Source organism: Dipteris shenzhenensis, chromosome 7 (genome assembly GCF_047967505.1).
Source record: "Dipteris shenzhenensis isolate YYH24624 ecotype China chromosome 7, Dip_SZ_1.0, whole genome shotgun sequence".
NCBI lineage: Eukaryota > Viridiplantae > Streptophyta > Polypodiopsida > Gleicheniales > Dipteridaceae > Dipteris > Dipteris shenzhenensis.
Window position 1 is genome coordinate 47197605 of NC_141602.1, and position 72089 is coordinate 47269693.

At 42.9% G+C, this 72089-nt stretch overlaps 1 protein-coding gene and 1 pseudogene across 1 annotated transcript; both read left to right on the forward strand.

Annotated features, from left to right (window-relative positions):
* Window positions 1-32055: 32055 nt before the first annotated feature.
* On the forward strand, window positions 32056-33318 carry LOC147900430 (pentatricopeptide repeat-containing protein At4g18520, chloroplastic-like). The gene has a single exon (XM_087376646.1). The coding sequence runs from the start codon at window positions 32056-32058 to the stop codon at window positions 33316-33318; it is 1263 nt and encodes a 420-aa protein (XP_087232772.1).
* A 28-nt stretch (window positions 33319-33346) lies between these two features.
* On the forward strand, window positions 33347-34291 carry LOC147900431 (pentatricopeptide repeat-containing protein At1g08070, chloroplastic pseudogene; annotated as a pseudogene).
* The last annotated feature ends 37798 nt before the right edge of the window (window positions 34292-72089 follow it).

The window sequence follows — 72089 nt, forward strand, 5'->3', positions numbered from 1 at the left end:
ACTCCACATGCCTCCTCTTCCGATTTGCAAATTTTTTCATCCTGTCTTGAGCTTTACCCAGCTGCTCCCAGGCAAATCTGAGCCTTGTTACCCACTCTTTGTGGAAGGCTCCTCCTATTGGACCTACTCCCCCTGCAATAGATAGTACAGATGCTTCCCCCGCTGGTTTCATTCCTTCAGCTTTATCTTGCCCACAACTGTGGCAGGTCCTCTCGTATGCATCCATATCTATATTCTCTTCTTGTGACAACCTGTCAGGTGCCTTGGCTGGAGGGTCATCCTGGATACACCTCTATCCTTTGGTCTATCTCCCGTTTAGGAGGAAGCTCCCTTGGGAGCTTCTAGGCTAGGATATCAGTGTACTCCATCAATAAACCTTGCACCTCATGTGGTACATGTCCCTTAGATGAAACTGAGTTCTCCTCATGTTCTTTGATGACCACAAGGTAGGCCTGACTACCTTTTCCTACTGCTTCTTGAAATGGCATGACTGAGAGGAGTTGGGGCAAAGGGCCTCCCTTTTGCCTTGATGCTTTTACCGCCTCCCAACCTCCTTGCAGAATACCAGCTGTTCATCATGGCTGTTGATCAGTACCCTGTTAGCTCTTAGCGATGTTTGCCCAAACACCATGTCGAAATCATCCATTTCCACCACACAGAATTCTGACATGTGAGAACAGCCTCCCACTTGGACACTTACTCATTTGGCCACCTTGGCAACTGTTTGTCCCAAGGTATTTACTATTTTCATGACCTTGCCTTCACAGATTTCAGCCTTCAGTCCGATCTCCTTGGCTTTCTTGGAGGTGATGAAGTTATGGCTAGCCCCGCTGTCCACCATAGCCCTCACTAGGCCTCCGTTTACTGTCGTAGTAATGAACAATAGATCAGAGGCTACCTTATCTTCACTCATGGCTCCTAGAAGCTGAAGGGGTGTCATGGTTTGAGTGGGTTGTCCATTTTCTGTTTCCTGGATAGTCTGTAATGACTGTGGCATAGGGTAGTCCCTAGCAAAATGAGCTCCTGTGCAGATGTAATAACCACTCCCTTTGGGGGCTGAAATACTCGACGAAGCCTTTGCTGAACCCACACTACTCTTGGGCTACTCAGTACCTTTTTGAGCAGCAGTAGCTTCAGGTTTGGCCTGCTCAGCTGGGACCTCTGCCATTGGATGGTACTTCTTCCTTTTGAAGCCAAACCGCTTGAACTTTTTCTTCTCGAATGGGGAAACCCCTTGTTCACTTGGCTTGGGCTTGGCTTGACCTTATTTCTCACCACCATGTTGTTTCTCTTGCCAATCGGTGAGGCAATCCGCTACCTCGTATGCTTCAGCCACCATCTTTACATGCTCCCTCATGAGCTCATCATGTGCCCAAGGCCTCAACCTTTTGATGAAATAGTAAAGTCGATCGGCCTCACTCATGTCCTTGATTTGTAGCATGAAGGAGGACTGAGCTTCGATGAAATCTCTCAGGGTTCCGGTGTGTTTGAGACTGTTCAAGGCATCCCGAGCCTTCCATTTGATGTCGGAGGGCAGACAATGCAACCTCAGCCTTTGTGAGAGCTCCTCCCATGTGGAAATTGTGTATGTGTTGCGGTGGATTCTCTCATCTTCCTTGTAATTTCTCCACCAAAGCTTGGCATCGTCCACCAAGTAGGTTGAGGCATGAAGCACTTGCTCTTCGAGCTCGATTATCTTGGCAAGGGCAAGGGATTGCTGCATGTCATAGATGAAGTTCTCCAATACCTTGACTTCTCACATGCCCATGTACGGTTTGGGCTCCTTGAGCTTGACCCGATGCCTTTCAGATGGTCCGACCCCATCATCCTTGATTAGCTTGCTCATCACATGAGCAAGCTCTATTTTAGCTTCTGAGAGTTGCTACTGTAGCAGCCCCTGGCTAGTCTGCAACTCATTTAGAGCAAGCTCTATGGCCTCAAGCCTTGCATCATGCTCACGGAATTTGATCTTGGTTCTGCTCCTGGTGTTGCTTGGCTCAGCACCGGCTACCTCATTTGAATCACCCATGAGAAATGGCCTTCGAATGGGCTGGACTGTCTATTCTGAGAAAATACAGAAGGTGGGAGAAAACTATCAATTCCACTTGACTTTCCAAATCTTATCAAGCTGATACCTTTGGGGAATTGACTCTGCTCACTTCCTTTAGCTTTGATACCACTGTCACGAGGGCAAAGTTTTCCCTAAATTTTTTTTCTCTTTTCTCTTTTCCTTTGCACCTCGGTTTGGTCCCCTACTGAGATCCCAAAGTACTTACTTGACCTTTGGATTTGCAACTGCCTTGCTAATGAGAACTTCAACCTGACTGACTGTCCTTCACCTTCACAAAGGTTCCCTGATCCTTCAGATGCTCAGAGAAATCAACTAGAACTCCTTCCGAGAGCTATGGCTTTGGAGAACTGCTCCTTCGCATAATGCTTGCCGAAGCATCATGTAGCAAAAGTAATGCCCCAGGTTTACTCCGGAAACTCAGGACGAGAGGGGGAACACGGCTGTGAAGTTTGTTTCCAAAAGCCCTTTGTCTGGTTGGTTGGGACTTACTAAATTTAGCTGGGGCTAAACTGTCCAAACCGCCAAAAATGAACTGGATGTACCTCCACCAGACTTAGCAGACTGTGCCAAAAGGATGGCCAATCGCCAGAACTCGAACTCAGGACCTTCAAGGAACTACGCGCAGAACCTCTCGTTCAACTAGCCAAGTGGGCTGATCTTAGTTAGTGTAACTAAGACCACCCACTTATATATATGGTATACTTTCTGCCACGCACGCGTCCCAAATCTCTACACAGCTGAATGGGGTATTCGAACCCTCAACCTCCTCTCCCAAACTCGAAGCGCCAACCATCGAGCCACCTGTCGATTGGTGTAACTAGGCGGGGCCACTTGCTTTTATTTTGTCCTCGCACGAACACGGGCATGCCCAAAATGTTAGCGCACCACCACGCTGGGGATCGAACTCAGAACCGTCGAGAAAGCAACCGCAGTGCCTATCGTCGACCTAACCATGGGGCCTTGTCTTGGTTGGTGTAACCAAGTGGGGTCCCTTGATTATATCGTGTACTATGGAGACTAGCAAAAGGGGGTCGGCCCCCTTCTCGACTCGTGCTCTACACCCCTCTGCCTGGACTCGAACCCATGACCTCTCCGAAGATGCTCAAAATACATCACGGCCCGGCTAACCACCGCGGCCGTGGCCTTACTTGTGACTCATTCCTATCCATATGGTTTTATAGTAGCCTTGGGTCGTCGGAGCTATGGCGACCTCCCCGTCACCATGCGCATGTCAAACGGCATATCTCCGGCGTCGCACGAGTACTAAGGATCACTGGGGATGCGTATGAACGAGCGTGCTGGCAATGGTGCACTAAAACGGTCGGGAGGAAGCTTCTCGTTAATCCCATTGTCTTCCATCCGGTTCCGTCAATGGGTTTCCATCGATAGACTAGAAGTCTGTCGGGTTCGTTTGTGCAATCCGATGCACTTCTATGATCATGGGCCCAGCCCTATGATCTCGTTGATGGGGCAAAGTGCTGTAAAGAAGGGCTCGGACAATGGAGCTGAGGCATGCCTGCGTGAAGCTTCCAAAGCTTCGGCGTGATGGAACTGCGTTTCGTCACCTTTCGTTCGTCGACGGCGGGATCTCAGTCAGTCCGTCCTCCATGGTCCGAGCTTCGTGGGCTCTACTACTTCGTAGAGGAGATATCTAGGAGGATCTCCTGGTCCTCACGAAGTCCTGGATCGAACGGATCACTACACAGGCCACACTGCTCTCTGCATCGGCCGAAATACCACCTAAGCGAACACCACGATGATCCCTGCATCTCCCACGAGCTAGCAAACGGTCTGCCCTTTGGTGAGCTTCTTACTTAGGCCAAGGGGAAGCCCTGGCTGGAAGGTAAGCTTCAAACACGCCCTGCACACTCAGAACTTAACGAAGGGGAGGGGGAACGATGCTGGCCATCTATCTACCTCAGCGTTTGGAACAAAACACTCAGAGCAAAGAGACACGAATGCTTTGTATTCCAAAAAGAAGAGGCCCTGTGATCAAAACGCCACAGGGTAAAGATTACATGGGAGCATCTCTCAGATGCAGAAGAAAAAATCCTCACAACACTCTCAGGATTACAAATGGAGCTCGCAGCTCACGTAGCCTTCCAGTTCCGGTCTCCTGGAATTTCAATCCCTGTGTGTGTAAGTTGTTTGATTTTTGGAGGAGGTATCACCCTTGGTTCCAACGTTCAGCCGCCTTCATTAAGGCTTCATTCCTCCTTTGGTACTTTTCTCCCAACAGATACTTTGAAGGGCCAATCAATTCAAATATTCCCGTTTGAATTGAGCCCTTTAGAGCCATGGTTGGGAGTCCAACCTTACCATGGGCTGCTCCCCTTGGTTAGGTCCTAGGGATGTCAAAGGGTTGCTCCCCCTTGACCCAAAAGAGGGCAAGGACTTCCTCCTTGCTGCCGATGTCAAATCTGAAGGTGATGAGGGGCGACCCGGGCAGATCTAAGCCTTGTTACCCACTCTTCGTGGAAGGCTCCTCCTGCTGGAGCTACTCCCCTTGCAGTAGATAGTACAGATGCTTCGCCCACTGGTTTCATTCCTTCAGCTTTATCTTGCCCACAACTGTGGCAAGTCCTCTCATATGCATCCGTATCTATATTCGCTTCTTGTGACAATTTGTAAGGTGCCTTGGCTGGAGGGTCTGATCCTGGACACACCTCTATCCTCTGGTCTATCTCCCGTTTACGAGGAAGCTCCCTTGGGAGCTTCTTGGGTAGGATATCATCGTACTCCATCAGTAAACCCTGTACCTCATGTGGTACCTGTCCCTTAGATGAAACTGAGTTCTCCTCATGTTCTTTGATGACCACAAGGTACGATTGACTACCTTTTCCTACTGCTTCTTGCAATGGCATGGCTGAGAGGAGTTGGGGCAAAGGGCCTCCCTTTTGCCATGATGCTTTTACCACCTCCCAACCTCCTTCCTTGCAGAATACCAGCTGTTCATCATGGCTGTTGATCAGTACCCTGTTAGCTCTTAGCCATGTTTGCCCAAACACCATGTCGAAATCATCCATTTCCACCACAGAGAATTGTGACCTATGAGAACAGCCTCCCACTTGGACACTTACTCCTTTGGCCACCTTGGCAACTGTTTGTCCCATGGTATTTACTGTTTTCATGACCTTACCTTCACAGATTTCAGCCTTTAGTCCGATCTCCTTGGCTTTCTGGGAGGTGATGAAGTTATGGCTAGCCCTGCTGTCCACCATAGCCCTCCCTAGGCATCCGTTTACTGTGGCAGTAATGAACAGTAGATCAGAGACTACTTATCTTCACTCATGGCTCCTAGAAGCTGAAGGGGTGTCATGGTTTGAGTGGGCTGTCCATTTTCTGTTTCCTGGATAGTCTGTAGTGACTGTCGCATAGGGCAAGTCCCTAGCAAAATGAGCTCCTGTGCAGATGTAACAACCAGTCCTTTTGGGGGCTGAAAAACTCGATGAAGCCTTTGTTGAACCCACACTACTCTTCGGCTGCACAGTACCTTTTTGAGCAGCAATAGCTTCAAGTTTGGCCTGCTCAGTTGGGACCTTTCTTCCATAGATTCTAGGTTCTGATCATCAAAGAGCTACTGCACCCACCTTGTTTGTGGATTTCGTTATCATGTGATTGGTGCAATCGGTTGGATTTCTTGGTCCTCACTATTAGAGAACACCTCCTCCTTAATAATTTCTTCATACTTCTAGGTCGGCAAATGGCGAGTTATTTCTTCAGTTGATGATGAAGTGGATGGAATTGTATCCACCACTGAGTATGATCGCTCAACAAACACCACATCTTGGCTTACAATGATCTTATTTGCCTCTACATCATAGAGTCGATAGCCCTTTAACTCCATGCTATGTCCCAAGAAGATACATTTCTTGCTCTTGGCATCTAGTTTGGTTCTTACTACATCTGGAATGTGTGCATAACAGTCACATCCAAATGTATGAAAATGAGAAATTGAAGGTTTCTTACCCGAGTATGCCTCTTGTGGAGTCACCCCTTTGAGAGCCTTTGTACAGCACCGATTGAGAATATAGACTATTGTATTTATTGCCTCAACCCCGAAACTGTTGGGAAGCCCTTTTGCCTTCAATAGGCAGTGTCCCACCTCAACAACTATTCGGTTCGGACATTCTACAACAGGATTTTATTGAGGTGTATGGGGAGCAGCAAGTTGCTGCTTAATGCCATGTTCATTGCAATAATTGTCTGATGTGAACTCTCTGTTAGCCCTCTCTACTCTGAAGACTAACTCGAAACGCACTACTGCGACAGATTTACATGCGTAATCGTACTTCAGAACTGCGTATGAAAATTCATAGAGTAGAACAGTGATCGACAGAATCATTCATGATAAAACAATAAGGCAGATGCAATAGAATCTCTGTATAACATTTCTCCGAGCAGTACAACACCGTACTCTCTGATACATAGCACTGATCCTTGCTCCGATCCTCATCAATGAGCCTCAATTGATCTCTCTGAATGATCGCTCTCTCCTCTCTTATCTAACCGGCACACATAACTCCTTCACGGTTGCCGTGCCTATTCAGTTCTCCGCCTGCCCCTAGAACTTCCGTCTTTTCATATCTCATTAATAAACTAGATACAACGTATTAATAATAATCTAAGGACTAATGATCTAAGGACTCCCCCCCTAGCTCCTCTTTACTGTGGCTGCTTTTGCCCCTAACACTTGGCACTCCCGGGGAATCGGATTCTGGATCCGCATCCGAACCCACCGGTTCTCCGCTACGGTTCATCCTCGACGTCGCCACCGTCATCGTCCGCCGCCGCCGCTGCTGCCGCTGCCACCGGAACTGCTGGAACTGCTGGAGCCGCCGGCGCCGGTACGAGTACTGCCGGAGCCGCTTGCGCCGGTCGAAGTAAAGGTAGCTGCTGCGGGTTGAGAGCATGGGCATCCACAAAAATTTGGAGCTGTCCATAGAAAGGTGGTGCCGCCGCCCCCGCCTGCTGAGCTACTGCCGCCATCCGATGAATATAGCGGCATGCCGTCCGCAGGTCAACCAACATAGCTGCTCTCTCAACATGACTCGTTCTCCGCAGCTGTTGTAGCTCCTCGGCATGCAGTCGGGTCTTTTCAGATAAAGCGAGTTCGAGATCGGTTACCCGCATAGTGCGATCTGCTTTCTTGGCCACACTATCCAGTCGTTTCATTACCCGCCCCAATTCCTTGGTTTGGGCACCTGTTGAGGGGTCTGGCGTAGTAGCTCGGAGCTGCAGCAAATCGGCCATGAGGCTCTTCACCTCAACTTCATGTTGCTGGTGCTCTTCTTTCCGGGCGAGCTTGAGTGCCAACAGCTGAGATCTTGCATCGTCACACTGCTGTTGTACCACCGCGACGTGTTCTTTCAGCTGCAAAAAGTGCCTTGCGTCCAAGGATTCCCCGTCCGCTGGCTCCGGAAAAGCTGCCACAAAAGCGGCTGCTGCGTCTGCTCGGGGTCGTGGCATCATCGCGGTCTCGGGTCTTTTTCCTCTGGCCTTCGCTCTTCGGAGGGCTTCTTCCAGCTCGGCGATCCGTTTGACATAGCCTTCGGCAGAATCCACCGGTCCCGCCGCTGTCTGCTTCCCGAGATTATTGGCCGATGTAGAACTTCCACCCTCCGGTTGTGCCGCAGTTGCCGTCACCGGTACTGGTGGTAAAGCGGCTGTTCCTGCGCCCCCTCCCGCCGGATCATCCTCATCCCTCCGGGCCAACCGTCGGTCGAGAGGCCTGCAAGCCCGCTCCAGCTCTACTCGCAATTGATGTTGATGATCAAGAAAAATACCCTGCATCTCTGCGACGAAGGCTTCCGATAAATCCAACAAAAGGGCCTCGTCCAGCATGCGTGTAGAGCTAGAGGGTTGCCGGTACGCCATCACTTCCGCTTCCAACAACTGCACCCTGGCGGTCGCAGCTGTAGCCTTCTCCGTCAATTGTTCCGTCAGCCGCAGGTGTTCTTGAGTTTGGGCGACAATCGCCGTCCTTGCTTCCTCCATATCCTGCTGTCGCCGTGCATCCACCTGTTGGAGTCGTACCAACTGCTCCTGCAGCTGTTGATTGCGTTCGAGCAGCCTGGCATTTTCCTGGCGCAACCTCGCCTCATTCTCCTCTAGCTGCCCCTTCTGAAAACATTGGAGCAAGCGCTCCGCCAACCGGCGTGCCGTGACCAGATCATAGGTCTCCACCGGCGGAGATAGCTGCAGCTCACCACTCCCCCTTGGGACTACACGGGCTTCCTCCTGACCTGCCTGTCTCCCCGAACTGTCCTCCCGAGTGTGGACTGAGCTTTCCCCTTGCAAGGCCTCCGCTTCCGGGCGGGTTTTCTTCAACATGCCTCCTTCCGGCGCGAGAGCCAACTTTCGTTTCAATAAACTGGCCATGCGGCTCGATGTTGCTGAGACCGCTGGCCTACTCCTCGGGCTACCCTGTGGAACTTCTACCGGAACCGCTGGCCTACTCCGCTGGCTGCCCTGTGGAACTTCGGCCGGAACCACCACCGCAGGTACGACCGCCGGAACCTCCACCGCAGGTACTACCGGAGTCACCTGGTTCCTTGGCATCAGCGTCAGAACTCCCTCCGTTGTTGATCTCGCTGGTTCCACCTCCTTGGACTCCTTGTCCGAACCCTCGTCTGTGGACTCCTCCACCTCCACATACGATCCTGGGATGACCGGTTCCGCATCTGGTCCGAACAAAAAGAATAAGACCTGCCCCATCCGGGATGTTGCCGTGGGCTTCAAGAGCTTCTTGGCCACCTCCAGAATTCGGTCCGCCAGCAGCTTCGCCCAGGGAACCGGTTTCCCTTGCTCCGCCCTCTGGAAATAGGTAAACTGGGTCTGTCCCAGTAACTCTGCTTTCACCTTCTGCCAGAGTGCCTCTGCAATAAACTTGTAGCATATCTTCGTCGAAGCATCCAGCTTCTTCATATTATACTCCCCCTTGCAACCTGCGCCGAGAGCTGCCTCCATGGCACTGCTGGTAAGCTTCGTGACTTTGCAGGGGCCATCCACCGGCAAGTGCAAACGGGCCGCTACCAGCTCCTTGCATAAGGTGAAAGTTTTGCCATACACCACGACCTTGCGCCCGCGTGCAAGCTGCGCCAAGATATCCTGCGCCAATGGATGAACTGGTGTCGTAGCCCATGGCAAACCTGCGAACTCCACCAGACGAGCTCGTGTCAGCCAAGACTGCACAGCCTCATCCCCAACAGGTAATGGATTGATCAGATGGAAGACCACCATAGCGGCGAAAAGCTGGGATGCGAGGGAGAAGAGTTCTGGAAAACAAAGAGTTGGAAATAAGCCCCCTTTTGCTTCCAAAGTGCCTTTTGGATGCCCTGGTGAACTCCTTGTTTGCATGCAACGATCAAGTGTCCCATCATTCTGATAAAAGCCCCACTTCGAAGATTCAGTAGATTGCATGGCGGCGTCCGCGCCCCGCAACACGAAGCTTTGCTCCCACCGTTTCTCGGAATAAAGTGAGTGAGACCACACGTGCGTATTAATAGCCCCCATCATCGGTTTCTCCACCGAAATGGCTACAAATGCATTTGAAATGATCTTCACAGGTGGTTTCTCCGGAAATGGGTAAGGTGGCATGGGCCCTGTATATGGTCGGAGACGAAATCCATTTACCGGCTTCTGCAACAGCTCCCCCTGTAGTGTTCCTAATCGGAACGTGCCGTCACCATAACGCTCCACCACCCAATACGGACCTCCCCACCGTAATTTCAGCTTACCCGGATGCGGACCCATCCGAGTATTAAACAATATCACGGCATCTCTCCGTTTGAAGGTCTTCTTCTTTGAATGACGGTCCACCCAGACCTTCCGTCTGTCCTGGACTACCTGTGCAAGATACGCACTGTAGAACCGCTCCTCACCCAACCGATCCAGCTGTTCAATCCTCCGGTCTACGGACTCGTCCCAGCCCAATTTCTCTGCCGCTGCAATCCGCAGACTCGGTACTAGGAATTCCATGGGGACCACTGCTTCAACTCCGTAAACCAACTTGAATGGCGTGAACCCCGTCGCAACCTTATAGGAAGTCCGGAACGCCCATAATGCGGAGTAAAGTTTTTCATCCCAATCTGTCCGATTTTCATTGACCAGCTTTTTCAGAATGACTAGCAACACCTTATTCGAGGACTCCGCCTGTCCGTTTGCCTGAGGGTAATACACTGTGGACTTCTTATGAATGATTAGGTGCCGGGTAACCAGTTCCCGTAACACCGCATTAAGAAAATGCCCACCTTGATCCGTGATGAGCTCAACCGGACATCCGTACCGTGTCATAATGGCTTCATAAAGGAATCTGGCCACAGCCTTTGCCGAATTATCCTTCAGTGCTCTGGCCTCCACCCATTTGGTACAGTAATCCGTCGCCACCAGGATATACCGGTTACCTGTCCTCCGCGCCGGCGGCGAAAACAGACCTACAAAGTCCAGCCCCCACTTCATGAACGGTTCGAGGGCCAGTATGGGATTGTGCGGCATCCGGTCCCGACCTGGCCCAACCTCTGGCACACATCGCATCTTTTGACGAACCTATGCGCATCCCCCATTAATGTTGGCCACCACAGACCTCCTTGGAGTACCTTTCGTCCGGTGACTTCTCCTGCAAAGTGTCCACCGCTGATTCCTTGGTGAGCCTCTTCCAGGATGACCTCCTGTTCATGTGGGTACACACACCGTCGCAACACACCATCCAGCCCCTTTTTATACAATTGGTCAGCAATGATCCGGAAGTCTCTGCTCTTGAGCGCGAGCCGTTTCCGCTGGTCTCGTGACATTCCGTCGCGCATCTGGCCCGTGTCGACAAAGTGAAACATGTCGTCGTACCACGTCTTTGGAGCTACCGGTACCACCGCCTCCAGTTCGAACAGCTGGGCATCCGGAAAATCGTCTTCCACACCCATCGGGTCTTCACCAGATTCCAACCGCGAAAGGTAATCCGCTACGGCATGTGTACTGCCTGGTCGATGGACCACCGTGAAGTCGAACTCCTGTAAAAGCAGCATCCACCGGGCCAACTTTCCAGTGAGCTCGGGCTTGTGTACCAAATACAACAAGGCGGAATGATCCACATGAAACGTGAACCGATTCCCCAACAGGTAGTGACGAAACTTGGTTACGGAATAAATCATCCCCAATGCTTCCCGCTCCGTAGTAGAGTAATTCCGTTCGGCTTTTGACAACCTTCGACTTGCATAATACACCGGTCGGAACCACTTAGTTGTCGCTTCCTGCATGAGGACACTACCAATAGCCACGTCCGAGGCATCCACGAAGACATGAAACATCTTCGCCCAATCTGGCGGCTGAACCACCGGTGCTGTCGCCAACATCAGTTTGAGCCGTCGAAAGGCTAAGTCACAAGCAGAAGACCAGACTAACGGTACTTTGTTGAGTTGGTCATACAGTGGTGTCGCCACATCCGCCAGATACCGCAGCATTCGGCTGTGCCATTTAACCTGCCCTAGGAATCTCCCGAGCTGCTTACCGTTGCCAGGAACCTTTGCCTGCCGAATCGCTTCGACCTTCGCCGGATCCACCGCAATGCCTTCCGCCGAGACAATGCAACCTAGCAGCATACCGCTGCCCACGGCGAATGCACATTTCATAGGGTTCAGACACAACCGTGCCTCCCTACACCGGGTTAAGCATTTCTTCAGATGCTCAAGGTGCTGCTCGCGACTCCCAAAAACACTGAAATCGTCCAGAAATACCTGCATAAAGATTAGTAAATAATCATGAAATATCTCTTGGACCATGCGTTGAAATGTTGCCGGAGCATTCTTTAGCCCAAATGCCATCACCAGGAAAACAAATGCTCCCCACTCCGTGATGAAGGCTGTTTTCTCTCGATCTTCTGGTGCCATCTGCACCTGGTTATACCCACTGAAGCCATCCAGAAAAGAATACATCTCGTGACCTGCCACTGTATCCAGCATAGTATCATTAAACGGCAATGGAAACGGATCCGTGATTGTCGCCGCGTTAAGCTTTCTGTAGTCAACACAGACCCGCAACTTCAAATTCTTTTTCGGAACAATGACGATTGGCGAAAGCCACGTTGCACGGTCAACCGGACAGATAAACCCGACCTTTAGCAACCTGTCCAGCTCCTCCTTCACCCTCTGGGCATAGTGCGGATTCATTCTATACCGTTGTTGCCGAACCGGTATCGCATCCTTCTGCAGATTGATCCTGTGCTGATAGAATTTGGGATCGATGCCGAGCAAATCTGTGTAGTCCCAGGCGAACACGTCTTTGAAGGATTTCAGCAATGTCTCCAATTTTCCCCGAAATCCTTTGTCGAGCTTTGCACTGACACGAACGTTCTTTGGCTCCCCCTCCGTTCCGAGGTTAAGATCCAGCAGCTCGTCTTCTTTGACCCTCCGCGAGCGACGGAGTTCCTGCTCGAAAACTCTTTCCGCCTCCGCCACTCCCGCTTCGTCCGGCATGTCTCCTGTGCCTTCCGGTAGACTCCCTTCGACTGGTTCGTCCGTGAAACTGGATGACTGCTGCGTAGCCGAGGGAAGCTGATGCTGATATTGCTTTAACACGGCAACCACATCTACCTCGAACAAGCTTACCAGCTCCGTATTCCTACTGAAGTAGTCATCCTCCTCTTCGACCCCCATTCCGTCCATCATATGGATACCTTCCGCCATCGTCGGTCGGAATGGCGTCCTCAGCCCTTGTTTGGTATGTACCGAGAGCTTCAGCTTCTTTTTTCCTTTCCGAATGGTGATGCGGTCGGATTGCCAGTCTTGTTTCACACGGGCCTGCCGCAACCACGGTCTTCCGAGCAATAACGGGTATGACCCGCTAATATCCTCCATCCGGAGAATCACCGCAGCGATTTCGAACTTTACGCCGCAAACCTCCATTTTCAATCCACGGAGCAATCCTAACGGCTGCACTCTCCGTTGGTCCGCCATCCGAACGGCGAAGGGTGCGGATTCCCATTTTGTGATACCCAACGGCACCAGCATTTGTTCGGACAGGATGTTGACCCCAGACCTTCCGTCCAGCAACACCCCTCCCACACGGCTGTTCTCCAGCGTTACGGAAATTACCGGGACCGCTTCATCAAAAACAGGAGGCTGTTCTTCCACTTCAGGCTTTGCAGATTCGTCAGGCGACACTTCCATTGTTACCGCTTCCATCTCTGACTCCATCGCCCTGACTGGTTCCGTCAATTGTTTGATGAGAGAATTCCGGAAGTTGGGTACCAATGCTAACAATTGCTCCATTGTCATGTGTATTTGCTGTTTCCGCAAATCTTGCCATAAATCATAGGGTTCAACACCCTCCGTGCCGGTCATCAGGCTGTCCTTCTGACTGGTAGGTAGACAAGTCGCTTCTGGCTGGTCTCCTTGCAGGCGCCTTGCCACCGTCGCACCATTCTTCGTCACCGAGACTGCCTTTTCCGCGCTAGGCCTAGGTAACACCGTTGGGGTTTTCTGGACCCATTCACCGACCGTCGACCGCACCTGTTGTTGTGCCTGCCAATCCAACGCCGGGGGTCGCCCCTTCTCTTGCGGGGCCTTGTAGTCCCGCACCTTTTCCTGGGATCGTGTGACCACGAGCACATCTCCGCTCGCCCTTCCTCCCACGTTGTCTTCAACAGGGACACCCGTCGGTACTTCCGGTACTTCTTCGGACTGCGGACTAGGCTCCTTGCTATCCTGTTGCGGACTGTCATCATCACATTCGATAATCAGAACCGCGTTCACTGCTGGTGCGGACTTGCCTTCTCCGGATCCCCGGGTTGCTTCCCTTTCCGCCTTGTGGCGCTTGAATAATTCGCAATCTACCTTTCGATGTCCGGGTTGATTGCAATAAAAACATAGGAACGTCCGTTCCCCTGCTGGTTCATCTGCACCTGTTCCAGCCGTTCTCGGCCGCCAAGGTCTTTTCGCCGGTGCGGCTGGTACCGCGGCTGGTGCTGCGGCTGGTGCCGCAACTACCGCCGCCACCGCTGGTGTCGGGGCTATTCGTGCGTTATAGCGGCAGATCTCCGTGGTATGCGTCGCTGTTTGGCAAATCGCACACCACCGCTCATTCAAACCGCATTCCTCTGCTAAGTGTCCTGCATTCCGGCACCGATTACACCAAGTATCCTTGCGAACTTTTGAAGAGGACCCTATTCCACTATCCCGGCTTTTGGCTCCGGCAGCGGATCCTTCCGGAAATGACTTCCCTGCCGCTTTTCCAGCCTTCCGCCTCATGGAACGTTTGTCCTCCTCCTCATCCGACTGATCCGACTCCTCCTCAGTATCAGTATCGGAGTCTCCCTCAGCCTCCTCATACTTCACTTTTCCTTTCCTTCCCTTGGAAGTAAACAGGACTTGTTCCGCCCTCACCGCTGCTTGGACGACTTCTTCCAATGAAAGAGCTTCCAGATCCAACGATGCCAGGGACCTTTTCAATCCTTTATTCAGCCCCTCCATAAAGTAAGCATTTTGGATGGGGACTGCTGGAGTAGTTGCTGCATCGAGGCGGCGGATCAACGACCGAAACCTGGCCGCATACGCCTCCACTTCTTGGTTCTTCTGTTCCAGTTTCCCCAGTTTGGCCAGGACATGAACACGGGTCTTGTCCTCCCGAAACCGGAGCAAAAAGGCATCCCGCAGTAGATCAAACGTGGCAAAATGGGTAGCTCCATATTGCGCGATCCATACTGCCGCCTGCTTCTGCAGTGTCGGGATGAAAGTCGCCATCTTCATAAGATCTGTCGCCTGCACTGGTGGAGCCGTATTCACCATCCATGCCATCTCAAATGACAGTATATGTGCATCCGCATCCTCCTTATCCCGTCCCGAAAACTTGGGGTACTTCACCGTCATCCTGGATACCAGTGGTGGAATAGCCGCGCTGCTTACCGCCGGAACTCCACCCCCGCCTCCGCCGCCACCGCCTCCACCTCCCCTACCGGGATCTGGTGACGGACCTGGGGCTCCGCTTCCTGCAGGCACACCACCCTCCCGTCTCCTGGGACTCGGTGGTGGGGAATTCCGCAACGGTGACGCTTCGTCTTCCGGAGGAGTACCTGTTAAATCGAACGGGCTACTGCGTCCGGAGGATTCGCCTTCCTCCTGAACACCGGAAACGACTGGACCTTCCTCGCCTGGGATCAGCGGAGGTGTGTCAGAGCGGCTACTACTCTCACTATCCGTGAAGAAGCCGAAGAGAAGATCACGTTGAGCCACATATCTGTCATGCCGTTCCTCGCGGGTTGTACGTGCCGATACTGGAGTTGCAGGCTCCCGAGGCCGTTCCGGAGAGCGCGATGTTCCCCCTGGCTCACTCCCAGCGTCATTCATGCGCTAGGCCTCGCACCGAGGAATCAGAGTGTTACAGATGGGGAGCATCCAACCTCTCCGGGGGAATCCACCGCGACGAACATGGAAATCTTCCGTGGTCGCCAAAGTGTTAGCCCTCTCTACTCTGAAGACTAACTCGAAACGCACTACTGCGACAGATTTACATGCGTAATCGTACTTCAGAACTGCGTATGAAAATTCATAGAGTAGAACAGTGATCGACAGAATCATTCATGATAAAACAATAAGGCAGATGCAATAGAATCTCTGTATAACATTTCTCCGAGCAGTACAACACCGTACTCTCTGATACATAGCACTGATCCTTGCTCCGATCCTCATCAATGAGCCTCAATTGATCTCTCTGAATGATCGCTCTCTCCTCTCTTATCTAACCGGCACACATAACTCCTTCACGGTTGCCGTGCCTATTCAGTTCTCCGCCTGCCCCTAGAACTTCCGTCTTTTCATATCTCATTAATAAACTAGATACAACGTATTAATAATAATCTAAGGACTCCCCCCCTAGCTCCTCTTTACTGTGGCTGCTTTTGCCCCTAACACTCTCCTCGATTCGGTGCGAAACTTTGTGACCTTCTTTCTTGTTTCATTTTCTACAAGCTTGTGCCACAATTTAAACTTTTCAAGAGCTTGAGCCTTATCCCAAAGGAAATACACCCACATCTTTCTACTATGATCATCGACTTTTAGCACAAAGTAGATAGATCCACCCAAAGCAATAGTAGGCATCTTACCCTAGAGATCAGCATGCACTAGCTCTAGAGGTGCCTTTGCTTGATTTCTGGTCTCTTGTGGAAATGGCTTCCTGGCTTGCTTGCCCATCAAACAAGCTTCACATGGCTCCCACTTATTAGTCAATGCAAGAAAATGTGCAACCATCCCTTTTTTTTGCATTTCCTTCAGCACAGCATAGCCTATGTGGCCAAACCACTCGTGCCAAAGCCTTCTTGTCTCCAAATATGAAGTGCAATGAACTCATACAAATTGTTTCTCCTAGATCCTGTGCCCACAACATTGCCCTTTGCAGCTAATATTTGGGCTTCAAATTTTCTAAATTGAACTTCAAGATCTTGATCAGTTACTGCAGCAACAGAAAGTAGATTTCTTTTGATTTGTGGAACAAAAAGTTACATAAGATAGCTTCTTAGACTCACCATTGGTTGCCACAAGTGAGATGGTACTGGTCCCTTAAACTACACATGTTGCATCATTCCCAATTAGGGCATTTGTGGGTTCTTGTAGAGGCTAAAGAGAACTATACCATTCTTTCATAGCTGTCATGTGTCGGGTTGTGCCGTTATCCAATACCCATGAACTGTTGCTTGGTGAAGATTGAGCCATGGAGCACATCTCCTCTATAGCCACAAATAGCTCAAGCTCAACTTCAGCATTGTTGACAGTGTCCTTGCCCTTCCATGAAGCTTTCAAGGTCCTGTTCTTCTCATCATATTGCTTCTTTCTGCAATCTCTGGCAACATGACCTTTCTTGCTGCAATAGTAGCACGACCCTTGAAACCTCTTCTTCTTTGACTTCTTCTTTTTTGAATAATTGGCACTTCTCCCTTTGGTAATAGTGGTGAAAGTAGCATCCCTCCCACCATCACGACTTTTCAGCCGCATCTCCTCATCAAGTAGTAATGCACATTCTTCAAAATTAAGTGCAAGAGTTTGAACTTGAGTGTTAAGTGCAGCTACCAAACAATTGAATCTCTGAGGAAGAATTCGAATGCACCTTCGAGCTAGCTCTTCGCTAGTTTTTGCAATGCCCACAGTAGCCATTCGATCATGTGGATCCTTAATCCTCGTTGAATGTCTCAGCAGTCTTCCCTTCTACAAGCTTTTTGACAGCAAGTTGATTTCTTGGATTTTGAATCCGAGTCTAATTACGGGTCTCGTACTGATTCTTCAAGATGTTTCACCCTGGATGCGTTGGACATGTGTTGAATCAATGTGAGAACCGAATCAGATACACTTGTGACGATGGCGCAAAGTGCATTAGCATTGTGTCACTTCCATGCTTGAAGAAGAATAGCATCAAGAGGAATTATGTTGCTGGGATTTGCAGGATCGATAGCGCCAACTGGTTCTAGATCACTCCCGAGAATGGTTTCCAACAGCTCATATGAGTCTAGAATTGCACTTATTTTGAACTTCCAAAGAGTGTAGTTTGTACCATCAAGTTTTCCTTTCGTGAAGGCAGGTGGTCGAATGCAAATCGTTGGAGTAGGAGCAGCAACAACAACAACAGATACTCCAAAAGTCCCACCAACAGCAGTAGCCATCACACTAAGTGCTAAAGCTTTACTGCAATGGAGTTTCTTGCACTATCGCTAGTCAAAGTCCTAGTGCTCTGATACCATGTAGAAATACGATGCAGCGAAGAGATCGTTTGACAACAACAATAGTACAATAACCAAAGAATAGATCCAATAGAGAAAAATACAAATTTTTTATCAGATACAATTGATGGTGCTGTCCACCTGTGTGCTCTCTAGTAGAGCTTTGATGGTGATCTAGACAGACTCTAGATGGAGAAGGACTTGAGGTAGGGGTATTTGCATTCAGGTTGAGGCTTGAGAAGTGGCCTCCTTATATAGCCCTTCGTAGTAAACCAATTCCACCACATTGGTGGGCTAGTGGTGGCACATGCATATTGACTTAGCACAATGTGTGACTAAGTAAGAGGATGCTGGCACATGTTTGCTTGAATTTTGCCACCAACCAAAGACCATTGACCACCAACCATCTATCATGCGTGCGAGGTCAAATTCACACGCGAATGATCGGGTGCATGCAAAGAAGGGCATACCACTGTTGGGGGTGTTTCCCCCACAACCCCATCTAGGGCGCTGCCCCCAGACTCCCAAGATCGAGGGAGCTACCCCCAAACTCTCGAGGAGTGCATTTTTCCTTCTACCATCTCCTAACCATCAAACGATCACCATGAGACCTCATCTAGTGTCAAAACTAGGATCCTACCAATGTCCTAGTGCTCACACCATGGCTTCTCCTCATAATGGGAGGCTTACAAAAGGGCCCTATGGAACATTGGTGGTTACATATGAAAGGTGGGCATTGTACATATACAACGAAAAATTCATCATGTTGAGTTAGCTTCTTAGGGAATTGAGATAGATTTTGTCCCAAGGTTCTTCCAAATAAACTAGGACTCATTCTAATTATTGAGATATGGATCAAAGCTTGAAGAACTTGCTTGTGGCATCAACTCATTGAGATACTTTCGAGGAACTGAGATAGCATCTCCACCTTGACTGCCCCGAGAGAGAGAGAGAGAGAGAGAGAGAGAGAGAGAGAGAGAGAGTGGTAGGAAGGGAGTGCCACAAAAGTGGACTGTATAGTAGGTATGTGTACAAAAGTGGGTCTTAATGTACAAAATTCTTTTTAATTTGGACTCTTTAATTTTGTCCCCATGCTGCAAGCTCTCCTTTATGGACACAATTTTTGGGGTGGTGTCCCCCCAAGTATATTGAGCCTTTCTAGAAAATGCTGATCTGCTAGTTGAGTGGAGCGATTTATATAACCATACTTTAAGGTTGATGATCAAGAATGTGTGAAGGTGTTCAACTATGTGATCTTTAAATTTAGGCACAACTGAATATGTGCCCTGCTTGATCATCTGCCATTTGTGCAAGCTGTCATCGATTAATAATGTGTTTGATTTGTTAAAGAGCAGATCTAGAATGTTTGTAGGTTATAAAAGTAGACATGCTTTCCATTGTTGAGCTTGAAATCAACTTCATAACAGAGGTCCTAGCACAACTAGCCTGCTAGCTTGCTCTTTACCTCACTAAAACATAGATCTTTTCTTGTGGATACATTATCTCCCACTGCACAAATCCATATCCAGACATCACAGATTTCATGAGCCAATACTATGAATTGTTGTGCATCCTTCTGTACAAAAATTATATACTTTCCATATTCAGTGACACTTTTGAATCAACATGCATAACTTGGCTCTGGCTCATGACTCCTTGAATTCAAGGTCAGCATTATGACCCCAAGTGCATGGCACTATTGATCTCGTGGAGTCTTATCTATTATAATTTCTTTAATAAACTCCTCAACAAAATTAGAGCTAGGCACTTGCTGTTCATCTATCTTTACCTCTTCTCTTTTCTTTTTTACGTTTTCCTTTTCACCCTCAGCCTTTTCCATTTTTGTCTTTTCTATTTCTGCCTTAATTTCTTTCAGAACCTCTCTAATCAAATCATACCAAACAAGCACTTGTTGTGGATCTACCTTTCCCTCTTCCCTTTCCTTACCTTGTTTCCCCCTTAGATCCCTTTCCTTCTCTCCCTTTCTCCACTTTACATTTTCAAATTAGTCGTTCTCCCATTCTGCAATCCTCTTTTCTGCTTTTTCTTGTCATGTTTTTCCCTCTCTGACTTTTTCAGCTCTTCCCTTCTCCTTGTGTACTTTTCCCTTTTTTCCTTTTTTTTGTAATCCTTTTCTTATTGTGCCTTTTCCATTTTTTCCCTTTTCTTTCCCTTATAGCCACTTACTTCTTCCTTGTCTGGCTTTTTCATATGTGCCCTTTTCTTCTCTAGCTTGTCCCTCTCTCCCTTTCTCCTCTTTGCATTTTTGCTTTACTTCATGAGTTTAGGAATGATGCCAAAGTACCTAACAAGGGATCAATGTAAGAGGTTGTTCATGGGTCAAATAAGTAACGCGACTTTAGTATTAGAATAGTTAAGCCTCGTTACTACTAGAGGTTGTAATTGAAATGACAATTACCAAATCAGATTTAGCAAGAACATGAAGGATAGACTAAGAAAGACAATATAGTTCTAACTACTATCTATTCTGCATATTATGGTATCTCTATTAATATTTTAGAGATGCAATACCTCATGTCTTTCTCCCCTTTCCTTAAAGCAATGAGAGAGAGAGAGAGAGAGAGAGAGAGAGAGAGAGAAGTGTATTCTATCCCATAGTAGGAATATCTCAAACGTTCTGTAAACATCAGCTCTTCCTTATGACAAAGCATTACTAGTTTAGTCCTCTCTTTTCCCCCTGAATAATGAAGTCTTGTATTCCGTTAGCATTGGTGTGTTGAGATATCATGCTCAACATCATGTGCTTATATGTGCATAGCACTAACACTTATAAGTCACTCTATATCTTGGAGCACTTTTGGGTCCACCTTAATGTGCTTGTTTCTAGTTTGTGTAGGAGGAATAGATTTGATGGGCCACAAACTCGGGATAGAGAGATGTACACAACGCCATGCGATTTAATATTTTATGGGTCAAATGTTTTTGAATTGTTGAGTCTCCTCAAACCTCGAGGGCTTGTGCTCATAATCTTCCACCCGCCGACCACGGATTCCTTTCTCTTGGAGCCCCCTCAACCTTCTTTAATTTTTTGGCTCCCTCTAGAATCCCCCCTCCTAGCCTAGCACTTTCCACTTGGCCTCCAACTTTGGTGCCACATGTCCCACAAGGGACTCCTCTCTTTATAGCCCTCTCTAGGACTCCTTATGCACCACCTCATAAATGCTTAGACCTAAGCGTGACCCTAGATCTAAGCTCTTTAGGCCCTATTAATGCAAGTGCTGTCAAGCCCTCTGGCTTCCCGCCTTATACCATGGTCACACGGTATTATTTACGTCCTCAAAAACAAAATTGTTTACGTCCTCAAAAACAAAATTGGGAAACCTCCTCTAGAGACTGCTTACCTTTTCCCATGTTGAACTCTCTTCAGATCTATCTTTCCATTTAACTAGACATTCTTTCCATATAGTATGTCGCGTTCTTTTTTCTTGTGTATCTAAAATTTTTTTTGGTTCATGTGGTAAAGATGCGGGTTCAATAAGTTCAACTAGGACTTCATTTCCAATGAGATTATCATCATCTCCTTATTTTCCTTTTAGCCTACCAACATGAAAAACTGGATGTACTCTACATCCCTCAGGTAAGCCTAATTTGTAAGCAAGTTCTCCAATCCTCTTAAGTATTGTCAATGGTCTACAATACCTAGGAGACAACTTCAGACATTTGCCTGTTTTTAGAGATTCTGAAGATTCAGGTACCTTAAGGTAGACTTTCTCATTTACTTCAAACTCCAACTTTCTACGGTGGGGGTTTGCATAACTTCGTGCTCTATCTTGAGCTCTTCTTATGCTATCTTTAGCTAATTTAATCATTTGATTCATATCCTCAAGAAAGTCTTTGGCCGCTTGAACCTTCTCTTTTTCAAGTCCCACTGTCATTAGGGTTCTAGGTTGAAATCCATACATCATCATGAATGGACTGAAACCTGTAGCTGAATGTTTGGTACTCTTATATGCAAATTCTAATATGGGCAAATACTGTTCCCAATTAGTTTGCCGTTTACTTACATGTGCTCAAAGCATATCCTCAATGATTTGATTGACCCTTTCAGTTTGACCATCACTTTGTGGATGATCCACGGTGCTCATATTCAATGAAGTTTCCAACCTCTTAAACACAACCCTCCAAAAATGGCTATTAAATTTGCTATCCCGGTCACTAACAATACCGACAGGTAGCCCATACAGTCTGTAGATATGCTCCACAAATAGCCTAGCTAATTCTAGAGTTTTAACATCTTCACTGATAGGAACAAAATGCACCATCTTGGTCAACCGATACACAATTACCCACACAGATTGTGCCCCCTCTGTGTCCTAGGTAGTCCCACAATGAAATCCATGGAGATGCTTTCCCATTTGCCAGATGGAATCTCCAATGGGTGTAGGAGACCTCCTACCTTAAGGTATTCAGCCTTATTGACCTGGCATTTTTGGCACTTCAATACATAATCTTGGACGTCCTTTCCTATTCCAAGCCAAAAGAATTGTCTTTTCAGAAGTACATATGTCTTCTGAATTCCCAGGTGTCTAGCACTCGGACTATCATGACATTCAAAAAGGATTTGGTGCCTAATGTCATTATCATCTGGGACACATACTCTGCCCTTGTAGAGTAGGTAGCCATTTTCAATAGTATATTTTCTCCACTTGAGTCCTTTATCACCAACCTGTGGTGTGTCGCCATTTCCATGCGACTCCTCAGTGAAAGCCTTTGGATTAGTTGGATCCCTATTATCAATTGCTTTCCATATTTCAGAGAAGTGAGGATCAAATTCACATTTCCCTTTTAAGGACTCTAGGAAATCATTCTAAAATTGAGTAAAACTCAATTCATTAACAATCGGCATTCGGCTAAGAGAGTCTACTACCACATTAAACTTCCCTTTCCTATATGTCAATTGTATATCAAACTCTTGCATTAACTCAGCCCATCTAGCTTTTCCACCTTTAAGCTCTGGCTGATTACAAATCCATTTAATGCTTTCTTGATTAAAGATGATCTCAAATTTTGCACTATATAAATAGTGCCTCCACTTCTTTAAAGCATAGACTATAGCATATAGTTCTTTTTCATATGCTGAGTAATTCCATTGGGCACGATCTAGATTTTTGCTTTCAAAAGCTACTGGTCAACCTTTTTGTATAAGTACTGCCCCAACAGCAAAATGACTGGCATGTGTCTCAACCACGAATGGTTCATTGGGATCCACTACTTTTAAGACAGGAGCTGTCACTATAGCTACCTTTAATTTTTCAAGACTTCTCTTTTGAGGTTCATCCCATATGAAGATGTTTCCCTTCCCCTTAAGCTGGTTCGTCATCAGAACAAAATCTTAGCATAATCTTGGATGAATCTAAGATTAAATCTTGACAAACCTAAGAATATCTGTAATTCTTCCAGATTTGTAGGATGTGGCCATTCCAATATGACCCTTACTTTATCACGGTCCATACTAACGCCTTCTTGGGATATTATATGTCCCAATTATTTCACTTCTTTTGCAACGAATTCACATTTGGATTCTCTCTAAGCAGTTGGAATACTTTTTGCAAATGTTCCAAATGTTTTTTTTCTGGTTTTACTATAAATAAGGATATCGTCTAGAAATACTACAACAAATTTCCCTAGATATGGCCTTAAGACACTATTCATAAGTGTCATGAAAGTTGTCGGAGCATTTGTTAATCCAAATGGCATTACTTTAAATTGATAATGCCCATACCTAGTACGAAATGATGTCTTAGGGACATCTTCTTCCCTAATTTGTACTTGATGATATCCTGATCTTAAATCAATTTTAGTAAAGTATTTTGCCCCTTGAAATTGATCAAAGAGCTCATCAATGAGAGGCATATGATACTTATTTTTTATGATGATTTTATTTAGTGCTCAGTAATCTATGCATAAACGCATAGTAGGTACCATCCTTTTTCTTTACCAGTAAAATTGGTGCAAACCAAGGTAAACTACTTGTTTGAATTTGGCCCTTCCTAAGATATTCTATTAATTGTCTTTCGACCTCACGTTCCTCTGTTTGACTAAGCCTATATGGGGGTTTACAAATAGGGGTAGATCCAGGAATTAAATCTATTTTATGATCTACTCTCTCAGGAGGTAAACCATCAGGTAAGTCAAGTGGAAAAACATGTTTAAATTCAAACATTAAATCATTGAAAGAAGATTTATACTTTTTAACATTACAAAAAACAACATTACTTCTTTCCGATGTAGAAGACATAAAATCACCAATAAAAGTAAGTTCACAAAGATATACCTCGCATTGTTCTTGGTGTAATAGTCATTCCAATTCCATCGAACAAATAAGAGGAGAGTTAGGCACATCATGTTCTCCTTGAATCTGAAAGACTCTACCCTCTTTTTCAAACATAATGGAGTTATTAAGATAACTCCTCTGTAAGCTATGCCCAAGACTATACAGCCATTCTCGACAAAGCAATACATCTGTTCGGTCGAGATGCATGATTTGGAAATCCAAGGCATCCTGATAGCCTTGAATATCCATCTCTACACCATATATCATGGTGTCCCAAACTTTTTTATCACTGCCCTTCGCCAAAGAGACCACATATTTATGGGCACTGGGACTCTCAGGCAATTTTAATTTCTTAACTAACGAGTAGTTTAAGAAATTATGTGTTGTAGTATCATCGACCATCACTCTTACTCTTTGCCCCTTAATTTTTCCATGCATCCTCATTAAATCATGAGGACCAAAGGTGGGCTGCCACATTGCTGATGATAGACAGCACATGTGGGTGCTATCCTCATGATAGACCTCTACCTCAGTGTACTTTTCAGTAGCATTAAGCGGTAACACTTGCACCGCATGCACTTGTTTTGATGGAGGTTTATTTGGGGCTTTAGCTCCCGCTAGTTTATTTTTAGGACAGTTCCAAGCAGCATGGTCTTTTCTCAGACATTTGAAGCAAAGATTTTCTTGCCTGGCCCTTTCATAATCCTCTTTTTTCAAGAGAGGATAATTTTGTGTTTGAGGTTTCTTAGGTGGTGCCTGAGGAACCTTCTTCTTAAAGTTCCCCTTCCTTTTCAAATTGGAAAATTTATTGAACTTTGGAACAAAACCTGTTTGCTCCAAAGTTCTAATTCTGAATTTCCTTGCCGTATCATCATATATTTGGGCATACTTAATGGCTTCCTCAAAGGTTTTTGGAGAATTTCTTTTCACCTCAACCTTATGTCTTTGAGACCTCTCATGAAACCCCTTATCTTTTGGAATTCATCAATTCCCTTCAGCTTAAGGACTGCCTCCCTATAATTCGCTATGTACTGGACTAGAGTGTTTTTACCCATAGTGTAATTATCCCAAGCCTCCCATGCTCTTTCTAATTCATTTTCCTGTAAAAACTCTTTTAGGAAGGCTTGTTCAAACTCAGTCCAATATCTAGGAATTTTATCACTCTCCTTGAGGCTCATCCACCATTTATAGGCTTTATTTCCAAGGGAAAGACTTGCTTCCATGACTTGATTTTCAGGAGGTGTACTCCTGAGTCGATGAAAGTCTTGCCATTTTTGCAAGAACGTATTAATCACATCTTTATTACGCTCCTTTTCTTCCCCATTGAAAATTGGCGGTTTTAAGTCCTTAAGGATGTTCGAGGGTTCTCTAAGTCGAGAGGTAGACCTCTCAACTTGATTAGGAGGAATCGGTGATTTTTCAGTAATAGATACCGATTGAGAATCGGCTATCTTTGTTATAGCTTTAGCTAGGGATTTTAATGTTTCACTAATAACCCCTAACTGTGTTTCTATATTTTGTGTTTGAGTTTCAAGTTTAGTGAATTCCGCATACGGAATTCCATAATCACCATAATCAATATCCTCCATTTCTACATTATCCTCTTGAGTTTCAATTTGTACCTCCTCATGTATTTCCTCTCTAACTATTGCTTTTCCCTTTCTAGTCCTTTCCTCGGCCTCCCTAATCATACCATCCCTTTCTGGAGTTATCATTTTAAAAATGTATATTTTTTAGAAAATGTAAAGTAAAGTGCTTTATATCAGATAGAAAAATATGATGCCCACTTCCCTGGTATTTGTTCGATGGTCTTGAATTTGTCTTTGAAGCTGACGCGTCCTCTCACGCTTTAAATTCTTGATCTCTCTCCCCGATCCCGCTCTTCTTGCTTCCCTCGATCTTGAATGTCTCGATTTTGATTGTAAATCCTTTACTTGAAATCGGCGAGGCTAATGAATCTTGGAAAGAAGGATAAGGTGAAAAGACTTTGAAAAGACAGGGGGGCTTTAAACTTTAGAGAGGGCTATAAATACTCTGGTGAGGTGGCTTTTTCCAAAGATTTTTTAAACCTTTGGATGATGTGGCTTTCACAAAGATTAAAGCTCTGCGTGTTTATGCAGTGTGCAGGTCGATGATTGCGCAACGATTTGCTGCACAATGATTTGCGCCATCCTTTGCAGGCTCGTTCAAGTAATTGCAACTTTCTTTGCTTTAATTTCCTACCAATCCTGCAGCTCCTGCTCTCATGATGATGGCCACACATTAGCCATGGCTCCTTCATGACGGTAGTGATCACGCAATGCCTGGGTACTCCAATTGTTTCAAAGGGAAGAGCATTGCATAGGAAGGCAGCTGCTAGTGATTACAATAGTACCCACAAAAATTACCGCGCAACTTTCTTCTTGTCTGCACACTGCTGCTACGCATAGCCGAGAGCAAATCAAAGGGCTTGCCTTATCACGTCAATTCGTGGGCTGCTATAGTAGATAGCCTTAATGAAGCGGCTGCATAGCATAGGTATGATTCATAGCTTTGAAGCTCTCGACTCCCAAGTTCCAAAGATACGTAAATTGTGACCTTGACTCAGTCCAGACGGCGACGAATCACGATCTTCGTGAAATTTGAAGGTTTTAAATCTCCTCAATCCATCAATCACGATCGGCTCTGATACCAATGTTGAATCTCCTCAAACCTCAAGGGCTTTTGCTCATAATCTTCCACCCGACCACGGATTCCTTTCTCTTGGAGCCCCCTCAACCTTCTTTCTTTTTTTGGCTCCCTCTAGAATCCCCCCTCCAAGCCCAACACTTGCCACTTGGCCTCCAACTTTGGTGCCACATGTCCCACAAGGGACTCCTCTCTTTATAGCCCTCTCTAGGACTCCTTATGCACCACCTCATAAACGCCTAGACCTAGGCGTGACCCTAGATCTAAGCTCTTTAGGCCCTATTAATGCAAGTGTTGTCAAGCCCTCTGGCTTCCCGCCTTATACCGTGGTCACACGGTATTATAGTTGACGTAACATGAATCCATTGAAAGGACTAGCACACAGTCAATGGTCTTAGCTATAGCTGGTTGGATGGGTAATTGAGTGTGGCATATAGTATTAAGCTGGTTTTTTCCAATTTGGAACTCATGATTTATCTATCAAAGTGGAGTACATGTGGTGGGAGTGTTTCTTGTGTCCAAGAACTTGTTGTTGTAACATTCTTTTTTCCCATATCGTGCATCATGGAATTCAATCCAAACAATGGGTGGATGTGTGCTGGTTTGCGAGTGCCTAAAAATATCTCTTGCCATTGACAATGTCATCGCTAATGTCAAGATTTCCTAAGCAAATTTCCAAATGCCAGGTTCAAGTCTGATTTGTAGATGGAGGCCACCAATGGCTTTTGGATCCTCAGTGGTTTTGGTTGTTTTTCTACAAGTTCTATGACTTGTGTCAGTTGCTTGAAGGATGTGGGCAAGAGTGTCAAGAATGTTGAAAACGTCGTTGTTATGGTTGTCCTTTGCTGTGTTTGTGTAGTAAAGGTGTGCCACATTTTGCTTTTGTGAGGGCACACAAACATGTAGCTCATTCAAGTAAGTAAGGTTAATGCGTATGTGCTCACCAATATCTACCCTATTCAAGACATACAAGAAGAACATATTTTCTTGATGCATTGGTTGTTCCAGTGCATAGTAGCATGTGTGGTTTCTCCATAAAGAAGGTGGCATGGCTAATGACTTTGGTTTGTCCAAGAAGATCCAAGAGCCTTGGTAGGGTTTGATTGACATAAGTCACCACAAAAAAGATGTCCACACCTCTAAATGGTTGTTGGTTTTTGTATTTGATCTCACGCAATCACATGTTTGCAGTGAATGTGTTTTGATCTACTAATGAGACTTCATTGAAGACAGCTAGCTCTAAGTTCTTTTACATGTGGATAATGTTTCTAGTTTTTTGGCTAAAAGGCTTGTGGAGTTAGATGTCATGAGGGGAAAATACAGGGTTGAATGTATGGGTGTGCCACCTATGTTGTAGGCTTCTTTTCCTATATATGCTAGGGGAAGAGCCTTGGGCAAGTTTGTATCTAACATTTGATAGTGCATGTATTGTCGAAGCAGCAAAGTGAAGGTCTTACCTGTGCCAACTTTCCCAAGAGGAATAAATATAGTGGGGATGCAGGATACATGCCCTTTTTCAACAATAGATCTTCAAGTAGTAGCGGTTGTTCAGACTCGATTTCCTTAGTGGTGAGAAGTATTGGTTATTTAGCATTATTGTGTATGTCTTCCATGGAGGGTGATGAAGATGGTTTGAGTTGTTGCACAAGTCAATCTCCTTGCTAAGGTCGAAGACTTCTGCTCTTTTGCTCAGTCGTGAATGTTGCGATGATGATGAGTTCAAGTTGCTTGCGCTATTTGAAGAACTTGTGGAACGTTTTTTGATTTTGCAATATTGTCTGTTCATGGTGGTTGTAGATGTCATGCCATGTAACGGTTTTCAAGGTCTTTAGATATGTTGTAGTGAATAAGGTTGATTCCTTTTTTTATATTGTGTCGCTTTTGTTATGTCTTCATTGGCAAATCTTGCAAAGCATATATTAGCATGACTTTGCTTGAGTTGTATGTATTTGCCAATAACATCAGGGAAGAAGATGTCATCACATGTAGGGTCCATTTTTTCAAGCTACAATTAGTGCTTCAATAACAAAGTCTACTCATTTGGTGGGTATGTGTTTATGTATGTGGATCCACACATGCTATTTGTAAGAGGAAACAATGAGAAGCATAAGTAAAGAGCTTCTTGTGCACTTATGTGTTAAGTGTTTACGATGGCATTGCCAACCCTACGCAATCGCTCATTAGCTGGTGCATTCATTTGCAAGCTTTTAGAGAGAGCAGATCATACTGCTTTAGTTGTATCTTTGTTGATTTTCATGATGTATGATGTGCAATAAGTAGCAACTCCATGCGCGTTCATGATGAACTGGACATTAGTGTTGGCACCCCATCCGTCCTGACCTATTCATAGTGGGAATTGCTGACATCCACACACACATCGTCTTTGAAAACCTGTCCACACATAGTCTGCCTCCCCACGATAGCTGTTGGATCGACTTACCATCCTATGGCCACGATTTAGTGGATTAGGCCCATTCAAGCATGGCCCTTGGATTTTGAACCACATCCAACAGTCTCAAAGAGGTGCCAATCACGCACCCTTGGATCGAAATTGAGATCAATTGGCACTGTTGGATCTCACTATAGTCCACAATTAGTCTCCCTATGTGGGGGAATAAGTGAGAGATTCCGACCTAGAAAGCAACTGGAAGTCAGCTCATGACCATTGTTTCAACGTGCGCACAATGTATTTTGGCAACTTTCCAAGCCGGAATGCCCTCCCGAGCCCATTCCCTATTACAACCTAGACTGGAGGAAACTTTTGGGGTGAACGTGATACGTTGAAACAGTTCTGCAAATTCATAGACATGCATGCCCTCACCTTTAATGAGAAGGCCAAATTTTACTATGCCTTCTTCTAATATAACCAAAATACATATATTTATACGTAAATTTTGAAGCCCAAATTTTTTTAAGGCCTTATTTTGAAGCCCAAACATTTTTTAGGCTTAAAGGCTTCAAAATACAACACTAGGCTCTAAGAGTTTATTATTGTTTTGGCATCCCTCTCCTATGGTCGAGCAAACTTTTGGGTTGAACGTGATACGTTGAAACAGTTCTACAAATTCATAGACATACATGCCCTCACCTTCAATGAGAAGGCCAAATTTTACTATGGCCTTCTATTAGCTTCTAATAGAGACAAAATACATATTTTTATACGTAAATTTTGAAGCTTAGATTTTTTAAAGGCCTTATTTTGGGAAAGATTCCACAGCTTGACCAAAATGCTTCTTACAAACGCTTGGGCAAGTATATCATTGAATGGTTATCATTACCAGAAATTTGAGCTCCAGAGGCCAGATTATTGTTTGCTTCAACCACAGAACCACTCTTATGCCAGCTAGACTACCAAATGATCAGAGGACTGATCGAGATTATGTACACAATTCTTTGCATACAGAATTCTGTACGCAATTCTATGTGGATGATAACACAAGTTTTTGGAAGCTTCCGACTCAAACGTAAGCAGGTTCTTGGAGACTTTGAATGAGTTTGTAGTCCTCTCAGACTCCAAAATTAATAGTAGCAAAACTGAAACTTTATGGCTAGCTTTGGACCCAAAGCTGGATTGGGCAAACACTTTGTAGGTGAATTGGATTCCGGTTGGCCAGATCATTAGATATTTTGGATGCCCTTTAGGTGTAGATGTGACACTGAGGAGCAAGTTTGATTGGGCTTTTCAAAAAATTAGCGCCAATTTGATAATTGGCAAGGGAAGCCGTTGTCTTTCATAGGTAAAATAACAGTTGCAAAACATGTTCTCAAGTCATTATTGGTTTATATTCTCTCCATTCTTCCGTTCTCAAATGCTTGCCTCAAGGAAGTGGATAGACACATTTTAAAGATCGTCTGGGAAGGGAGGTGGCATGCTTTTGGGGTAGATATGCTTTTCTCCACCAAAGAGGATGGTGGCATTGGTCTTGTGAACATGAAGGTGAAAAATGACATGATGTGTGCGAAAATTCTACTTCAATTAGGGAGTGATCGACCTTGGGCGAAGATTGCACACACCTTAATAAGCCTGAATGTGCCTAGGGGAATGAGAGCACTGTGGCAAGACATAGTACTGGCAGATCTAAAGGTTAAGATTACGCATTTTGAAGTATTATCCAAACTATTACAGGTTTGGAAAGTCAAAACCCTCCCCCTTTGGGATGTTCTTTCCTCTTTAATCCCCCCCTTTTATCTAATTCTCACATGTCCCTCCCCCTTTGAAATGTTCTTTCCTTTCTTTGGGATGTTCTTTGATGCCCCTCCCCCTCCCCTTCCCCCTCCCCCCCTTTTTTTGGCCTGCCATTAGTTAAGGTTGTGGTTTTGAGATGGGAAAAATGAAGTCATTGTTATTATTTATGCTCTCTTATGTGTTAATTTCTGGTTGGTACTCTTGTAGAGCATTGATGATTTGGGGTCCTCTTGTATGACTTTTGGGCCATTTGCATTTACTCCTCGTCTTTGCACACTCTTAATCTCCTTCTTCCTTTTCCTCCAATTTTATGCTCTGTGTGGGCAGTTCACTCACACAGAGGCAAGCCTAATGAATGATAGATATATCATTCACCTTGTTAAGTCAAGCTTTCCCCCTCCCCTGCCCCTTGGATGAGATTAATTGGCCGCAAATTCAAGGGTAACTATTTGGGCCTGCCCCTCCCCCTTCAAATAATTCAAGCCCTCCCACCTTTATTCCTAAATATTTGCCAGTGTGTATGTCCCTCCCCCTTCAAATAATTCAAGCCCTCCCACCTTTATTCCTAAATATTTGCCAGTGTGTATCCTCATTCCAGAGTGCATTACAAGAGCTGAAGAACTCCTGCCTCGAATGCCTTGAAAGTGGGAGTCGTGCAACCAGAATCATTACAAGGGCTGAACTGCAGCCTAGAATGCCTTGAAAGCGGGAGTAGAGGAAGGGAAGAAAGGGTGTTCCTCTGCGAGACCACCATCAATAGCATGCCTTGAAAGTGGGAGTAGAGGATGTGGAGAATATGGCGGACAACTTGGAAATCCGCTGTCCCTGCATTTATGGCTTGTAGAAGTGTTTCTCGGAGAGACGATCGATATCTTTGCTAAACCTCATGTTCGAATGTACATGGCGGAAACCTTTGAACTGTGCTGTTGCTGCAGATATTGCCTGTGAGCCGTGTTTAAACCCTCTTACCGCGAGATGATCCTACAATTTGAGTGTCCCTCCAGTGCCCAGGAATGTTCTCAATATCATCGTGGCCGTGGGTCGTTCTTGTCGCCAAGGGGAGTTTTGGGAGAATCAATGGCGATATGCGCACACGCAACCGATTGGGCCCTTGTCCCCACCTTTGGACGATGTGGGCGGGAATGACGAATCAGGCGAATGATCAGCTTGTTAACTGCAAGGACGTATCAGCGCAGCTGCAGGAACAGAGATTTCAATCTCGAAGAGCTCCACGAAGTGACAATCCGTCTGTCATTGGGAATGGCTTTTCTCACAATTTTCACTCGATATTTGAGCGATTGGACCGACCCGGCACTCGATTGGACCTTCCAACGTGTGCTTCTGTGTTGCGAGATTGCGGGTACGCGAAGGATCTGTCCGTTGGCAAACTTATTCATGATCACATGATGAAAACTGGACAGGAGCAAAAACTTCTTTTGAGCAACCTGCTTCTACAGATGTATGTGGATTGCGGGTCTTTGATGGATGCACGTCTACATTTTTCAAAAATGCATAAACGGGACGTCTTTTCCTGGAACTTTATGATCAAGGCATGTACACGGAACTTTATGATCAAGGCATGTACACGGCTTGGGTCAGGAAAGGAGGCCCTTCTACTTTTTGCTCAAATGCAACGGGAGGCAGTGATGCCAGATCAGTTCATCTTGGCCAGCGTTCTTTCTGTGTGTGGAAGCCAGCTAGCTAGGAATGAAGGGAGACGGCTGCATGCTCGTGTTGCCGGGAGTGGTATTGAATCCGATACTGCCCTGGGAACTGCGCTTATCAATATGTACGGCAAGTGTGGATGGTTGATTGATGCCAGAAAAACATTCGACAAAATGTTGAAACGGGATGTGGTCTCTTGGACTGCCATGAGTGAAGCTTATTCCCAGGATGGGCTAGGGAAGGAGGCTGTAAAGCTGTATGAGCAAATGGAGCAGGATGGAATAATTCCTGACAGGTTTATCTTGATCAGCATTTTTTCTGCATTTGGCAACCAAGCTGCCCTAGATGAAGGCAAGGAAATGCATGCTCGCATTAGGGGTAGTAGGTTTGAAGCGGATATAACGATTGGAAACGCCTTAGTGAATATGTATGGCAAGTGTAATAGCCCAGAGGATGCACATAGGGTCTTTGAAAGAATGCCTCAGAAGGATGTTGTCTCCTGGAATGCTATGCTTGCAGCGTATACCCAAAATGGACGAAACACGTGTGCGCTAGAACTCTATCAACAAATGAAACAGGAAGGAGTGAAGCCAGACAAAGTCACCTTTGCGAGCATTCTAGATTCATGTGTGAGCCTAGGAGCAGTTGCCGCAGGCAAGGATATACACATTGGCATTATGGGTAGTGATTTTGAGTTGGATGTTCTTGTTGGGGACTGCCATTATGAATATGTATGTTAAGTGTGGTAGCTTAGAGGATGCACGGAGCATGTTCAACAAAATGCCCAAGCAATATGTGAATGTGTGGAATGTTCTGATCGCAGCCTATGGCGAGAATGGCCATGGCAAGGATGCAATTCAAATTTTTCATCAGATGCTGCATGACGGAATAGTACCAAATAAAGTTACCTACACCAATCTCCTTTGTGCATGTAGTCGTACTGGTCTACTAGATGAAACTTGTAGCTACTTTGAGTCAATGACTCAAGAACATGGCATCATGCTGACTGTAGAACATTACAACTGCATGCTTGACATACTTGGAAGGGCAGGACGTTTCAATGAGGCAGAGGACCTGATCAGAAAAATGTTTGTTCAACCTACTGCTGCGTCATGGCTTATCTTGCTTGGTGCCTGCAAAAACCATGTTGATGTGGAACGAGGTGAACGTTTGGCAGCACTTTTGTTTGAACTGGAGCCAGAGAACCCTGAACCATATATCTTGCTATCGACCATCTATGCTGCAGCAAACAGGGGGCATGATGCGATTAAGGTCATAAACTTGATGAAAGGTAAGGGTTTGAAGAAGCCGCTAGGACACAGCTCAATTGAGGTCAAGGGACTCGTTCATGAATTTTCCACAGACGATCAATCGCATCCACGAGCAGAGGAGATGTATGCTAAGCTGGGGAATCTAAGTAGGCTAATGGAGGAGGCAGGGCATAACATTGAAGTGAACAGGGTAATAAACACTTTGGAGGGGGAAGATGACAAGCTATGTGTTCACAGTGAGAAGATTGCCATTTCTTTTGGGCTAATTAGTACAGCGCCTAAGACACGCATTTTTGTCTCCAAGAATATTAGGATGTGCTCAGACTGTCATTCTGCTTCCAAGCTCATTTCCAAGTTTACTCATCGAGAGATTGTTGTCAGGGATGCTAATTGTTTTCATCACATAAATGATGGCATTTGCTCATGTGCAGATTATTGGTGAGGGTTGCCATGTCCAATACATGAACAATGCAGCAACTATTTTGATATGTTAATGTTTTCACACATGAATTCACTTTCCTGGGAAGAGCAATTGAACCTACTCCTAGCCTTAAGAGTTTGGTAACCTCTTGTTTCTTTAGGTGTTGATGTTGGAAGCTTACTTGACACGATAAAAGCCTGTTCACGGGCTGAAGACCTCTTGCTCATAGAACTCTAGTGATTATTATATATGGCTTAAATTAAAAGAGGGTTGAAGAAACAATAAACGTGCCCCTATCTACCATCAATTTACTCTCATCATTCTATCCACTCTTTGACAGGTTGACTTCAATTCTTGTTTTAGTTTAAAAAGAGATTTCTCTAGGGCCTTGTGCAATCATTTTGTGGTTGAGAGTGTTGAGTCTACCCAAAATGGTCCTTCTTCCCGTCTTGACATAGGCCAAGTCTGTACAAGAGATGAACTTGGGGAGTAATGAGAAACCCTACGCTGTCAAAGTCAGTTTGAGCCTGTTAACGGAGTTTCTTGATCCAGTGAGAGTTTTACATTTGGAGTGCAAAGATGTCTTTGCTTGGAACGTGGAGTTGTTGCTTATATTTGCCAAACAGCATTATTTGATTCTAGATGATGAGCCAATCAAGCAAAAGTGCTACCGAATGAGTTTGAAATTGTAGGTAGGTGTCATCCACAGTGTGGACCACATTAATCGCTTATTCCCTGTTGTTGCAGTACCTAAAAATGATGGCAACTCAAAATTCTGCATGGATGACATGAAATTCAATGCTCACACGGTTCCCTATGCATTTGATACCTTTCACAAACAGTATGCTAGACCAAGCGGCTGGCTACTGATTGGGCCCTTTTCATGGATGGTGACATCAGTGATTATAAAATATCTGTAGCACAAGAAAATAAGCGAACAGCAGCCTTAGTTATTGGTTGTGGATCATAGTCTTGCAGTGGAATGCTGGCTGAAGTTGCAAGAAGGATTGAGCAAGTGAAGCAAAAGAGAGTGTTTATTCAAGAGAAACAAGCCCAATATATAGGCATAGGTTACATCCAATAGTGACATCATATGTGAGCTCAGTAGAGCATCTAGATCCACAAATCTCTCAATCAGTTCCATGATTCTCTCAATCACACACCACACCCCTAGATTCACTCAATCACACCTACTGACACCTATCTAGGCACACTATGTGTTCACACACTCACAACCTTAGACCTTAGGAATCTAGATCCCATTACATCAATTTGTCCTTCATTCCCCCTCCCAAATTGATGACCTTAACCCTAGCAGTAGTCCATGGGAAACTTCATGGCTTGCCCACCTCTAGTGGCAACACACATGATCCACAACCTGGTACTCACTCTAGTTGCATCAGCAGTAGACTCATTTGGGCATCCTCATCCCAACTGATCTCACTTTGAATTTGGTTTGTTGGTTTACAATTGGGAGATAGACAATGACTATGCATGGGAATACTCTTAGATCCAACAAGGTAACACATAAGACTAATAATCATTTGAGGGGGACATCCCAAGGCAGAGAACCCTTAATGACCACACACACACACACATTCTAAGTGGAAGATGTGGGGAAATACCTCCTTTTGATGGCATATCTTGTCCTTTTCCTTCTTCTCTTCCAAGCTACCATAGTGTGAGGTTCATTGTCATTGGAGAGGTTCTTGGTGTAGCCAATCTTGTAACTCCTTTGCTCTTTGTCCTTCTCTACACTCTTTAATGTATCTTGTCCATATTCTGCAATACAAGATCCTTGTAGTCCTTCACCTTCTTTGAGTGTCCAAGTCTTAAAAACATTTTGTGAATCATATGGACTGAAGAGGGTCTTACCACTTGTCATGCAAGGGCAATGTCTACTCTTGTACAAGAGGTGGTCATGATTGTATGGCAAGGTATAGTCAACCAAATGCAAGTACATTTCATGAAAGATACTGAAACCATAACTAAGGCATCTTCAAAATAATAATCATAATGGTTGTAGTTGAAACCTTTATTTCAATCATATCCATTGGAAATCATCGTGCAAGCCATGATATATTCTTCCTTTATGAAAGCTCTTGTCATAGTCAACCCACACTAGTCAACTAGTCAACAAGATAGTATGGCTTGAAATCCACTTCAAAGTATCATAACCTCAATCCTCAACATAAAAGGTGAAAAATGCATTCAACTGAACCTCAAAAGTAATCTTTGATCTATACTTTAATCCTCAAGCATCAACTTAGCATTTGATGTAGCATCTATTTTCAACAAATAGTCAAGAAATGCTTGCAGAAACAGAGTAACCTTGGAGGATTGCTACCTCACTCCACAAAGCATCAAGCATAGGGCATTTTCTGCGCAATTAAAGGTATTTGGAAGTAGAAGACCTAGTACAAGTCTCAGGCCAAATGAAGCTTCACACCTCCAGGGGCAATAGCATCTTCTCCACCTCCAAAAACATGCCTTCTTCAAAACCCGACTGGTTTTTCTTTAGTTTCTGCTCATTCCCTCAACCAAGGAGAAAATGGAGAAGAAGAGAGTGTGATGGAGAAGATGATGATATGGCACTCAAGGAGGTCTCAAGGAGAGTGAACCAAGGCTCTGATACCACATGTTGAAGTTGCAAGAAGGATTGAGCCAGTGAAGCAAAAGAGAGTGTTTAATCAAGAGAAACAGGCCCAATATATAGGCATAGGTTACATCCAGTAGTGACATCATATGTGATCTCAGTAGAGCATCTAGATCCACAAATCTCTCAATGAGTTCCATGCTTCTCTCAATCACACACCACACACCTAGATTCACTCAATCACACCTACTGACACCTATCTAGGCACACCATGTGTTCACACACTCATAACCTTAGACCTTAGGACTCTAGATCCCATTACATCAATTTGTCCTTCAATGCCATTTGGATTGAGGAATACTCAACTTTTCAATGGTTCATCATGCAACCATAAAGGTGATGCAACTCTGCATCAAGAATTCAGGCTAAATAGGTTTGACCTACATTTTATCAGAAACAGACTGTGTATGGGACAGAGACTCCCTCGCATGGTTAGGAGGCAGACAAACAGACTGGTTACATGAATTTCACTGGTTAGGTACAAAGAGACTCCTTCCTATTCTAGTCTTCTTTCAACCTGTCAACTTGGCAAGATCTTTAAATAGAAAGTGGTTCAGACATGATGGCCTGTCCATGTGGAGAAAAAGGTTCAGCAAAATCTGCAATCTCAACATCCCAGAAAAACAATCTTGCCTACTAGACAAAGCAATATGGATAGTCTAGGATCCCGACATCCTAGAAAAACAATCATGCTTGCTATGGCCTGTCCTACATAGTAGTATGGATAGGATCTAGATCAGAAGCCATAGGGAAAGGGTTGCTTTATGCCAACATTGCCATAGAGGCTTTGAGGATATCTCCCATCTTTCTTGAAACTCTCCTCCTGGATTTGAGGGAAAGTGGAGTGGCAAGTTCTTAGAGTGTTATGGTTCATATGGATGCAGAGAACTTCATTGTTTTTTGAAGGTAGTTCATTGATGCTATTGAACCCACTGTTCGCTAATTGATATATACAAGACCAAAAATACTACATTGATGAAGCAATGCACCCTCTGATCATCTTCAAAAGGATGTTGCTCTTTGTTAAGCCTATGCCAGCACAGACTTAGTAAACTTTGTCAATTGTGTATGTAAAGTGGCGGCAAAACTTCGCTTGTACTTGCATGTGTCTAGGAATAATCTCTCAAGAATCTATCTTACGAATCCTATACGTGAGTCCTTCATGCGATCCTATATGTGATTCCTGTATGCGCATCCCACATGCAATTCCTATATGTGCATCTAGAAGTGATTCCTATATGCGCATTCTATATGCGATTCTTATATGTAGAGTGAGAAAGTACTACAATTTCTACATGCAAAGAGAGAAGATCTCAAAACTTATATAAATATTTCATAATTGAATGAAACCCATACTCTTTGGGGCATTATGTTAAGTTCAACTTTAGTGTCCTTGTGCAATCATCTCCAAGTATCCATGCTTCCTTGCACTATCAATGTCCAATAGCATGTCCTACCCTTATCTCCCACTCTCCCCTTTTGCAACCTTGTAACTCCTCTACCCCTCTCTTCTTCTTCTCTCTCTCCCCCAACCCCCTTTTTTCTTACCATTCCTTCTCTCTCACTCCTGCGCTTCCACTAAACCCTTACGCTTCTAGATGGTTTCTCAATCCTTATCCTCCGATATGTGAGGGGATAAGCTCTCCACCATGTACCTTATTCCAAACCTTGGAACCTCCTCTTAGACATTGGTACCTCATTCTAAACCTTAAATTCACAGTAGAGGTGAAAGCCTTCTACTTTTCACACTTCAATCCATGCCTCTTACCGGAACATGACTGAAGGTCCTAAGCTACAAGTATACTATAATGATGACACCTATTATATTTGTAGGTGACAAAAAGCATCAGAACCTTTCAAATGACATAGAGAAGTAGCATCATTGTCGAGGAGACTAGTGTCTTAAGAAGATGTAAATATACGCAAGCATATGTGGAGAATAAACCTCAAATAAACTATTACTGTCCTATCTCCCAAGGGCTAGGAGAGCTAAAATATTTTCAACTACAATAAAAAACAATAATCCATAGTTGAAACCTTTAGTTATCATCAACTTAATATTTTATGTTTTTTGACCGAAAAACCATAGAGAGAGATTCCGTCCTCCTCAACTGAGTCGATTTGTGGCATTTTCATCTTAAGGGAACTCCTCACATGGGGATAATTCACGTCCTTTTTAATCATCTATTGGTCTATCTATTGCAAGAGATAATCACACCAACAACTCAACCACATCTAGCATTGCCATTAGATCCCACTATAAGAGCAATAGCTCAAACAAACTACAAGAGAAAAAAGACCATCATCCAAGTTGACATATGCACAAAAAGACAAAACTACCCAAGCTAAAAGCACCATATATGCCCTCAAGACTACCAATGTGTCTACAAAAGAGCACGTGTACTTTGAGGATGCAATTGATAAGTCAAAATGGTAAACTATCATTATGCATTGTACAAGAAAAATACTTCGAATTTATGTGACTACCACCAAGAAAGAAGACAATTGCAAACAAGCATGCTACAAAGTAAGCTACAATCCAAATGGAAGCATTGAGAGGTACAAAGCCAAACTTGTTGCTAGAGCCAAGATGGACTTCATCAGGTATCTCTAGCCACACTTAGTAAAATGGAGGGTCTACTATTTAGATGTCAAAATTATACATACAAAAAACACCAATGTATGTTGAACATGGCAAAGAGAAATCATACTTTCTACTATGAATCTCACGGGGGTTTCCATTTTTCGAGCAAAAAACCCCGAGCGATGAGCGGCATGCTAGAGAATATGGCTAAAAACATTGTTCTTGGACCTAAATGTAGTACATCACATCACCAGTATTATTCCAAGGAATATGTATATTTACTATTTAATTATTCAATGTGAGGGAATCTTTCTTCGCAATACATTGTTTAAAAGACATGTACCAAACCCATCAATATTGCAAGATAACCAAAATATCAAAGAACCAACACTTAAAAATATCAGGGAATCTTTCATTGTTATATGTTTAAAACACATTCAGCAAAGTGAGCTATATTTTAAAATGACGAAATTGTCAAAAATTACATTATGTAGACAATAATTCACTTGCACCATTTATGTAGTGGCAATTTGAGGTGCACCCAATAGTAACAAAATGGTAGTGCAAAACTGCTGCGAAAGACCCACGTAAACATGTCATGACCACAAACAGTACACAAAAACACAATGTAGTGAGTAGTGCCTCGGCACAAAATTGTTTTTATCTATAGAATACTACAAAATTTAGGTCTCACTTGAGTCTCCAAACATTTTTAATGACCCTCCCCAGATCTCCTTGACGCTTTTGGAAGTGGTTCTTCCAAGACAGATCCTCCTCCTATAAGAGTCTGCAACTCTTCCAAACTGATATTAGTTCCTTTTGCAACCTTCCACTTTGTTGTGGCGCTGGTTCTTGCAATGATTCAATTGTTGTTGCTGGATTCCACGCTATCCCAATAGAACCAGATCATTTGTGACTTTACAACTGTCAGTGTTCCAATCCTCCCAAAAAATGAAAGTGCAGGGACTCCCAAAGCTCCTCTTCTGCCCTTTGAGTTAATTAACTTGTTACACTTCCCCCCCCTTCCAGGTAAATACCCTTGGTAGTGGACTTGACTCCCTGCTTGCGTACGTCAAATCGCCCACTTTGTTTGATGTATTTTCACCTCTGCCACACCCTATTCACAACCATCAAGATTGTTATTGTCAAGTACAACTAAACCTGAATGTCTTGTTCTTGGTACTGGTGTGCTAACTGTTTGATACTCAGGTTTGTGGGAGTCATCTTTATGGATTGCAGAGGTCATGGACTTTGTTCTTTTTTTTCGCACTGTTCTAATATCTCCAAGGTCAATCCCACCTTCCTGTGCCACTCCAAGTTCTGTAGCTACATCATTTGTAAGGTCAATGAAATTTCTTTTCGAAAAGAACTGTTTACTGCATACATACTCTCTTCTTCTTAGTGTTTGCACTGTTGGACCTTCACCAATATGTTTGCCTCTCATGTAGGATACTTGTTTACTACTTTGCAAGATTGCTATAGTCATGTCGGTGATGCATGCATCATACAATGACACATACTTCATGCCATTGTTTGTGCTCAACCAAATGTCTTTGTTCTATTAAATTTTAAGGGGGTTATTAAGAAACATTTTAAAGGGGGGTTTGAAAAAAAATATTATAATATTTTTGACTTGCAAAATATATATTACAATGTGAAAGATTGATCACATACAACTGCAAAACTATCAAAGAGTTAGGACACTTAGCATCCATCATATGATCTCATACAAATGGATAACTATTTAATACTTAGGACCTTGAGCATCCATCAGTAAATTGTGAACAATCAAGTATTTGTAATATATTTGTTCCTAAGGGGCTTGCCCTTAGGAAATTATTAAAATTTTAATTTATGTGCTTCCTTACAAAAATACAAATATACTTATTCACTAAAGAATGTTTATCTAATGGTGTAGAAAATGTTTTTTTAAATCTATTAACATTGCATTTAAATAAAATTGTCTCAAAACTTAGTGTTTCCTTACATCGTTTTTGTTTAAATATAATATTTTGATATCATAAATATTTATTCTCTTTCAAAAACAATGGGTTGAAATACATGGATACAAGTGAATATGTGATTTCCTAACATGTTTGAGTAGTGGATTTGATTGGGCACATGGTCTAGAGTTCTTGGGAAAACTGTAATCCCATTAAACATGCTTTATTGTACACATGATGGAATGGACTAGTGGTCTTGAATATCGACCTCGCTAAACATCCCTTTTTGTACACATGATGGAAGGGACTAGTGGTCTTGAAGGAAAGTAATTGATGTCCTTTCCTCCCACCTCATGTCCTACATGAATTCACCTTTTCTCCCTCTCTCTTGAGCACCCAATCTCTCATTCTCCCTGTATCACTAGACATAACCTTCAACATTCATCCCTATCGTGCTCCCTTCCTCTTCAATCTCCCTTGCCTCTTCGCCATGCCTTCTTGTTTCGAACTACTACAACAGCTCCACCAGGCTTGTGCTACATATGAATCGTGGGCTTATGACACCTTCGAATCACTAGGCTTGTGCTACATCAGACAAACCTTGAATACGACCAGGTAAGATTCATTTTTTGTGTGTTCCCTTTCCCCTATTCTGTTGGCGGAATAGGGGATGGAGCATGTACCAACAACTATGGGCGGGATTCATAGAAGCCTCTTCCCCCCTATTCTGTCGATAGAATAGGGGATGGAGCATGTCCATCCTTAGAAGGTCCTGAGGTATGGAGCATGTCCATCCTTAGAATAGGGGATGGAGCATGTCCATCCTTAGAAGATTCATAGAAGCCTCTTTCCCCCTATTCCACCGACAGAATAGGGGATGGAGCATGTGTGAGCGAGGAAGGGAAGGATAAATAGAAACCTCTTTCCCCCTATTCCGCCGATGAAATAGGGGATGGAGCATTACAGCCTTTGGCATCCATTGAAGGCCCTGAGGCAACCTTTGGCATCCTATGAAGGTCCTGAGGCATTGTAGCCTTTGTCATCTAGTAGCATCCATTGCCATCCTTTGGCATCCATTGGAATCAACCACTATCCTTTGGCATCCATTCACATTCTTTGGCATCCATTGGCATCCATTGCCATTCTTTGGCATCCTTTGGCATCCTTGGGTGACCATAGGCAGCCATTGGGCATCCTCTTTCCCCGTATTCATGGGTGTCTACCCATGCAACTCCCTATGCATCAATGAGCCCAAGGTTTTCTATGCTTGGGCATCCATAAGCATCCATGAGGTTGATCTTGCATGGGTGACCATGAGCTTGGGCATATATGACCTTGAGCATCCACATGCATCATTGGGCATCCATAGCCATCGTTGGGCTTCCACATGCATCCATTGGCATCCATTGGCTTCCATTTCCATTCTTTGTCATCCTTTGTATCCTAGGGTGACCATAGGCATCCATTGGTCATCCTCTTTCCCCCTATTCGACTGGCGGAATAGGGGTTGGAGCATGTCCTAATGAGGAAGAGCTTGGATTTTGAAGGCGGCGGAATAGGGGGAAAGAGGCCTTCAAAATCTAGGCTCTTCCTCATTAGGACACGCTCCAACCCCTATTCTGCTGTGGAGGAATAGGGGGAAAGAGGATGCCCAATGGATTCGTTGGGTCATGCACATGGCCTATGGTCATTGGATGTACATGGCATTGGGCATTGGATGTAGCTTATGGTAGCTCATGGATGCATAGGGAGCCACCCAGGAGCTGCATGGGTAGCCACCCATGATATCAGAGGTCTCTCACCCCCTATTCTATTGGCGGAATAGGGGGAGAGAGACCTCTAATATCATGGGTGGCTGCCCATGCAGTCCCATCTCATTGCTCCAAATGCCCATATCATTTCTCCAAGTGCCCATCTCATTGCTCCAAATGCCCATCTCATTGCTCCAAATGTCCATCTCATCGCTCCAAGTTCCCATATCATTGCACCCCATTGCTTCCCTACCCTATTCCACCCGTAGAATAGGGGGAGAGGCATTGCTAGTTTCAAATGCTTGGGTGAAGCTAATTTCTCATATGAGCTCCGAATATAGCCATCCAAGTACTCAAATTGACCGGCACAAGTCATCTAGATCCATATACATGGTTAGATTTTTCAAATTATATCTTATTAAAAAAATTTATAAGAAGTTTATGTATACCACCACCCTTTGAATTTTATGTATACCATCACCCTTTAAAGCCTTAAAAATGGTAGCATGGGCTAATATTTGCAACTTTACGTTGGGGAATAGGGGGAGAGGTCCATCTCATTATTGCTCCACATGCCCATCTCATTGCTCCAAATTCCCATCTCATTGCCCACCTCATTGCTTCCCAACCATATTCTGCTAGCAATAGGGGGAGAGGCCCATCTCATTGCCCATATCATTGCTCCAGATGTCCATCTCATTGCTCCAGATGTCCATCTCATTGCCCACCTCATTGCTTCCCTACCATATTCTACTGGCGAAATAGGGGGAGAGGCCCATCTCTTTGCTCCAAATGCCCATCTCATTGCACACCTCATTGCATTATTTGGCATCCATTGGCATTCTTTGGCATCCTTTGGCATCCTTGGGAATCCTTTGGCATCCATAGGCATCCTCTTTCTCCCTATTCTAGCAGTGGAATAGAGGGAAAGAGGATGCCCAATGGATGCCTATGGTCATGTACATTGTACCTTGGGTTTTGTTTTTCTCATGGATGTAGCATTGGATGTAGCCCTTTCATGGGGGATGCCTATGGGTGCCTATGGATGCTTATGGTAATGTATGCCCAAGCTTATGATACCTTGGGATTTCTTTTTCTCATGGATTTAGTATTGGATGTAGCTCCTTTCTTGGGATGTAGCCTCTTTCATGCATTGGGTGGAGTTGGGGATTGACATTTGATTTCATGCATTGGATCTAGCTGGGGAGCACCACTTGCCCAAGCTCATGGATGCATAGGGAGCCAATCAGGAATAGTGGATGTAGCACAGCTGCATGGGTAGCCACCCATGATATCAGAGGTATCTCTCCCCCTATCAAAGACCTGTGATATCATGGGTGGGCATCTCCTATATCCCCTATTCCTAGGTGGCTCCCTATGCATCAATGAATTTAAGGATCCCTGAGCTTGGGCATCCATGGGAATTCATGAGCTCTTTACTTTCATAATTCTCTAGTTGCTATGTCAATACTTATTCCTTACTTTACCTCTCAGGTATTTCTCCTTTTGTGATTCTCAATTGGGTGGAATAGGCAGATTGTACATTAGGTTTTTCTCACAACATGGCTGCTCTTTACTATTCTTATGATGCTATGTCAATACATGTTCTTGACTTTCATGAATCTCTCTGTATATTGTTGGTTGGAAGATTGGAAACTGAATTGATTTTTGTATCGGCCCAAGGTACAAGATCACCAGGTTTTTTTGCCATGGTCAATTATATTCTTTGATTGATTTTTCATTCAACAGCTTTCTTTTTCTCAAAATAGAACAAATAAAGAATGATGGCTGAGATCTAATATCCAATTTTGTTTTGTGTATGCTAGAAGTCATGACTAGGCCAGAAAAGAGGAAACCTCCAATAAGAAGAAAAAGACTACCAAAAAGAAGGTGCAAGCACTAGCAACACCATCACCCACATTTGCTGACACACAAGCCAAATCTCCAAATGCAGAGGGGGTTGAAGAGATGTGTGTGGAGAAAGAGTTTGCTACCAAGAAGGACACTAGAAAGGCTAAGGGCGATGGAGAAGGTGATGAATTTGTCCCTGAATCAATGGATGGTAATGATGGAAGTGATTTTCTTGAGTGCATAGGTGTCAATAGAGGAATGGTGCCTCCCTGTATCCCTTTGTGAAGATTACTTATCAACCCTAAGGTGAGATAACTTAGGAATGGCCTCTCCACTCTTAAGAGAGCATTTGAGATTGAGGGATATATCCCCACAAAGTGGTCCTTTATTCTTTCAATTGAGATGTGTGATGGGACAACCAAAGAGGTGGATGATGATATAAGAGCTTCATGGGATAAGCATTGACATGCTGAGTTTGACCATGAGCTTCAACAGACTCTTGCATGGCAATTCTTGTCCTGCAAGATGTTATATGTGTGGGAGGGAATCCATCAAACTGCCTCATGGATGGAGAGCATTAGGGAGGTCTTTGTTAATAACAAGGAAATGCATATCAGGATTCATGCACATATTATAGCTCTAGAGGCTGACAATGAGTTGAGGTTGATTGCAGCCTTGCAAAGGTTTAACTTGTGAGTATCATCTTTCATTCTTCCACTAGTTGTTCCTAGAACATATTTGTACTTTCTACTTTATTGCTAATACAGAATACATTGTCTAGATTGAATGAGGAGGTAATTGTCACAACAAATCTTAAAGATTACTTGTATCATACAAGTACACTTGTTGGTTGTGATGCACAAGTATTTCTGGAGGATTTCACTGAGGAAGAGAATAAAAAAATTGAACTTGTACGGCAAAAGGAGATTGGTCAAGGAAGAAGGGTTTGGTATCCCCTCACACAAGCTATTCTTGGTCGCATGGTTTATGCTATGGGTTCTTATACTTTATTCCTTCTGCTTTGGCTTCATCAATTCCTCTATATAGTTTGAATTTGTTGTTTTGGTGCATACTTGCTTTTGTAGGGCAAGTGGTAATCTGATTTTTAAGCAGCTTGTAAGAAGCTGCCTCCTGGGATTAATAAAGACGAAAGAGTTGTTAAGATAGCTGGGATTAAAAGAATAGTCACTAAAACATATAGGAGGAAGGTGCACAGGGTGAGTTTGTGCCTTTGCCTTTGTCTACTATTATTAATATGCATTGCTTTCAAATTTCACGCTGAATTTTATTTATATATTTTTCACAGATTTTGTCAATAATAAATCCTGCTCATGGCAAAGATTGGTTTGACAAATTATGGTCCTTGCCATATGAAGACACAACAGCTAAGGTTACACTTGACAAGTTGGATTGCTTCATGTAGCAAGCCTAGGTAGCTTTCAATTTTATCTTTACTTGGGTCTAATTTGAATTTGAAGAATAGTTATGGAATGCCAACAAATGACCATGCCTTTATTGGGTGGCTTGCAAAGGAATTTTTTATGGACCAGGTTCCTAAAGAGTGTCATAGGTGATTGTCACAGGTTCAGGCTTCCTTTGTTGGTGTTTCCCCTTTGGAGTTGCTAGAGCATCCAACACTATGCGAATATTTTGAGGATATTGTGGAAAGACATCGGACTGATTTTTATGAGCCCCTTGCCTCCTTCATGTCTATGGCTACCATGCTTGCAAAAGAGGTTGACCTTGTGAATGCAAGCAGAAGAGTTGTTTTCAGATAAGCATTCATCTTTCATTGCCTAATTCTAGATTTTCTATTTCATAATGTTCTTATTCTTTCTATTGTTTGGGTTTTGAATAGGTTTACTCTTCATTTGCTGGAAACAAAAAAGATATAGACCATTCCATCTATTTGCAAGGCATGGATAGTGCTCAAGCCTCCTACATATTGCATGTACACACATAAAGTCTTTCATGAGGGCATGAGGAGAAAGAAATCAATGTTGCCATGCAATTGGACTAGTGAGTTAAAAAAATGTGGTTCTTTGTTCTAAATGAATACCTTTCATTTAGGCATGTAAGAGAGTTCTAGATTTTCATTTTTAAGTGAATTGCCAACTTACGTAGAGAGTATGGCCATGCACATGGAAAGTCAGGAGTCATATGACTATGTGCTGAAGGAGAAAAGGAGACGACGGCTTCTATTCATGGATGGCTCTATAGATGAGATATAGTTTTTGGTTCTTATGTCTTCTGGGTTATATGCCTGCAGTTTATGGTCTTCTACACATTGACTATATCACACATAGTTGATATTATTTTTGGCTCTCATTTTGTATCTTGATGGTCTCCCTACCATGTTCTACTGGAGTTTTGGATTCAATCTTGATAGTCTATTCTGTTGTATGACATTATTTATTGTAATATTATATGATAGGCATTCCTCTTCCTTCGTACTATGTCATGTGCTTCTCTTGTTTTGTAAAAGGTTTATTGAAATTATGAATGTAAGTGGTGCTTGTGGACTACAATTTTTAGTGTGACATCCTAGATTCATTATCTGGATTTAATGTTTTCCTCTTTCAATTATACACAAATACTAGCTCAAACTCCCACATCTACTTTGGGTATGGAGAGAATAGAGAAAAACAATACTGAATTTTAACATAAGAATGTTCAGAAATAGAAGGAATCATTCAGTTGCAGTTACAAATGACCTTGACCTATTCTAACAATTTATTACAAAACTATACATCAAAGTTTGTACTTTTAGAAAATAATAAATATAGTTGATGTTTACATATGCTAGAGAAATAGTGTTCCAATATGATTCCTTGGATGAATATAGATAGGAACATGTTGCAAAAAACATCGCTCGGACTTCTTTGCTCGTGGGTTTATGCTCGTACATCTAGAAAATCCGAATCTCACAAACACCATATTGGGAAATTTGGGAATTTTTTAATACTTTGGCAATTCCCAAATGAGAAAAATCCTGTTAAGTTTGGGACTTTGGTTAAAATGGAATTGGAATGGAACTCTCTGTGAAATAGAGCGTTTGCTAGAATTACAAATGCTATTAACTGTAAAGCCCCATTTTTTGAGCATGGCGTGATGATCGTGTTTATAAAATAAAATATTCATTCACATGGTATGAGGTTGACATTACTCATATTAGTGGTATTTATAAAACATCGCTTAAAAGGCTTGCATAATCTGTTACATCATAAAGACCCCTCCTTTGACAAAATACTCATATTGGTGGTTTTCATAAACCAATATTTGTAAGGCTTGCATAATATTTTGACATCACAAAGACGCCTCCCCAGACAACCGTTGAATTTCTTGGGTGTTTACTGCATGTCTTAGTGGGATTTTTATTTTTATTGGGAGTTTAGCACTGGTATGCATCCATGCAAACACTTGATTGCTCTTCCCATCTCAGTGTGATCCCAAGCTTTCCTTAATACCCCTTTGTTTGAATGGATGGCTCTCTCCACGCCTTGCTCATATCGCATGCTTCACTTATAAATGGAGTCTTTGGGATGATGTATATCTCGTACCATGCCCCTTCATACAATGGTGCTCTTCTTTTCTTCAATTCTCAAGTAAGCAAGCCATGACTTTTTCTTGCTACCGGGATTTAGTCAATGAAGATGTCAAAGTCATAGTAAGTGATCCAGACATTGATCCATTTTAGGGGCTTAATGGAAAAGGGATGAAATTTTTGGTCAAGTCTCTTAACCCAAAACACGCTACACTTATGGATGAAAGGCAACCCAGAAATTCTAGAGGTGGAAACAGCTCGACACGTGGTAGTGTGCCAGAAGAGGAGGCTATCGCCCTCCCATGGGTAGAGGCAGAGGGCAACTTGCAGTGGACTCCTATGGGTTCAATAGGGGTAGTGATGCTGGGAGAAGACAAGATACTATTGATTTCTCCCCTAGTGGATCATCTTTGATGGACAGCTCAAGATGTAGTAACACAGGATATGATGCAGAGGAGGGTAGTAAAAACTCTTCCAGAATATCTCTAGTAGAGGATGGGGATCCTACTAAAAGGATTCTTTTTTGACATAGGTTCATAGATATATCTCTTTTTCGGTTCAGGGAGGAAGATATTGGAAAGTATAAGAGAAAATGTTTTTTCACACTTCGTCCATGTTCTTTTTCATAACCCCTTACTTGAAGACATAATTTTGAAAGACTTTTTTCTAAATGCTTGTAATTTTTGCAAAGTGATAGTGGAAAATACTATCTTTGATGAAATCTTGTTAACTTCGAAACTCCACAAAAATCTACTAGGGTACATCCAAAAGAGGCCTTTTGCAATAATACTAAGTTACAATTCTCATGCCATAAATTTGGTAAATTTATCGATAAAAAATGGGATCATGTGGTTACTTGTGATTGGAGTATAATTGACTACGAACCATTAAGACATGAGCTCAAAAAAGGACTTAACCACATATCGGTTAAAAGGCCTTGTATACATGATGCTCATAAAGCACTTGAACAAGCGTGGAAAAATTTGTGCCACATACACAACAACACAAAGCAACTATAGACGTGCTTGGTAGACACGCAAAATAGCGGGCGCATCTATAGGCATTGCTTTAGTAGAGGGATTACGGGCGCGTCTACAAGTGCATCTAAGAACTCGTCTATTTGCGCATCTATTAACACGTCTAATTGCGCGTCTAATCTGAGAAAATACGGGCCCATCTAACATCGCGTCTATTTGCGCTGTATTAACGCGTTTACACTGAGAATTAGACGCACATTTAGACGCGTAGATAGACGCAAACCAGAGAATACAGAAAGTGAGATTTTGGTGTACATCATTGCTTTCCAAACATTGCCCATGATTACCAAAGCACATAATTTTAACAGAACATCAATGCTTTTTTGCAAGCCCACATATACAAGAATTAAGTGAGGTGAGGAGAATGAGACAATATGTAAAATAGTTTTGCCAATATCAATGATGGGGCTACGGTTCAATCTCATCCTCAATGAGATCAACCCTTGCCAAACTATCTACTTTAAAATACAAACAAGTGTTTAGATCTACAAATACATTCAACCCACTACTACTTGTGCTACTCATGTGCTCATCGAAATCAACATCACCAATGGTAGGCTTGTCCTCATGGGTAATGGCCTCAATATCTGTATCTCCTATCTCATGATCATCCTCCTCTCTCGTATCACGGTCATCATCACGTCCATGGCCATGATCATCCTCCATACGCTCCATATTAGTAAATATACTATACATCACTTTGGAACGTGGCATAATAGGTATGACATGCCACCATCTATTATTATCCACCATTGGTTGATAGACAACCTAATTCAAACACAAATACAATCATGTTATTTTTCTTGCATCAAATATTTAAAAGCGAGTATTTTTATATGTGTGCACAGTACCTGTTCACATTGTTGCGGTAGTACTAGTGTGTCCTTCCTACTTTGCCAAAACTTTGTGGAGTCAATAGTTACAAAGCCACTTGCATGGCGTTTGATTGTTGCATTAGGGCCTCTTTCCACCACGTCCTTAAACCACTTTACATCCAAAACATAGACAAAGAAGCATCGAAAGTCAAGCATAATAATATCTTGGATTATGCCACAATAATCATCCATGGCTCCATTGGCTCCCTCAAAGCTAGCAATGATGCCGCAATCTTGTGTGTTTCTCTTATCATCAATCCGTTGTGTTAAAAAATGCTTGCCCTCACACCATATAGCATTGAACATAGTGCACTACACCAAGAAAAAATCAATTAAATAAGCAATCTAAATTATTGAAAGCTCCTAACTTATGCATAACATTCTATATACCGACCTTGCTCATGCATCCCCTAGCATACTCCCATTCTTCCATTGTGATATGCATCCCCTCGTCTTTCTTTGCTTTCTCCATTTCATCAAGTAGCCAATCCACATGAATATCCTTTGGAAGTGCTCTTAGATACTGAGGGTATGGCACAAGAGATCCGTGGTGTGTACAAAAGAGGGCCCTTTCTTCTTGTCTTCTTTCCTTTGCATCCTTGTATCTTGTCGCCCATCTTTTCATCACATCACTATTAAGCACGCAAAAGAGGTTGATACTATTATGCAACTCCGTGTCTATTACTTTGTTGCGTCCTTTCCCTTGAGGCACAATAGAGGTCATCCTTAGGTCTTCATCATCTCTCCATAGTCATGGGAGAGAGCTATCCACATCAACAAGAAACTCAGAAATATATACAAGTGACTCTTGTACCAACCAACCCTCGGCCATGCTACCTTCAGGTCTTGCATTTTGTCTCACGAAGCCCTTCAAGGTCTTCATGAAGCGCTCGAGGAAGAACAACCATCGTGCATGTATAGTACCGCATATAGCAATCTCATCCACCAAATGCACTATAAGATGTAGCTGGCTTGTGAGAATAGAACGTGTAAATGTCTCCTCCACTAAACAAACCACCTCCACTGACATAACTCGAGCATTCTCAAGCGTGGTGGGATCTATTTCCTTTGAGCTCACATACCTAGAAATAAAAAAGTACAGCATATTAATTAGCAATATGCATTCAAACTTGCATGGAGCATTGATACGCATCATATTTTGTATCATGTAAAGTACCTCACAAGCTCGCCCATCTTGTAAATACAATATTTCATGTCCTTCGATGCACTATGTGAAATGCTAGTAGGTAGTATGAACTGAACCCATGAGAAGGTGGTTGATTAGTTGCTTATAATTATTCACTCACACATTTGGAAGGAAAAAGATATTATGCACATAAAATACTTACTTGGAGCATCTTGTGCCAATCATGAGATTTCAAGCCATATAATTTCTCTACACCTCTTTTCTTGCTCTTTGTAAAGGCTCCCTTCAAACACCTCATGCATCCAGTGGAAGTATGAATTGTAGTAATAGCGCGCTTCACCGTCGCCATCTCTAGCTTTGATAAAATCCACGGTGCACGAGGTAAAAAAACACGCCCATTTGGTCTCTCTTGTGGCCAAGCTTCACGCATCCTCCCTGTGGTACATAGATCCTCCCTTATGCCTACGGAATCTCGTGTCCCATTCAAATGCTCCCAAATGGTAGATGCCACATTCTTGAAGATATGCATGGGATCAAGCAGGTGATTGATCTTGAGGTGGGACCAATATGGTAAACGATAAAAGATGGAGTATCTAAACAAAATAAAGTGTTAGCAGGCAATCTTTATTTCTAGCCGATATAGCACACAATAGTTAGAAACCCTTACCGGCTCATGCTAAGTGGTGGAGTCATCGTGGAACCGTCCCAAATTCTCATCCAATCTCCCGCGGTGAGTGATTGTGGGAGGACTTAACATATCTAGGATGATCAGGTGGGAGAAATCGATGGTGATTCTCATAGATGACCTTATTCAATGCGTCTACCCGTGAGGCAACTACCGAAGGACCACAAACAGGACATGCATGGTAACCCGTTGTAGTGAGACCTGAACAATAGATGCAATTAAGAGTTGAAGGTGGGTCAGGGTGCCAAATCCTTTGCCTATTCATAATTAGAAGTGCAATGCTTACCTGAACACTCGCCATAGCCTTGGAAGTCATGCATCGTCCACATCAAGACTGCTTTGCAGTTGAAGTCTCGTGACGAGGGAGGCCTACTCACATCATGCACCTCGATACCTCTCCAAAGTATCTCTAGCTCATCAATCAAAGGCTCCAAATAAACATCAGGGTTTTTGACTTTATGTTTCCCTGGAATTAGAAGGGATAGCATAACATGCCCTTTCTTAATAGCCATAGAGGGTGGAAGATTATAATTCACCAATATCACTGGCCATACACTGTAAGAGGTGCTTTTGAGACCAAATGGGTTCACACCGTCCATACCCAATCCAAGTCTCAAGCTCCTAGGTTCTTCCTTGAAGCTTGGCCATGTGTCTTCAATATGCTTCCATGCAGGAGAGTCCGCGGGAGTTCTCCACTTGCCATCGGTTGATCGATGGGAGGAATGCCATGACATGAGCTCTACAATAGATTTGCACTTGAACATATGTTGGATGCGAGGGATTATGGGAAAATGTCACAGAACCTTACGAGGCATGTCCAAAGTTTTGAGATCTACTCTATATCTTGCCTCTCCACAAGTAGGACACCCTCTTGCATCCTTATGTAGTCCACGAAACCTCGGGGGGGTCACTCATCATATGTAACCCTATCACGTGAGTTCAACAGAAGGATATTTTTTATTTCTGAAATTTACAGAAATAAATATACATAAGGGACTATTTAAAATAGTTTTGGGAAAAATTTACAGGTTTGTATAGAAAAGGGGTACATTTTATTAATGAAAAATTTACAGATAAGGGATTTTAGAAATAGGCCTTGAACGCACGTGGTATAGAGGGTTTATACATAGTGACCCCCCCGAGCACGAAACAAAACACAATCGTTGACACATGCATGGATGCACTTGTAATCTAATCCTCCAAGAGAGGTCACATGTTGCCTTGCCATATCTCTTGAGGTCGGTAATTTATTCTCCCTTGGAAGCATTTTACACAATAGCCTGCACGTGAAGACCATAAATGAGGAAAAACATTCGAGTAATTGACCTACTAGCATAATTAACCATGTTTGCACAAGCTTACTTGAGTAATGCATTCAAACTTGCATTGCTCCATCCATAGATGGTTTGCAAGTTTAGTAACTCAAGGGAGGCATGTAGAACAAAGAATGTGCACCCCTCAAACAGTGGAGTCGATGCTGCAGTAAAAAGATCATCCTACTCCATGCTATCATCCCTCCCTTGATGGACATATAAATCCCGCACCATATCATCAAACACCTCCTCTTCCACGGCTTCATGAGGTAATGGCGGAGGGCTACTATCACCATCACTCCATGCATCCGTAACGGTCCCTCCTGAAGATCCCACCTCATATCGCCGACGCTTCGCCTCCTCACAGCGAGCATAGGGCAACATATGCGGGTGTGGCACTGCATCCTGTATCAAATTAAAATGGGATTATAACTCAAACATATGAACACCCATAGGTATCTTAATCAACCTTAATTCTTTAACACTTACCATGTTTACGGTCGCATCCCATTCTCCATACTTTGAGATGTGATTGAGTGTAATCCTGCGTGCACGATACATGTTTCCTTGACATCGATCACACATGATTTTTTGCTCCAACCACATTTCGCGATGGTGGATACGGAGGGATTCATCCTCACTGGAGGTACTTGTTGAAGATGAAGACATCCTACAAACAAACAACCCAAAAAAATTTGCTCTTCTTCAAATGTTTCCCCTCAAACTCTGTGGCGCGTCTAAAAGAGCGTATGTTTGTTCTATGGTGCATGTCTAAAACTACGTTTAAAACTGCATCTAAACCCACGTCTACCTTGTGTATAGAGACGCGCCTATAGAAGCGCTATTAGATGCACCTATAGACGCGGCTTTTAAACCTGCTTTTAGTGCGCTTTCTTTGCTTTTCTTCACACTACTTATATTTCGCGCAGCTTGCTTGCTTCGTTATTAGTTGATCCACAGTTTCGATGCTTAAGAGGAAGGCACCTACACTTTCTTCCAAGCTTACACTCAAGAGTAAGGCACCCACACTTACTTCCAAGCTTAAAGGAGAGGAGGGCGAACAAGGAGGAGAAGCTGCAACTTTGAAAAAGGAGAAGAACCTTCCATACCTCTATTCAAGGTAAGTCTTTTTCCAGTTGATCTTTTTTGGAAGTTTGCTTTCTTTGGATTTGTACTTTCTCGTATCTTTCTCCTATCCAAAAAACACATGATATGGGTATCAGTGTCACGTTTGTGTGTCGGGCGCAATGTCCTTTTCTACTTTTTAGAAAAGTCCATCTGTCGAAGCGCGTCTATAGGCGCGTCTTAGAGCACGTCTAAAATCGTGTCTATAGGCCCTCTAAACGCGCGTCTAGGCTGTTTGCAAACACAAACAGCCGCATCTATAAATGCATAGTTATATGCAAAAATAGACGGGCTAATCAGACGCGTCTATAGACGCGCTCTGACAGTAACCTGATTCTCTCTTCCCTTCCCCTTTCTTCACAGCTCATCAGTAATAGTTTTTTTTTTTTCCAGTTCAACATGTGGCCAAGAAGCGCTTCCAACTCACCTGATCCTCGGGATTCTATTTGGAAGGACTTATATAACCTTTTAGGGCACCCTCCTAGTCCTGTGGAGTTATACGGGTATATGACGGGTACTCTAAACACTCCCCAAGAGTCGGCACTACAGACTCCAAACCACCCCACACCAACTGAGATCACCCCAGCAGAGTCAGCACAGCCCAGCCAGCTACACAGTGCAGGCCCATCTCCCATGCCATCTTATGCCCCTTCTGCCATGCCGTCTTATGCCCCTTCTGCCATGCCGTCTTATGCCCCTTCCCCCATGCTGTTAGGAGGTCCTTCTATCTTGCAGAGCCGTCGATGTACTCCTGTGCAATCGAGACTCGGCTCTCCAGCTACGAGTGGTCAGCGTAGTCCCGTGCAGTCTCCGCTACGAGTGGCCAGCGTACGAGCTCGACACGACACGATAGCAGGCGTAGTAGCAGGGAGAGCGGTGGGGGATGCATGGCACATTGCTTTGGGAGGAGTGGCGGTGGGGACAATGATGATTCAGATGATTTAGACGTGCCTCCGGGTGATGGTACGATATTCTATGACATCACTTAGATAGGAGGCATCTTGATGGATGCACGGGGGAAGGACATCATGGCCTTCATGTGCTCTGTAATTGCTAACAATTACAGAGATTGCTTTATCCACTTCAAAGACCAGCCAAAGAGGTTGGCTGATGAGACCCTCGCTGCTGTTCACTCTAGGTATTCTAACCCCCCCAATCGCCAGTTCACAGATAAATGGGCCAAGTCAAAGATTGTTACGATATTTGGCAGTAAAAGATCTTCGCTTAAGAGGTAGGCACTAGCGGAGCTTGCCAGGCTTGAGGGAGGTCAACCACCAAGGGGCCTACCCCACACCGCTCACAAGCGTGAGTGGAAGAAAGCAATGAAGTGAGCGAGGGAGGACCCCAGTCTGCAGCACGTGGAGGCACGAAGGATCCAGATAGAGGAATATGGAAGTGCGCATTTTGGAGCAGGGGGTGTTGAATCATGGGAGGCCCAATTTGTAAGTATCGATCTCAAATTATATTGCTTATGTAGTTTATTAGGAGGTTGTTTCTTTGTACTAATCCCTCCGCAAATTGTGTCATCTTGCAGCTTGAGATCGTGGGCAGATACCCTACTCTTGTGGAGACAGCCTACCACTGTCAGCATCACAGAGGAGATACATGGAGGCACTTCTATGATGGCGGGTTGATTACTGAGGAGCAGTATACTCAAGCTATTGGAGCGGCCTCCGAGGTATTTGAAAGTAATTAAATAATGCCAAAATTATAAGTAAAGATTTGATTTTTCATACATTGATATATGTTGTCCCTTGTTTACAGGCCCGTGCACAAGACGATGAGAAAGACGAGGAAGGAGGCGAAGAAGGGAGCGCAGAAGGGAGCGTGCAGGAAGGGAGCGAGGACCTGGAGAACATAGATTAGTCGTAGAAGTAGTGCTAGCTGTTGAGAGTTGTGGTGCCATGAGCACTTGTAGAGCAAAGGTATGAGCAAAGGGTAAGCTGCCACATGGCATGGAGGAGATATCCCACATGTGAGCAAGCAAATGGATGTAAGTACCCTCACCTATAAAAAGGAGGTTCATTTGAAGGAATATCAATCAAGCACTTTGCACTATCTCAAGATTCTCTTTATGAGTCCAAGCTAATCTATCTTGGAACCTAATTGACTTGAGATACATGTCATGAGCACTCTCTTCATCATGTTTCCACACAGGTTCCATCCACCTTAGAGTGCTCCATAGATCCTGAGGCACATATGTTTTGTCATGGTATCAGAGCTTAGGTTTAGCTCTCCTAGTTTAGCTCATTAGTAGTTCACTAGAATGCTCCCATTCCTAGATTAGTTGTAGGCATATCTTAGGAGATCATGTTTTTCTCCTAGGTTAGTTTTTTGTTCTAGATTGAGGGAGAGTTCCGTCCATCTGAGATTGAAAGGTTTCCGTTCATCTTCTTCAATTCAATTCATTGTTTCTTCGAGAGACATTGTGTGTGTAAGAGAGAGAGTATCTTCTTCTTCATTTTGACTTGAGAGATGTGAGAATAAGATTTTTCAAAGTTTTGAGAGGTGTATTGTGAGGAGTATTGCTTCTCTATGTTTCAAACTACAACTAAGGTGGCCTATCTACAACATCTAAGCTCCTATCTACAAAGGAGGAGTGTCTAGCAGCATGACAATGCAGGCAACAACAAGTACAAATTTCTCATAATCCTTGTGAGACAACACGTGAAGGTGATCGTTCCGAACTCTAAAATGCATCGCAGATGATGCCCTTCCTTCTACTTCGGCGCTAGGAGAGCCATCAGACTTCATCCGCCCATTGCGGAGGTGCCTCTCCTGAGAGACAACAGAGGTGTTAGAAGAAAGGCCCTCTGATAAGCTTTCTACCTCCTTGCTCGGGTTGTTGGCCTCGGAGGCTGCAGAGTGCACTACAGAGCCGCAAGGAGAGTTCTGCCACTCGAAGAAATTGTGACCGCTCTCAACAAACGAGCCCCTCAACAGCCCGTAAGGCAACGGCCTCTATGCGACGATCTCTGAGCTCCCTCGCCATTAGCTCCATACGATCAACAACTCAGCTCTGGCAGCGATAATCGGCCTTTGCGACTCTTGGGTTCTTCGAATTTTTACATTTGGATCCACTCCAACTGCCCTTGTCGATTGCATAGCACGGTGGCAGCCTTTCTTCAGCTTGACGTCACGGGAACGGAGCTTGGGAGCAACAGGAGGAGATGGCTACAAGCTTATCCCATAGTTGAGCTTCTCCAACTCTGCTGCGCCATCACTCCCTATAGTCTACGCTCTCCAGCAGCCAAAGCCGTGCCTCTCCAAAACGGCATCCCGTTCACAATAGAAGCGCCAGAGCAATTTTAGCTCCTGGCTCTCCATAGCTTCAGACTTGCAGACAGCCTTCTCCTTCAATGCTCAGCCGACGGAATCAGCTCATCGACGCTCCTCTGCAATGACCCGACCGGCTCTCAAACGAGCTGCTACAACCCCGAACTCTACAGATCTTACTTAAGGCTCCCACCACCTCCGTCTAACTCCGACGGCTGTTGAAGGCCTTCTCCTGCAAGGCGCACCCGCATCTCTGTCACGAAGCATTTCCGTCGACGTCGTCTGCAGATCTCAAAGTTTTCATTTCTTTGCTAAAGTTCTCTATAAATGCCACGTGGCAGATAAGGTAGTCAAAAATTAACTATGGTTAGGTTCAGCTACTTGGGTTAGTTGAACTATGGTAAAGTGAATGTAACCTTGGGTTTATCTAGTTGGGTCACAAGAATGCCACATCAGCTTGCATAGTCAGCAGTGCCTTCTAAGCACAGAGCCTCTTGTTAAGCACAGTATGGAATTCAGCATGTGAATCCCTGTGACACATCATCAAAGGCCCTCTTCTTCACAAAACCTTCAACAAGCCATAACTTGCAATCCAGGAAGAATCTGCACACGCTCCAAAAAGGAAAAGTGATCATCTTTTCGAGCTCTACGCGCCTGTCAAGTCAGAATCATTGTATGCAATTAGACACTGCCAATATTGAAAGAATCAATTGGTAAGACCTTTGCAACAAATGAAAAAGCAAAGCATGAATGCACATATCATTGTCATAAGCATGCCAAAAGCACAAGTGCATGAGGTGACCATAGCAGGAAGCATGGCATCCACACACAAAGCATCATGCAGGTAGATACACCAAACAAAGAAGCAAATGAGTCGTCAGCAAGCCATGAGCAGAATGACAGTAACAAAATGTATTGAAGAGCAAAAACCTTGCCAACCTTGCCCATATGTTTTGTAAATCAAGCCTGACCACCTGAGAGTAGCTATGAAAGCACCCAGGGGAGGTATTGACATGTAAAAGCCACACTTGACCACCTTAAGTAGCAATGTATGCACTAAGGGGAGGTGATGGATTTGTAACTCACATCTGACCACCTTGCAGTAGCCAAAGGATTATGGCACCAAGGGGAGGTGTTGAGAGTTGTGGTGCCATGAGCACTTGTAGAGCAAAGGTATGAGCAAAGGGTAAGCTGCCACATGGCATGGAGGAGATATCCCACATGTGAGCAAGCAAATGGATGTAAGTACCCTCACCTATAAAAGGGAGGTTCATTTGAAGGAATATCAATCAAGCACTTTGCACTATCTCAAGATTCTCTTTATGAGTCCAAGCTAATCTATCTTGGAACCTAATTGACTTGAGATACATGTCATGAGCACTCACTTCATCATGTTTCCACATAGGTTCCATCCACCTTAGAGTGCTCCATAGATCCTGAGGCACATATGTTTTGTCACTAGCTACTCTTTTTTGTACTTAAAGCCACTGGCTTGGCTTCGTGCCTCTTATATATACACTCCTTGTATTTTTTGTACTTGAAGCCACATGACGTGGCTTAGCTTCCTTATTTTTTGTACTTGAAGCCACATAACGTGGCTTAGCTTCGTGCTATATGTATATACAAGCACTTTTTGAGCTTTCAATTTTATTGTGTTTTGGAGTTGTAATGTTTTATTTGGAATTGTAATTAAAATGCATTCTGTAAATTTAAATAAAAATATAATAAAGTGCGTCTATCAGTGCGTCTATAAATGCGTCTATATACGCGTCTGTCTATTCAACAAGCATCTATTTTTGCATTTATAAATGCATTCATAAGAGCATCTATTTAAGCATCTAAATGTGCGTCTATATGCGTGTGTATCTGCTATATAGACGCACTGGTAGACATGGGTCTCTAGACGCAAAAATAGACGCGCCCGTAAGTTTTTTATTTAGTTCAGTAAACGCGTCTGTGTGCACGTCTATGGGTGCTTTACATCTTGTTGTGATACTTGGCATTTCCCTATGGGCTACTTTAAAATCTTTCAAAAATTTCTCTCATGATTGGCTATGGAACCAATACAAAAAGTTACCCAACCATAAGAAATTTATGAAAGATGTATGGGGTGATAAATATTTTTGGGGAAATTTGAGAACTCTCAAGGATCATTTTTTCATGCATGGTATTGACAAGGCTTCTAATAACATTGCATTGGTGTGTCGAAAATTTTCTCGTGACTCGGCCTTCGAAAGACTTAATGATGGAGATTTTGAATTAGTAAATACATTAAATTTAGAAGTGAAAATTGAAACCGAACTCTAGGCATTTTTAACTGCTGGTTGCACTTATGATGAAATTGGACTTATCAATACATGCATATTAAAACATGCATTTTACAACTTAAAATTAAATGCACTAAAACACAACTTGAGCTCTTTCTCAGAGGTGGAGTCAATTGTTCTTGTTGGTGGGGGATTGAATCCCTCTACGACTACACTCTAAATCTTCCCAACAAAATATTTAGTATTTTTTCCATTGACATAGCACAATGCTATGAAAGCATTCCCCTAGAAAGGGAACTTGGTCTAGTTAACATCATAAGGAAGGTAATCATTATGACATTCAAGGATAGTAGCTTCAATTTTATCTCTTTTCAAAAAAAGCCTCACTCTCCAATTGAAGGTATATGGACTTTAAAAGGGGGACTTGAGCTAAACTATGATATGGAGGCAATCATTAAAATTAATTCATGGCTCGTTTCCAACATCTACATTCAACTTAACAACATGACCTAGAGGCAAAAGAAGGGAATTCCAATTGGCTTATCTTGCTCACCCATTTGGTGCAATCTTTACCTGTTTTACTTTGAGTACAAATTTTGCATCAATTTGGCCAGACAGGGCAGATGGAATATTTTGAAATGGTTTCAATATCCCTTTAGAGACATCGATGACATTTTCCTAGTCAATATACCTAACCCTATGATATTTTGTTCCCTTGGAGATAATTGTATTTACCCTCTTGAGTTCGTAGAGATTATTGTTGATTCCACAACTTTTTGCCAACTGGAGAATGGTTGTATAATTGGAACTAGTGCTAAGTTTTCTAGCACAGAGATCATTATCACATGATGGGGCCTTCGTCATCCTAAAATATGACAAAAGGGATTCCCTCCCTTTTAAGGTTTCAAGATTCATCAAGGTGGATAGCAATAGACCGTCAAAAATTTGCTATATGGGTATATGCTCTCAATTTATGCCTATCATTTACATTTGTAACAATGACAAATAGGCGGCTTATTTTATACGTAAACTTTTCAGATACTTTTCTGAAAATGGTTGTAATAGCTTGAGGCTTAGGAGGGTTGCTTCTAACTTCCTTAACAGTGATTTTCCTGGGACTTCAATCAATACCCAAGATCTAATAAAATTTATTTGATATCACTGAAAACAGTGCTCATAAGCTTGTATCTTTTTTCTAAGTTCTTTCTCTTCAAAAGGTGGGCACCATGACGCCTCTCATGGTGACTCTCATAGAGTGTGGGATTGTGATTGTGCAGGCAAATGGTTGGGCACCCACACACACACACACACACTTATGCCGTTGTATACATGATGTGGGTTGGCAAGCTTATCTTTGCTAGACCACGATGTTTTTTCCTCATGATATACATCTAATGGAGAATTGATTCCAAATCTATTCCTAGCTAAGCATGGGTATACATTGCCAATAAGTTATATTGGTTAAAACAAATTTTATGGCCCATATTGGACTTGCATTTGCAAAGTCAAACCTATGATTAGACATTGTCAAACATGGTTCTCAAACTATTGGTGGTGCCCATAAGAACTTGTGATAAAAGGAAGTGTATATATGTATAAAAGGCTTGCATATGTGGGCTCTAAATTCTTGAAATGGGCAGTCCATTAAGTATTTGATTGAAATACATAAATTCTTTATTCTAGTGGTATGTGATAGAAACACCCAGTTGACTAAAGATGGTGTGAACTAGCCATTATAGCTATACCATGACTTTAATATGGTACCTTTCCTTAGTCAAACATTTGATTGTCCATGAGATACTAATCCGAGAAGTTGTATTGCTATTAAGCATTCTATAATCCGTGATATGCTAAAAGCATTTTAACGGGCTCTTAATGTGTTAATGAAAACCTTTGGATAAAGTATGTGTCTTTGTAATGACCAAAAGTCCAAAGACTACTATAGCATGTAGGCTTGGGAGTGCTCATAAAAATAGATGGCTTTAAAGTAAGTGAAATCTATGCATGCAAATTACAAAGAACTTTGTATGAAAGTACTCGTTTTTTGGAAATGAAACGATTATAACTCGAATTGCAGCTTCTATGTCTGCGGATGAGACACGGCTCATATACGCTCTTTGCCTTTGGTCTCAGCCGGTAGTCTTCTCCTACTTTGTCTTCGTTGACCATAGACATAGCTAGTACTCTTCTCATACACTATTACATCACGGGTGAATATACAAGCCTGGCAGAGACGATATGGAGAACCGCATGTGATCGTGGGGTGTTATCGCACATGAAACAAGGAGAGACTACCTGTTATCACGTTTGAGGCAAGCCAATAGTTGCTGGTCAACACCACGAAATATTTTGGTAAGATTTTGAGGTCAGGAGTTATCTTCTACGTAGCTTTTTTGATATACCTTGTGTATGCATAGCTCTTTGTTGATTGAGGTAACTCACACTCTCACACGACATCTTAACGGAATGATAGTTATAGACAAACAGTAACTTCACTTCACAGGCTAGTATTGCACAGGAGCGAAACCTACAAAAGGTGTGAAAGACTAAGATCAGCAGCTATCGATCATCCTCTAAGCCACTAGTATCTTGCATACGACTACTTTCAAGGCTCACAAACAATTGTTCTCCCACTGGAATCACTCGCTACACGTGGTTTTATGTGCTGGCTATCAGTCTAGTGGGTTACACATGGATGAAAAGTGGTTTCGAACGTAGTAAGGTGGTCGACCATCTGCTACTAGGACTAAGGTAAGCTACATATATACTGATCGTCGCACCAAGAAACTGCAATAGATGAACAGGAAAATCTGGACTGATATGATGTTATATATTCCATACCGTATATATGTATGAAACTCTCTATGTCTTTCGTTTGCTCAGAAGCCAAAACAAAATCAAAATGGGAAGATCCATTAGCGTTCACATTTTTCATGACTAAAAAGCACAAGGCTCATTTTTTCTAGCACCTTATGGATATACGTAGCTCTTCTATCTACAGAGGATACTCGATAATAGCGGGATGATCTCTGCAGCCAAATCAAGGGGCTCGTATTAGAATGCAACCTAAGAGACTACGTGTGATCAAGAAAGAGTGGGCACACGACCTACCACATATCATCAAACAAAGATAAACACAATTAAAGGATAGACTATGGAACATCACGGAGAGAGGAAACTTGTACTATCATGGTTTTAATTTCAGATGGTATATATGTGTGATATGAAGTATGAATAACTTGGACAAGTCTTTGTCTTGTTGACTTTGTTGTATATAAAGTTAAGGGAACAATTACCCTAGCAAAAGAGGCATGTTAGGAAAGACAACTAGGATTTCCATGTAACAATATAATCCCATATTGTGATTATCAAAATTTTCTTTTCAATATATTGGCAAATTAGTCAATTCACTTGGGAGAGGTTACTCAATAAAATATGATGTGAAGTCTCTTATGACCTCTTACATAGGGATTTTTGAAAATTGATAGTTTAGAGAGAGTTTACTACCTACACAATACACATGGAGCATCTGGGTACATGTGACTCAAATGTTGAGGTGCCACACGATGCACCACCATCCAAGGTTGATATGATTTGCCATTATAAATGGCTTATGATGTTGTGACATCAATAACAAGTGGAGCTGTGCTTTGAAGCCTGCAGTCCCACAAGTAAGGATTCTTGTTCTAACTTGTCCTTTTTGTGGATGGATGCAAGTGAGTGGAGCTCCTTCAATATCATTCGGTATTTATAATTGAGCAAAATTACATGATTTTTTCATAAACTTTCTTTGAAGAGATTATCTTATCACAAATTGTCTTGATTGATAAGTCTAAGATGGATAATGTTTGTCTTGAAATTGCACACACATACTCACTCACTCACTTTGTTCTCTCTCTCTCTCTCTCTCTCTCTCTCTCTTTCTCTCTCTCTCTCTATCGCCCCCCCTCTCTTTTTCACACACTCACTCACTTTGTTCTCTCTCTCTCTCTCTCTCTCTCTCTCTCTCTCTCTCTCTCTCTCTTTGTTCTCTCTCTCTCTCTCTCTCTCTCTCTCTCTCACACACACACACACACACACACACTTCCTATTCTTTTTTCGCTTATAATTACTTTACTTTTTTCACTTTCTCCCCCCCTCCCTCTTCCTTCCGCCCCCCTTACATTTACATTCTATGTCCTTTCTCTCTCATTACACTCCCTAATTTCCCTACTTCCCCTAAATTTTCCCTAATTTTCCTAACCCCTATTAATTTTTCCTATTTTCCTATCTTTTCTATTTTTCAAAATCACCCCCTCTCCTCCCCTCCCTTCTTTCTCCTTTCTAAATTCTCCCTTACATTTCAACTCTTAGTTCCTCATTTTCACTCCTAATTTTACCTATTTCCCCTACATTTCCCCTAATTTCCTACCCCCTATTAAAATTTCCCTATTTTTTTATTTTTTATTTTTTCTAATTTTCTAATTAACCCTTTTTACTGTTTTCCTAATTTTTCCTTTTTCCCTATTTCCCTAATCTCCCTAATTTCCTATTTTTCTAATTTCTAATTTGCCTATTCTTCCTAATTTCACTAATTTTCTTTTTTCCCTATTTTTATATTTCCCTTTGTCCCCCTTTTATCCTCTAATTCCTCTCCCCCCTATTATTCCCTATGTTTCCTACATTCCCCTTATCATCCTCTATTACCCCCTTTCCCCCTACTCCTCCCTAACTAATAAAGTCTAAACCCCCTACTCCCCCTACACACTGCCTTGTCTGATTGCTGCACCTCGCCTTGCATTCTAGCTCCTCGTTTTACACACCCACCATCGCTCCCACTTCTGTTGCCTCGAGCTCTTCACTACTCACCTCCCTGACTCCCTTGACTTTCTTACTCTATCCCTATATATTAAACTCGTCCCCTTTACTCACTACCTACTCACAGCCTACAAGCCTTGCCTCGTTAATTACTCCACCTCACGTTGCGTGCTCCAAAAGGCTCCACTCAGCCCACTGCAATATGACGTGACTTTGCTTCTCATTCCCCCCGTCTATATTTCTCCCTTAACCATGGCTCGTACCTCTATTCACCTCTCTAGCGACTGTGCTGCTCCTCCCACTCTGTCTGCACCGCTAGTCTTTACCTACTTCTAGACTCTACGCGGCTCCCCCTTTAAGGCTCTCCTAAGCTCCCCGCATGGGCTTCGCACCCACCATGGACTCCCTTTTGCTTTTTCTTTTTTCTTTTTTCTTTTTTCTACAAACCCCCTTTCTTGTCTTATTCAATCACAAACCCCCCCTCCCCCCCCGGCTTCTTAATTTTCCCCTTTAGAAAGAAATTTGTAGCAAAATCCCCCCTTTCTTTTTAAAGGTTTTTTCCCCCTTTCTATTTATTCATTTTTTAAAACTTTCCCTCCTCCCAATTAATAAACCCCCTTCTTTTTTTCTCACTGGTTTTTTTTCCCTCCTTTACTTATTTTAATTTCCCCCCCTTCTATTATACAAACCCCTTGTTTAAACGCTTTTTCTTTTACACAAACCCCCCCCCCCCTCTTCCTCTCTCACTCTTATCTCTCTCCCCTCTTTCTGTCCCCTCCTCTCTTATATTATTCATTCTCCTCTCTCATTTTAGTCCTTTGTTAGTCCTTCTTCCTAAAATCCATTTCTAAATTCTCGATACAAATTTTTAGCATTGTGTTTTTTCTCTTTTCACTCCACATAGTTTTCTTTCCATTAGTTCCTCTTCAACTAGCTTTGTAAGTCAATGGTTAGTGTTTATTTTTATTGTGACTCCAATAACAAGGGAGGGACACTTGTCTTCCCAACCAAGGTTTAACTAGTTCTCGCCATGTTTTTCTTGTTGGATGGTGGCAGGTAGGCAGAATCCCCTCTTCAATAAAAGTGATGTTGCCAATGACTTTTCAAAGCTCTACTGCTTGCTTTGTCTCTTTTGAAAAGATTATTCATCCTTCAAAGATGTTACCTCCTTTTTTGAGGATATTTATTGCAAAGTATTTCTATTAAAACATTTCTCTTTTTTCACTCCAAATTTGTCTACTCTTCACTATGGAAAGGGGTGTTGTTTGGGTTGCTCCAAGGCTTTGGATTGCCTACAAATGATGTCAATACAAAATTATATCTTAAGTGCCACTTTTATTACAAAAATTAAACAAAATCCTATTCTACTTGCGTCCCTTACGGCTCCTTCAAATTTCCCCAATATTGAATTCTTACTCCCCATGAGCTGAGCCAACTCTCCATGTAACGTAGCTCGGCTGCTAGAATAGTTCCTCGCCTCCAAAATGCACATATCTCTTCAAATAGTTGGTCTGACTCCTGTCGCTGAACTGGTTGATGCACAATGAGAAAGTATGTAATCTACAATATCGGACCCCTTTGATCTTGCACTTTTGCTTGAGGAGGGTTCATCCTCTTCAGCAAACAATATCTCATCACAAACAGTTTCAAAAGGAGCCCGACTAGATCAGGCAACCTTGTCTATACTTGTTTTCCATGCAGGCCAAGAGGAAGATACACTTCCAATAGATGTGCGGGCTTTACTCCCAGGTGATTCCATAATACTTATTGGTGTGAGAGAACTAGACCCCGACATTGTGGATTTCCACTCTGATGTAGACACCACCTAGACTATCTCGTCATCATCCTAAACGCTCATAAAACATTTATCATTGCTATATTCATCATCCTCAACATATATGGTGTGTGGATCACTTCTAGCCATTGCTGGTGAGGATGTCTTCTCTCTCATGGACACTATATACTTGTCAGACAAGCTTGAATCCACAATGAAATAAATACCTCCTTCCATGTCAGTGTGCTCCACAATAGGGACCAGAGTTTGGCCACAAATAGTATCAGCAATCACAACAAACACCTTTTTCATTAATTTTGGACTAGTGCACTGTCCAAATTCCTTTTGTGAGATAATTTTGGATAAAGAATTTAAAAAAAAGAGGCTCTTATAAAACAAAACTTTGAGTCAAAAAGTAAGATTTTAAAAAATCAAATTAGAAAAAATGACGTGACATGTTATTAAAACTAGAGTACATTAAAAAAAGAGGACTACATGTTGTTAAAAGAGACAAAAAGTAAGATTTTAAAAAATCAAATTAGAAAAAAAACTAGAGTACATTTAAAAAAAAGCATGACACATTTGTACAAGAAGTAGATCATATAACTCAAAGCCATATGGTGTTAAAAAACACCTTCCATTAGCTCAGCATAGAAGATGTCATCTTTGTCTCTCTTGTCTATTACAATGTTACATTAGAGAACTAAAAAGTCTTTGTGGAACTGTAGTTTTATTTCTTGTCTATTACAGTTATTTATAAGTCTATGGAATTAAATTTCACAGTTACTTTAAATTTCTATGGAATTAAATTTACATCACTTGACTATTAAGTCATTAGAGAGAGCATATGTCCTCGAAAGTGCCTACTATGGCATTGGCTTCATGAAAACAAGCAGCCTTTAAACTTGCAGGCCATGGTAACCAGGGCTGGCATCACAAATCTCCTCACAGACTCTCCTCACAACTTGTTTCGAATCTTCTGCCGACTTATAAGCATTCAACAACTCTTCTTTTCTCTCTTGGCTTTCCTCATCTTCACCATTTTTTTCAATACAGCTTCTACCCACCGCCATATCCTGTACAAAAATTTAACTCGTTCGCATAAGAAGTACGTGATTAAAAGAAGCGAAAAAGAAAGCTAAGGATATTCACCTCTTTTGCTAAGTTCAAATCAAGCAGCCATGTGCGTAACATATCCTCCTTGAATGATTTTTCCTTCATTGGTCCATACAAAAGAGATCTAAGACAGAATTTGAGTTCAGTAAATGAAGTCAGGTAGTAAGTAGAAAGTGGGAGAAGGAGAGTGAGGGAGCGATAGCGAGGGATGCACAGTGAGCTGCCCCTCCTTTAAGAGTGATAGAAAGTGAGGGAAGATGTAAAGTGTAATCAGAAGGACTAGGATGTAAGAAATAAGAGAGTGTTTGTGGAAGGACTACGATGGAAGATTACAAGTGCACTAAGGCACGATGTGTTCGCTATGATAAGGATAAGGGTTGGAATAAAGTGAGAGAAGCATTGGAAATGCTCTACTTTAAGTGAGTGGAGACTGTCCAACTGAATAAAATTTTGCAGAGCATTGGGAATGCTATACTTTAAGTGAGTGGAGCATTGGGAATTGATACTTTGCCATGAAATAGGTTATATTTCCTAATAATCACATCATCACACATTCATATCATAAAATTGTGTGCATGAAATAAATATATAAATATCATGACTAAATGCCACTTAAGTAATAAGTCAAAAATTGGTGTATAATCAACAAAAACTACATCATGATTCATACATTGCAACAAATAAATGTCAACCATAATATTCATGGAGTAAACAACATCATGAGAATATGCTCCTCATGCATATATACAAACACAACATCATACATGCATCACAACTCTTCTTATGCTTCTAGTGGAGACTGTGGCAACTCTTCTGATGCTTCCAATGGAAGCTGTGGTGCTCTAGATGTACACTTAGTCTCTACTTCTTCTGTAGTATGTAGTGCTTTTGGAGTAGACTCAGTATCCTCTTCCTTAAATGCAAGCGGAGGCTGTGGCAACTCTTCTAATGCTTCCAGTGGAGGCTGTGGTGCTGTAGGTGTACACCGAGTCTCTGCTTCTTCTGTAGTGTGTAGTGCTTTCACAGTAGACTCAGTCTCCTCTTCCTTAAATGCAAGCTCTGATATTGCTTCAGTTGCACATTGTATTCTAATGGCAGCAATTAGGTCTTGAATGATTTTAGCCCTAAACAATTGTATATCCTCCTCTGAATATTTGAGCTCCAAAAAGTCTTTCGATGAGATCTGTGGCTTAAGTGAGATAATTTTTTTGAAAATCAACATGCAGTTGTAGGCAACTCTCCACCCACAACTATGCCCATCTTCCTGCTCTACTACTAAACGCTTTTGGAAGTCTAGCGAGTCTTTGTACTGTCCTGTTTCTCTGATAACAGATACCAACTTCTCAATCGACCTGCTCATCATGACATATTAAAAAAACTTAGTGTGTCTATTACATAAGGTACATAATATAGAAGTAACAACATATTAATAGAATACTTACGTTTGCACTGAGCCATGAAAGCCTGCAATCGAGTTAACAAACCAATAATAGTTGTCTTCAAGGTCCCAAACCACTAGAGTCCAATGTTCCCTACACGAATAATTAAGAACCATTATTATTTAACACAATGTTGCCAGTATAAGATGAAAATAAAGGTTGCCATGATACTTACATCTCGTGATATGCCATAAATAGGACTCGCACGCCATGTAAATGTAAAGGCTGTAACCATTTACAAACATCGGCTATCGTCTTTCTGCTATCGCTAAGTATAGGAGAAAGGAGGGAATCCAACATATACACATGGTTTTGTACGGCTCTACCAAATCATGAGATAACTATACTGCACCAACAAATAAATGAATATTAGCTTATTAGATTTAATCAAAATATTGAATTATCAAGTAGAGAAAAAGTTTGTATCAAACCTGAGAATGGCCATCATAACGTTGTTATTGACCTCATTTGAAGCTCTAGAGAGGATTGAAATCTCCTCTCCCCCAAATTCAAGATACTGAGGTCTATGTTGAATCATAACCCTAACATTAAAAGAGCTTCCCAATTCTTCCAATGAAGCCATGTTTGTAGAGTTGAGGTCTTCTATCCCCTTTGACTCTTTGACGGCATTTATTTCGCACTCCTCTGAGCCATTATCTATTTGCCTTGTGGGAAGGTCCATAATGTCGCCCTTAATGATTGCTCGAATGGTACATGTTATAAATGCATAGAGATGCAAATCCGTATATGTTGACAGTGTGGTGTCATTTTGTATCTCAAAAATTTGACCAAGTACCAAAAAGCAATTGTAACCCACCCTCCATCCACAATTATAGATGTGGCTATTCTCTTGATGTGATACCCGACATGTTATATACTCTATTTGTTGTGCCAAGTCACATTGCCACATTACTGTGTCGATAGCACCTACTAACTTTCGAGCTAATTTGCACATCAAAACATATAACAACAGTGAATATGTGCATTGCATATCAATCTACATGTCAAGAAGTGACAACAAGTGTAGTCTATACTTACTCTAACACAGTGCCATGGACGGATGTCATTGAGTTGGCAAAGAAGCACTTCTTCGCAAAGATGTCCACGACTACCAAACTCCAATGTGAGCTGCATTATCAATAAAGAATAATTACTGTGTTTGAGACAATTCTAGCAATGTAATAGAAAAAACAATTAGGGTTTGATGCTTACTTCTTATAATATGCTGTAAAAATAACTCGTGCTTCATTCATAGGAACGTGCTTCAACCACTTGCAAACATCCTCTATGGTTTCTTCTTTGTTGCTGAGCACTTCCGAAATACGAGGATCGAGCATATATGAAACGCTTTGTATATTTTGCGGAAAATTTGCTATAACATTACTATATTAAAAAAAAAAGTATTAGCTTCTTGGGTTTAATCAAAATAAGCAAAGTATAAAGCCAAGGAAAAGGCTGCATCAAACCTGAGGATGGTTGTAATGACTTTGACATTAACCTCTTTCTTACGATTTAAGAGGATTGAAATCTCTTCTTCACCAAATTCAAAAAAATGAGGTTGTTGTTGAATTAACAACATAGCGGTGAATGAACTTCCAATCTGCTCCAATAGATTCATATTTTTATGACTCATCTTATTGACAGAGTAGTCTACATTGTATCCTTCTTCACTTGCTATGTCTTCTACATCCTCCTTCTGCTATAAAAATATAAAAAAGTTATGCGATGTACACATCCCAAATAAAGGCTTAAAGCAGATAAGGTTTCATACATGCTTTCATTAGAGTGAGTCTCTCCTCCGCTTGGAGCAAAAATTTAAAAAGTAAGGTTTCATACATGCTTTCATTAGAGTGAGTCTCTCCTCCTCTTAGAGGAAAAATTTAAAAAGTTATGAGATTTACACATCCCAAATAAAAATAAAGGTTTAAATAATCATAGAAGTATAAAGATAGCATGCTTTCATTAGACTCAGTCTCTTCTCCTCTTAGAGGAAAATATAAAAAAGTTATGAGATTTACACATCCCAATTAAAGGCTTGAACAAGCATACAAGTATAAAGATAAGGTTTTATACATGCTGCAATGTAGTCATATTTTCAGGTTGTTTCCCAATGGTAGCAATTAGACGCTGAATACTCTCACCCAGAAATGCTAGCAGATCCGCTTCTATATATGATTCCATTTTGACTGGTATCTCCAAATCAAAAATCTCTCTAAGAAACAACATGCAGTTGTAGGCAACTCTCCACCCACAGCTGTGCCCATCTTTTTGCTCCACTGGCAGATGTCTTTTGAATTCTACTTAGTCTTGTTGCTCCGTGGTTGTTCTGACAGCAGATACTAGCCGATATGTAGCACTATCCATCATGACATATTAAATATATTAATATGTCATGATCATAAGATACAAAATAAGAAAGTATCAAAAATATTAAGAGAATAATTACCTTGGGGAGTTGGCATGATAGCCTTCCATTGAATTCACAAACCACAAACGGTTGAGTTCAAGGTCCCAGACGATCAGACTCCAATGTGAGCTACACGACCAAAATAAAAATGATTATTGTTTTACACAAACTTGCCAAAGAAATAGTAAAAATAAGGTTAGAGTTGATACTTATGCCTCATGATAAGGCATAA

Excerpts from the sequence above, each read along its gene's own strand:
- LOC147900430 (XM_087376646.1), top strand. The coding sequence starts at position 32,056 with ATGACGAATCAGGCGAATGATCAGCTTGTTAACTGCAAGGACGTATCA.